The following is a 72,089-nucleotide window of genomic DNA, read 5'->3' on the forward strand; positions in this document are numbered from 1 at the left end:
TCAAAACTGAAGAATGAAGATGATCTACTTTTTTTAGAAAAGTCCAGAGTTGAAACTGTCATCTCTTTGTCTCAACTAAAACAGTTATGGATCATCAAGTCCCTTCACACTGGTGGACAAATTACAAAAGTACTTAAGTTTTCTGTTTGTTTGCTCACTTTTTTCTAATCCTGCAAAATGTTACTTTCTCTAGGTTCGGGGGACACAGAGTTGGACAAGTTCTCACACCAATTCTGTACCGTCAGATGCTAAATTAAATCAGCGTATCACATCAAACACGATTTGAGTGCTTGGACCGTAAAGTCATGAATGTTAGCTTGTTCCTCTTTGATACACGAATTCCGACCGCCGAAATAACAAATCTCACATGCTTCTGCAAAAACGTTACACGCAAGCAAAGCTCTTCTTTTTTTTTTTTTTTTATTTAATTAGATCAGTCCAGACAACTTGTATGCAGGACTGTAAAACTCAGTGAGCCGGCTCGATTCAAACTTATTTCCATGTTAAACTTTAGTGATCATCATAAGCACTGACTTGTATCGGTTACAGCAGATTTAAGGCAGTGTGGGGAACAGCATCATTATCCTTCCGGTTAATAGACCATGAAAACAGCAGCTCCCTCCCGCAGTGTTGTGTTGTTGTTGTTCCAGTTCATTATGTTTATCCCTGCTCCTAAAGTCTCTCTCTATCTGCAGGCACTCACTGCTACTCTGCTGCACTCTTAATTCAATATTGGGTCCAACAGAGAACATTTTGCACTGCAATATTAATTTCCTCGTGTCCATTAGATCCAACTGAGCGCACACTGAAGACATTGTCAGCTCCATACAGACAGGGACCGCAGGACACCGAGCGAGCTTTGAAGGCTGATTTATGGTTCCGCGTTACACCAACGCAGAGCCTACGGCGAAGGTCTGCGTCGATTTAACGCAGAACCATAATTCAGAATTTAGTTGGAGAGGCGCTAATCAGCTGCGACCCGCTCCAGTGTCGCTGGAGATCAATGTGACGAGAGGGAAGCAGCGAGGACGGCGGGAGTGCTGGGGATCTGTTCTAATACTAAATGGTTGTGACGGATATTTCAGCAGCTTTTTTCCTGGTCGCTCAGACTGCACTTTTGAAGTTTCCTGTAAACTTTGGGCTTTAAAAGCGTCACGTGTCCGAGATAAAAATAAAATATGTAGCCTAATTGTTTTAAATGAATTTAAAAAAATGTTTTTAAATGAATTATGATGAATTATATACATTTAAAAAACATTATAATATGTCAGGCCCTCAAAAGAAAGATTGTGATTGAGTTTGTGATTTATTTTTTTAATTTTACATAAGAAAACCTCCTCCGACGCACCTTTCTGCATAACCGGTGTGCAAAAAGTTTCTACTTTGGACATAAGAAAACCTAAAATAGGAAATGAATTTTCCTTTGCTTATTTTGTATGTAATGCATTATCATCTACTTTATCATCAACAATGTCGTTATTAAGAAATATCAATAGTTAGAAATAGTTTGTATCCTAAACAGAGATTATATCACATATTTTTAAACAGTAAGTCACTTATACCGTGGATAATATTATATGATCCTCCAGGAAAAAAATCAAAAGAAGTTTTATTTTAAAAGATTGTTCGTCTGTTGTCATTAGAACAAATTCAAAATTCAGTCATGCTGAAAAACTGTTAGTATAAGAATTTTATTAATAAATTAATAAATTGAAAAATCATAGCAAAATGCATAAATTAAACTATTGATAAGAAAATATGTGTTAATATACAAATTGTGGAAATGAGGAAAAAACAATATTTAGAAATAAAGCTTTAAGGTGTAGAGCTTGTCAAAGTCACCAACACTGAACTTTAACCCACTGCAGACAAAACAGGAAGATGTGTTCCCCTTTTGAAGATGTAGGAGCCAAAATACCAGCTAGTACACACACACACACACACACACACACACACACACACACACACACACACACACACACACACACACACACACACACACACACACACACACACACACACACACACACACACACACACACACACACACACACACAGTTTGTGTATATATACATATTATATATATACATATATATATATATATACATATATATATATATATATATATATAGGCTATATATATATATATATATATATATATATATATATATATATATATATACGTAACACATATAGCTATTCCACTAAAAAAGACAAAAAAAAAACAATAAAAGTCCGTGGAGGAAATACAGCTCATGTTGTTTTCACAAGTAATTCTGGGGGAAAATGTGTTGAATCTATTGGCTTTTTTTGGCATGAACTTGAATAAAATTCTTGTATATTATTCTGGACACAGATATCACAATGACGCTATCAGCGCTGGTATCTTTGATGCTTTGGGGAATCAACTGCACCAATAAACTCAGTGCAAGACTGTCTCTTTCTTCAGGCTTCAGTTCATCATACAGGTTTTCATTTTGCTCTCAACACAGACATGTTTCTTTATGACTGACATAATCGGAGCACAGGCCTGATTGGAAATGTGAAAGTCACTCCAGCTACCTTTTGCATAAAAGAAACGTGCAGAGGAGGACCATGAGATACAGAATTATTTATGTGTTGGGGTAAAGCAACTGCACGTAAATAAATGACACATCCAGCTTGTAGCCATCTCCTCTAGGATGACACAGAAAATATGCTGACGTTTTCAAGGAAAAGTTTACGCCTTTGTTGTTTTTAATTCTTTCATAATACGCTGAAATGACTCCAACAAAAATACCAAATTGTAACAGGTGTGATTTTTCGCATTTATCAATAATTGCAAAGGGAAATTTTTCTCATGTCCAGATTTTTCATATCCATTGGTTTGTTCCTTTATTTTTAGCGTAAGAGGCTCTTCAAAAAGTACATTTTTGGTAATTCTTTATTAACTTTTGACTTACTGAAACCACAATTCAGCTGACAAACTCGACGTTGTTATAGATTAGGCCTACACATAAAAAATGTGCAGGGGAAACAGGAAAATAAGTCAAAAAAAATGTTGCATGAATCTTAATTTAATTGAAATGTCTGTCTTACGTCTATACTTTTCCAACATAAATGATCTTCCCCTTACCTTCCGTGTTGTCATAAAAAGCCGGTTTTCCGCTTATGGCCGCCGGCTTCTGGTCCTGGCTCAGCCCGTCCATGAACTTGCTGTGTTTGGGCGGAGAGCCGGGCGCGTCATGCGCCGCGGAACCGTGCGTAAAATCCGCGGCCGCGTCTCCGTACCGGCCCGTGGCCGCGGCGTACAGATCCCCGCGCAGGCCGAGGCGGTGGGGAAGGAGAGGAGGAGGGAGGTGAGAGGGCTTCTGCAGCTCATCGCAGGAGAGGAAGGAGCGGGGCCCGGAGCCGGGATCCAGTCCGGGAGAGTTCGCCTGCGCGCTCCTGCTGTTCTGCGAAGAGAAAGGCAAACAGCTCTCCGTGTCCATCTCACGGGTCCTGCAGGCAGTTTAGACAACAGAGACTGGACGCTGCACCGTGGGCGCCCGAGTGAGAGTTTTTTTCTTTTTTCTTTCCCCCTACTCTTCTGTGTCCATGTCAAGTGGGTGGGATTTAACAGATCAGAAACAAAGACCCGTGAAAAGGGCTCTGGTGTGTGTAGGCTATACGTGTGTGTGTAAGAGAAGGAGAGATTGCGCCCGTGTGTGTGGCGTCTGTCTGTGCCTCCAACAGGCTGATATAATCCGCCAAAAATTCAATCACAAGTGGTTTCTGTCCCTCCACTTAACCATTTAATTCCCGTTTCATATATCATTATGGGCATAATCACCAGATCAAGCAGAACAAACAGCCCTCTTGTTACAGAAAAACTCATAGCGTGAAACCAAGAAAACTTACTGACTGAAAAACGCTGTATGAATATAGTTTATTTCATTCTCTTTACGTTTTCATTCAGATATAATGAATGTCTTACTCGTTTAATGCCACAGCCTTTTATTTTGCACTGGTGTTTTGAGCCTTTCCTCTTCTTTTTTTTTTCTGCCAGGACAAATAATAAATGTCGAAACATTATTCATATTGGTGAATTACCTTCTTTTTTTCTTTTCTCTAAATATTTTGATTAATGTCAGACTACTCATTTCTTGTTATTTTACAAGTTGAGTTTATTGGATGATGTAAGTACTGATGGATTTACTGCCAATTGGCCTTAAATCCATCGGCACTTACTCTTAAATGTCTCGTCGTTTTGGCCCACAGGGTACCCGAAAGTCCACAAACGGCATATTAAAGATACATTAAATTACATTTGTGTAATGGTAATTTTTAAACGACAAAACTGCCAATAAAAGCTTAGACTAAAAGGGAGAATAAAATGCACAAATCGTTTAAAAAGTGTCAATGAAATAATGTTTTTAGACCAGTGTTTAACAAATGTGCATGATAAATTAAATCAAACAGGATGATATATCTTGTCAAATTCGATGAGAGCTGATCAGTAACAGCATTTAAATAAGCCTACGAATATTTTGTGAATCTGTAAATGTTTGTCTTGATACAATGATGCCTTTTAAAACTTGGTTAAGCTAAACAACCATTTTTGGTGAATATTTTTCAGCAGAAAAATATGGGGGGAAAAATACAGCGCCTGAAATTAGATTTACATAAGATATAAAAATAGAAAGAAAGGAGATACATTTTTTAAAAGACAGGAAATCTGAAAGCTGTAAAACTAATTTAAAAGTTGCAGACAACGCAATTTAATTGTGGCCCTATTAGTAACGAGGAACATCGATTGAATTCAATTAAAAAATTGCTACGAGGGTCATTAAATTCTCAACTCTGAGCGGAGCAGTTTAAATTAATTAGATTCACCGTTTCATTTTTCCCCGTTTGAAATCACGTGACATTTTCTCCCATCGGCTAAGAGTGTTTGAAGGTAAAACAGTATCACTATCTCAGATCAGAAGCATAGTCGCACTTTTTTTTTTACGCAGAGCACAAGTGTACATTTTTTTTGTTCTTTGATGGGTGCAGTTTTGTTTTGTTTTGTTTTGTTTTTTTAATTTTTTTTTTTATTTTTTTACCTTAGCTCTGAACTAACTGCACGATTCAGCGTTGTAAATTAAAAAAAAAAAAAGAAAAAGGCTTTTGATACTGACATGTTATCTCAGATCTAGGTAAACCTCATCTAAACACAGAGCACTTACCAGGTTCAGACGTGGTGCCTTTGGTTTTGGGGACATCTCCCCATCGCCGTGGATACTCGAGGCCGCGCTCGGCTCACTTGATGGACAAGTGTATAAACACGAGGTCCATTTGGCCTGAGAGGCCTCATAAGCTTCATTTGATTCCATGTTTGCCCACTGTGTATGCAACAGATCCAAGCGCTGGAGAGGAGGCTGTACAAAGAGAAACATTGTGTTATGACTGCTGTGGATGACAGCATCATAACAAATTCAAATTCAAATCTCACTTCGGTAAAATACATTACTGATGGTAATATTCATCATTAACTGTTGTGATGGGACAACATGTAAAACAGAATTTCCACTCTTCATTTCACAAGTTGCAAAAGTTTGGTGGATTACATTAAAAGATAGCTTTTTAAAATTTTAAATTATCTAATGACTTTACATATAAGGCTAATGACCTTTATGAATGCCATAACTCTGATTAAAGTGTAAGTTTATATGATCAGGGGCTAAAAAATATTTCACTGTGCCACGCTAATCACAACCACAGTGTCTCATTTTTATCATCCCGCACCCTGACGTAATCCTCTCTGTAAACTTTAGCCTGAAGGTGTAGCTTTTATCAAAACTGTCTGTCTGACCAACATTAAAAAACCTCATAATTCTGTTAGAGCTATGTATGAGATTTAAGATGTACGAGCCAGATATGTTTCTCACATCTTGTGACAAGCATCTCCTCTGTGGCCTGAGGCGTCTGGGCACATTTGAATCCAAAACTGTGCTGCATAAATGCATCCCAGAAATGTGGGCAGAGGAAGGAGTGTAAGATCTCTGAGGCGCCCCAGGTGACAGTGTTTATATGAATATTACATCAAGTGTGCATAAGATGCAGAGGATTATGTGTATCTTATTGCAGAGAAATGGCTTCTTTTGTAAATATCTGTGTACTTTGCCGGCTTCTAAAAAGAAAAAAGATACATGTTTATTCGTGCACTGAGAGGCACTTGTTTCAAAATAAAATAGGAGACTTAAATCTTCATCAAACAAAACAAAACAAAACAATTGTCCTATATGAAATAACACTTTATGTGAAATTGTGACAAAATTACAGCCTCACCCTGATGAAATATGCATGTTCTATCGTGGCCCATTCAAAGAGACATCAGCAGTGATTAAAAGCACAGAAATGGAAAAAAAAAAAAAACACTGCATAAACTTGCTGTCCATATCATGATCAGATCCGCTCTCTTCTACAACTTTGCCCTGCAAGCCTGTCCTGGGCATGACCCTGGACAGGAAATCAGTTCAGTCTGTTCGGACTCCACACCCGCCCACCGCCACCAGCGGCTCTAGGCACAGACAGTGCGGATAAAGGTGACCCTGCACTCTCACTGCAGACCGTGCAGCCCTCGGGCTAAAAAGTCACTTCCACCCCTGCGTTCATTACTTCCTCTCCCCCTGCTTTGCTGCAACCTGTGACACCTTACATCCTCTCTGTTGTACACGCAGGTTAATGGCACAGACAAACATGCCACCAGATGATAAAGTCAGCGAGTACTTTATTGCATAAAATGAGCCCCTTAAATGTTTTTACAAGTGTCAAATTAATAGTGAAAGGAGAGAAAGCAAAGGTCTACCTTTAGCAATTGATTAAAAGAAAACAAAAACAACAAAAAAAACAATCGACGTTACAAACAATAAGATGCAAAGCTTATTAAGATTGACTTGCCTCACGAATTCCAACATAGACAGCCTGCTAAATGAAGAACAGCTCTGCGCTTCATGCAAGCTGTCTGTTTTTGTCAGGCTGTTGCTGCCTGGGGCCTTTCCTCTTACTTACAGGGTGGCGATTCAACCTGAGGTTTGCATTAGAATAGGAGAAGGATAGCTAATTTAATTACTCAGCCATGAATGCACAGAGATGATCCCATATGCAGAGCCAGGGTTCCTCTCAGAGGCCTCCCTCACATCCTCCAGTCTATGTCCAGAAGCTGCACGGCCAGCTGAAGCTGTGACTGACAGCTGCCGACCCTGGGGTCGGCTGACTGGAAGAGGTGCATTCTGGGAAGCTTGTCTGCTGTGGTGGAGGGGGGCTGAAGTTTTGAAGGAAGATGTGAAGTGGGGTTACTGTCCTCTGTGTGACCTCGAATAAGGCGTCACAAGCTCTTCTGCGACCCAGTGAGTGTTTGGATCCACAACAGCAAAACACAGGAGATGAGCTGGCCAGCATTTTATTATAAAAGGACAAAAATGTGTCTTGACAACGTCACTGAATGGAAATACTATTTTTTTTATCAACACTTTTGGCTTCATTTATGAAAAGATGGATTTTTTATTTATACAGTTATTGGTCCATTTTGAAATGAAAATGCGATTACAACAAATAGGCCTCCTATAGTTTTAGCCCGTTCTCCTCCTGTTTGAGAAGACAGATGGAGGTCAAATCATAACCTACAAGGCCCACACAACAGGGAAATGACAATCTACAGGGAGTGAAAATTGAAAACTGAACAATAATTTACTTTGCCTATTTTAAATGGTATAATAATAATACAATAATAAGACACAATTTAAATATTGACTGTTGTGAAAGGCATTATAAAAGCCATGGTGTAGGAGGTTGTCATAGAAACAACCAAAAAGGCATCTGTAGGAGGACATTCCAGCTCTTTAATAAAACCATTTAACTATTTTATTTATATATGTATTTGTTTATTTATTTTTCTCGACACAGTAGTTCAGAAACAGAAATACTGCATCATGAAAGCTCTGTGGTCTTCAAAAATGCTTCCCTGTTCTCACGAATTTGATGAAGGACAGACCTTGTATCCTGGCTCCTTCACGTACTTCAGGAATCTGTAAACATGTATCCAAACAAAACCATCTGGATGAATCAACTAGATCTAGACGCCACAGCTATAAACAAATAAATAGGACGAATCTCTAAATATGTTTTAGTGCAGAGCAGTGAAGGGTTGGCCTTCACGCATGCGTGATACGGTAGACGGTAGTTTTAGACGCAGATGTATTCAAACCGATAGTAAAGAGTGCTTTATTGTCTAATATCGTTAAAACCTCACAACAGCTATGAACAAGTATCATAAAAATAACAAAAATATATTTGCAAGTCTCTCACCAAGTCAAAAGAATCGTGAACAGCCTCGGCAGAAGATGTTGAGATTTGAATCATCCAGAGACAGTTCTGGTCCTGCTGCTGCAAAACTGCAGCAAAGCGTTAATCACACTGTTCGTCTTGTTTTTATCCGTAAAGAAAGAGGACGAGTCGCCTACACGTTTTGCTGTTTGAGATTTAAAACTACGAGTTATAAAACAGGTGGAAAAGTTTTTGTTTGTTTGTTTTTAAGGGTTTTAACGACGGGAAATTTAAACCATAGGCCTAAATCTGCAACTATGCTCAATAGGATATCGAAATAGCTACAAATAACACGTAATTAAGGTTTTTTTTTCTCGAATGTACAAATTTATTGTTAAAAGTTACAAGTTCGTCCAAAGTCCGCGAAGAGTTTGAAAATGCTTTGCAGGGGCATGTAAAGTGAACAAAACTCGCAACAAGCCCGTTAAAGCAGGTAATCTATATCTACTGTATATATTCATGCTGAATGTGAGTGTAAGCAGCAATGCTTACATGAAACATATCTATCTATCTGTCTGTCTGTCTGTCTGTCTGTCTGTCTGTCTGTCTGTCGTTCTATCTATCTATCTATCTATCTATCTATCTATCTATCTATCTATCTATCTATCTATCTATCTATCTATCTATCTATCTATCTATCTATATACTGTGTGATATATGTTTTATTGATGAAAATAATGTGACTTCACCAACTCAATAATGTACAACAAAATAAAATAATATTTATTTTCTTTCTTTCTTTCTTTCTTTCTTTCTTTCTTTCTTTCTTTCTTTCTTTCTTTCTTTCTTTCTTTCTTTCTTTCTTTCTTTCTTTCTTTCTTTCTTTCTTTCTTTCTTTCTTTCCTTCTTTCTTTCTTTCTTTCTTTCTTTCTTTTTCTCTCCAGGTTCATGTACGACCTGCACGACAAACAAAAATAATTCTACAGTTAACGCAATCAACCTTCCAAAAGTTCAATTGAACTTCTTCATCTGGCCGACTCAGAGATGGTATATTTAAGCGCGCGTGTGTGTGTGACAGTCTGACATTGTGAGACACACACACACACACACACACACACACACACACACACACACACACACACACACACACACACACACACACACACACACACACACACACACACACACACACACACACACACACACACACACACACACACACACACACACACACACAGAGGTCTGTAGACCTGCAGCTCCAGACAGGACCTGGGGCTTTGGCAGCTTCTCTGTCTCCAGAGCTTCAAGTAAGGAAACTTCTGATGCACAAGAGTTCTCCTGAATCCCATCTGTGTTCTCAAATTTTTTGATAGAGATGTGTCTATTATATTCTGGATAAATACTTCAGCAACTCCACAGAAGAGTGTATATTTCAAAGCGCCCCACAGTGAACCAGATTGTACCAGAGGGATACTTCTATGGAGAATCTGATATCGATCTGCATTTCCAATGCAGATCATTATCTTAAATATTGGTGAAAATATTGTGGTAATTCTTGTCCAAAAAGAATCAGTTCTTTTATATATGAATACCAAACCTCCTGCAATGCAGCCCTTTGTTGGTGTCCAATCAGACACAGCTGTACAAGCCAAACTCTACAGAGATAGCTGGGGTCAACCTCACAGCGGATGCTCAGGCTCATCCTGCTACTGGTGCCCTGAGGGCCCGGGTACGGAGCACGACCCCCTAAACACCCACCCAGTTACTGGCAATAATACCTCCCTCACACACAGTTCTGGAAGGCTGGTATGGTGGCTCCTTTTGTTTTATCTCTGACTCATCCTTCACTGTGAAATTTATTTTCAACTTCCCTGTCAGGGAGAGCTACCTTTACATTTAAATACTCACGTGCATAAATATAGTTGCAAATGATACACACTTTTACTTTCTCACAGTTCCTGACCTGAGAGAAAAAGGATCTCCGCAGGTGAAGTTAGTTATTATTTGGTGAATAGAGACTAAATCGAAAAATTAAAGAAATTCACACATCTGAACGACGCTGCTACAACTCTCCTGGAGAAGAACAGACAAGCATGTCGAATCAGACAGAGTGGAGTTCCACCAAGGAAAGGACATCTGAGATTTCTGCCTGTTTAGAAAGAGAAAAAGCAAATGACCTTGGGGGCTGAAGTGGCTGGATTGAAAATAAACTGTTTGGAATTACTCTGCACATTGAGGAATAGAAAGCAGCTGCAAAAATCTGAACTTACTCACTTGATTTCTCAGTGATTTGGAAAAGCTTTCAGCAGGCAGATCAAACTAACCTCTAGGCTTAGAGTGAAAAAGCTTGAATTGTAATCTTTTCAACATGTTTTCCACATTTTTTAAACACAGATAAAGTCCACTGCCAGGGTTTCAGGTTCAACTAAAACTAACTTTTTGCTTTAAACTGCGGGAAGCTGTTCAGCAGGAGAGAAAAAAAGAAGTGCCTCGAAAATGAGATCATTTGAGATACCTGATGATGGATCAAGTAAATTTAAGGGATTTAGGTAATGAAAATGAAAGCTGCTGCGGACAAATAGCTCAGGCTCTCTTAACTACACGGTTGAGGCCAAGTCTGCAACAAGTCTCAGAAAATCTAATTTATGGCCACTTCACTGCAGCTGGAGTTGCACTTCCGATCAGGGGATATTGTTACCAAACAAGATGGGAAAGGGTGAATGATATGAAGGAGTTGAGACTTTTGTTTTTATTCTTTTGCCTCTTTCCAGCACACTGTATATTTAAAGAGACATGCACACAAACTTTTGCTTTGAATCTGCAAGTGACTGAGCAGCAATACAATTACCAAACTAAAATATAAGACACTACAGCTCATCTTGCTCACTTCACAGACATGATAATACGATTAAATTTTTTCCCAGTTTTTCAGCGAGTTGCATGTTCTCACTCATTTCAAACGCTTACAACTTTATGACTCAAATTATATGTTTTAATCAAATGAGCATAAAACTCCAAAAGATAAGATATTTTGTTGCTGTCTGTATTAAGAATTCCTTTGTCTTGATGTGGGTCAATTTAGTCCCATAAGAATATGAAAAATAGTTTTTGACATCTTAAATTCAGCTGTATATCCCAGTAACCACTTGAACTGAAAAGTATGCTCAGCTTGGCCATGATTTCTTCTCCAAAAGTCATAATTTGGCCATGAGGGCATTGTCATGGATAGTTAGAGATTAAAGAGGTATTTTGATTATTTACTAAAGTAAAAATGACAGTGCAGCATTTTAAAATGCTACATTTTCTGTAAAAGCCCTTATATGGAAATTTTAGCAGCAAAATGCAGTTATATACAGTAGCCTATATAGTGTTTCAGTGAAAGTATCAGTTTGGTCTCTTTGACTGATACACTATTATACACAAAGAAAATGCTAAAACCAAAGCGTCAGTGTGCAAGTAGCATTTTAATCTTTGCTGCTGTTTGTGGAGCTGATTTGAATTTTTTTATAAACCAGGGTTACACATATTAACTGATGGGGAATGATAAACAAGCAAAATGTTTGACCGACAGGTTGTTGAATGCAACTGTGTGAGAAGTTAAGAGGTAAAAATCTCTATTTTGTGATAATGTTTTTGTTCTTGTTGTTTTTGAAAAATGTAATAAACATGAGAGTAGGAAAGTCTTCATCCTGTACTTAAAATGTGGTGAATTTAAACTAAGACATATGCACTGTGTGAAACCTCCATCAACATATTCAAGTTAATAGTAAGATAAAAAGTTCAAATTTCGTGAAAACAAAAATCAGTGCTTTGAAATAGCAGAATGAGAAGTACCGGTATGTGGCATACATTTAAATAGTCTTGTAAATACAAAAATCCAGATTTTTACGGCGACTTCAATAAATGTATTTAGTTACTATCCACCACTTTCATTTTTAATTACATGCTTCAACACTTTCAACATTCTGGTAATCAGTGGAGACAGTTGTCAGGCTTCAGTTTCTATTTGCTTTTTCATCAAACTAAACCCTGATCAAAAATAGCATCAGTGGTTTTAAGTTCAAATCAACTGTGATAGACAAATCACTACTGTCATGAATTTGTTTTGCGCTGTGGAAAACAACCCAAATACAGTCAAGGCTCATTCGGAGGAATGCTGGGATAGGGGAAATGACCACTGTCCCCTTGGTTTGGAGACCTGACAATGAACCCTGAGAGGCCAGCCACCCCCCAGACGGCTTCCCCTCTGGCCTCCAGTCTCCGTTATCCAGTCATTGCCTGGGGACCAATCACCCTGGCTGCCCTCTCCCTCTCTCTCTTTTTCCCTTTTTCCATCTCTGTCACTATCTGTCTCCCTCACTCGCCATCTTCCTCTGATTTTCTCACTCTCCAGGATCTCTTTACTCAGCTCTTTCAAGAGCTCCCTGTGTCACCAGACTGATTAAAACAAACACTGACCCTATTTTGCTATCTAATCCAATTGTGCCCTTTTTCTTCTCAGCGGCCCTGGAGCATGCAGAGTATTAGGTGTCCTGGGAGCCACGGGCCCCCCCTCTGTGACAGATCTTAGATTTCAAACACTTAGGAACATCTCATATAGTGGGCAAACACTAAATAAAGCCTTATTAAACTCTGGTCAAGTACTTATGCAAACAAGTTCATTGTTTGATTTCGATCAATATATTGTTGCGGTTTAGAAATCGACATGCACATTTATGTCTTTAAATGATGCATGTGTGAGCTTGTTCTCTGAAATGGCTGCACATTAGTTGTACTTGGACTTAAGCGTATTAAGGTGTGGGTTTGAGAGCGCCAGCTCTGCTAGTTAGAGGACTGACTGGGGGGTTGTCGAGAGAAGGCCACTGTTTATTGTTTTATTACCAAGGGCATGTTGGTCGCAGGTCAGGGCTTTACCTTTGGCCTGAAGGAGAACGACAGGAGCGCAGCAGCTTTTGGATGTTATATAGGAACCGCTGCTTATTTAAGTCTCCGCGTGCGTCCTTCTGACCAGGTATGTGTTACTTGTTTTAACACACCATTCATTTTTCTATGTGGTGCTCCTCATAAGATTGGTGGCAAAGCATTTTTTGCATGCTTCAGGTTCCTGCTGTTTCTCAGGAGGTCCAGACAAATTTCTTTTACAAACAAGTAACAGATATTAAATAGCTTGAATTGATTTTGCAGCCAGTGTTTTTCCACCCTGGATCATTGCATTGCAGGAACATTAACTGTCGGTATTACTGATTTAAGTTAATCCTGTCATGGCAGGTGGTGACATGTGCAATTTCTGTTTACAGTCAGCAATAACACTAATTTAAGATTTGCATTTGACTGAGCTGATATACACGAAACTTAAAGATGATGAGGAGCAGCACAACCTGTGTCACTGGTCAGCATAAAGTCGGCCTTCGAATTGTCTGAACTCACTTGAGCATTTCTTTCTTTCTTTCTTTCTTTCTTTCTTTCTTTCTTTCTTTCTTTCTTTCTTTCTTTCTTTCTTTCTTTCTTTCTTTCTTTCTTTCTTTCTTTCTTTCTTCTAGCTAATTAACGTAAATACGTTCCATTAACACTACAGTAATCAATGATGCCATCTAGTGGAGCAGACAGATATAAGCCTGCAGCCTGCAGGCTTATATCTCCCAGTTGCATCAACACACCCAATGGCCTCATCATCTTCCCGTCAAGGTCTGCCCAACTCTGTTGACGACACAGTCATTTGTATCAGGGTGTGTTGAAAAAGGGAAACATCTAAAACCTGCAGGACACCAGCCCTCAAGGACTGACTTTGGACACCCCTGTTTTGGAGGTTATAGGTTTTGAAGCTTCTATAATCATGTAGGAAACACGAAAAGAAAAAATTCAGCATTGTTATACAAACCCAAATTATCTTCAGATGCTTTACCTGTGATGGAACTCTACTTTTAGTCGAGAACAGTACAGTTTTAAGGTAGTTTTTCATGCTTCTTTTCCCATAATTCAGAGGGAAAGTATACCAAAAGTTTGATATGTAAAACACATGTGTGGGATCTTTAGTGACTCTATTCCTCTTTTCCATTAATGCATAACATAAACTGTTTTCTCTGTCAGAACTTACTTTTTATTATTTGCATTGGCTACATTTCACTGTATATAGAATATAATTTTTTTTACCGACATTATCACAGCCCGACCTTTGTAACTTATCATGCATAGTAGAGATTTAGATTTAGGAAATACAACATTTGAATGTGAATTGTGAATTTAGGCAGTGCAATTATTCTAAAGTTGTCTGTTTAAAGACATCAAATGTTACACTAGTTAAAAATACTCCCATTTCCATTTATATTACACAATTTGTGCGTAATTACCAGAACCCTGGCATTTTAAATGGTCAAAAGTTGTTAAATATATATAAATATATATCATATAAATATATATAAAACATATTTAGTTAAAAGAAAAATCCCTTGGTGTTAACAAATAAAATGTTTTTGTGCAGCTGAAGGGGATATTTCTGTCCGTTTAAACTAATTAACATGTCACAAAACTTTTCAAACAAGACTGTGATTCTTCTCTTTTTCTTGGTTGAACCTGACATGTTTTATTCAGTTATATGGAAACATACGCAAAATGAAGCATTCTGAGTAATTAAATATTTACATACAGATTAAATACCTACATCTCCAAAATTATTTTGATACATTAATAATCTTACTTAATAATAATTAGGCTGTTTTATTACCACTAGAGGGAACTAAAACATTGCAAGAAAATAATAGTTCAGGCGCTACTTCTTTTAAAGGCTGGTTAATATTATACTTAAACTGTTTTCCTGTTGTTGTTGTTGCTATACTATCTGGAATTCTATTTACACATCCATAGCAAACAATTGATTAGATGATCACATAGCAAAACAAAGACACAAACAAATGAACAAAAAATAATGGATTGTGGAGGTGAAAGGGGTCAGGCATTGTTGGGGCCCAAAGTCATGGGACCACCGGAGCTTTGGAGCTTTGGCTTTAGGGCCTGAAGGAAAATGGTCTCACTGCTGATTCTTATTTGTTTTTCTAACATCTCCAACCCAACCGTTACAGGACACAAACATGATTTATTCATTTTACTAACATGATTTAATTTTATAATCTCTCCAAACCAACTCTGAAAATGTGACTTATAATCAACATATCATTCACCTTCTTATTAAAAATGATTAATAATCACACTACTAGGATGGGAAGGATCTTAGATTTGCTTTCAATTAAAATATTTTGGTTGGCAACCACTTATTCACCTCATATGACAATATTCATTTCAACTACTGGCTATAACACTTCAACCAAAGGTCACTTTTCTAGCGCCCTGAACTGTATATCAAACGTGCCACATAGGCCTGATTTTGCAATGAGATCAATGCACCGTTCAGCTGGTTGTTTATGGTTTCAACGCTGCACTGATGCCAGCTTTCGGAGCAAGGAGTGGTTTTAATTTATGTAACATGTCGCTGACCCCGAAGCTCTGCATCTTTATGGCATTTGGACCATCTTTTCACGATAAAAGAGAAGGCTTTACTGTGGCTTTGCGAAAGAGGAGCAGTATTCAAAAGAGACGTCAAGCTTTTGCCACTCAGCATTCTTACAGATAAAGAGACAAGAAATGAAAGGAGCTGCAGAGGAGGAGGCCGAGGCGGCGAGAGACCGAGACATTGCCCAGTGATGATCGATGACGGCCACAGTGTGAAGGCAGAGATTAGGTTGTTTGTCTTCAGGAGCTGGAGGAAAGAGTCTGGCTCAACAGACAGAGCTAGTGTGCTGATGGAGCTGGCTGCTGGCCAGGCCGTAGATGAGACGTCTGAGCAACTGCAGAATATGTCACAGTTACTGTTGGCCTTGTTACTGATGAAGACATTAATCTGAGCCGAGGGAGCAAAAAAGCACAGAGGAGATGTGTCAGACATTTTCTATATGTTGCAACCACTAAAAAAGAAAAGGAAACTGATTGACGCTTCATAGACTCACTCTGAACAATGTCTGTATTGCTTCCAACACTAAACATGTGTCTGATTGTATTAATGCTTAGCTGTCTTCTGAGAGTAGTTCACAGTAGTACCAAAGCTTGGTACTCAGCAGAGTCTGGTCATTTCAAGAATTTAACAAGCATCTTTTTATTGTGACAAATAATTATCTATATGTTTTTTTTTCCTTTTTGTCTGGTTATGTTCACATTCATGCTCTGCAGACTTGGTAGAAGTCTTGTCAAGCTTATAAATTGAGGCTGAATGTGAATGTGGCGCCGTCTTCCTGGTTGCCGTTCCCCGCTGCAGGCCAGATGGTGGTGGAGCCCTCTCTCAACAGCAAAGGTCTCAGCAGTCTGTGCCGCCAGCCGGAGAGGAGAGTACACAGATAGAGGAGGGAGGAGGAAGAAATAGCATGCTGGGTCCTCAGAGACAAGAGAGCTGTTGTGAAAATCAGGAAAAAGGCTCATCAGTACTCGAAATACTAATAATTTGTAAGAAATTAAATACAAGAACCTAAATTGTATTGATAAAATATGAGTGGAAAGCCATTACGCGAGTGCAGACATACACAGGGAACCATTTTTCAGTTAACATTTTTTACTTTTCATTGAATATTTCATCCCGCCATTACACGTCTGACCAGTAGAGGGCACGACAGTACCACAGTGGGCCTTTAGGAAACCACTTTCATCAGTTTGTTTTAGTTCCAGGGTTAGGATTAAATAGGTAATGCTCAGACTGAGAAATGCATGCACTCCCACAGTAAATCATCATTGTTTACATGTATTATCCCTTCCTCTAAAGTTGTAAAAGCTATGACTTAGCTCGCTCTGTCACTATTAATAAGAGAAAAGCACAGTGAGAAATATGTGAGTGTTTTGAGTGGTTTCACTACACATGCTTTCAATTGAAGCCACAGATGGATGAAATAATGTTATGTAAAACTGGATTCATAATACTAATATGACAGATTGTTTTTCAATAAGCATCCATTGTCGTTATGGAAATGTAACTAAACCGATGAGATGTGAAGTTGGTGTCACATGAACTTCCTCCCACTTTTTAGAAAATTGATGACAAAGACAGGGATTACAGCATCCACATATTCTAATTGCACTACACCATCTGGTGCCGTCCACGCTGGTTAACCGAGAGATGGAGATGCTTGTTTTGGAGATGCGAGTTCAGTTATACAGCTTTACAAAGCAGCATCAGACACAACGCGATGGACATAAACACACCCCTGGGGGTGAGTTCTGATGTCTGACGAGACAACAGCAGACAGGGTCACAAGAACCAGGGTGAAAACATTTGCTCCACAGTAATTTTATGTAATTATAAAAAAGATGGTGCATTGTTTTGTCCTGAAGCACTGTGGTGCCCTCCAGGTACAAGTCAGCATGGATTATTCACCGTGATGCGTCAGAAACATGGCAGCTACGCATGCTGGGGTCAACTGTTCACGGGCCATTGAATGGGTCTGACAGGTTTTGGCGCATCATTTCACTTTGCAACAAAACCATCTTCTGGTCATAACGGCTCATATCACTAAGTGCTGAAAGGTATTAAAGGTTGTGTTTTTACTCATGCATACTGCGTGGTAAAGTAGTGCACGGAAATAACTACAAATAATATGAGTTAAAATATCTTCCTTAAGGGAATTCTATAAATTATTATTGTTATTTTTTTACCACTGAGTGTTCATTACACAAGATGAATATGATGTGTTCTTGATTAAATCACAGCTGGGACCTGTCTGTGCAGAGTTTGTATGGTTTCTCGTCAAAATCATCCAAAATGCTGCAGCCGGGGTTCTGATGAGAACTAGAAGGGGAGATCATATCCCCCCGGTTATAGTTTCTCTTCAATGGCCACCTAATAAATCCAGATGAGAATTTAAAATCCCTCTCCTCACAGTCCTAATGATCAAGCTATGTCATATATTAAAGAGCTCGTAGTTCCATGTTTTCCGAGCAGAGCAATTCGCTCTCAGACAGCAGGTTTACTTTTGGTTCCTAGAGTTCCTAAAAGCAGAATGGGAGGTAGAACCTTCAGTTATCGGGCCCCTCTCCTCTGGAAACATCAGTTGGCTCAGGTACCCTTAAACATCTCATAGTTAGGCTGCTGGGGGACCTCCCATGATGCACCTCTCTTCACTCTTTCTTCTACTGAAACTCTATTGATATTATTGTTGTTGATATTAACCTGTGTTCCTTCTTTCCAGCAGTTTTTCCTGATGAATTGTTGTTGCTGTTCTCTCCTCTTTCCTGTCCTCTCAACGCCCAACCAGTCAAGACAGATAGCCGCCCTTCCTGAGTCTTGTTCTGACGGAGGTTTTCTCTTGTTAAAATTGAGTTTTTCCTTTCCGCAGTGGCCTTGTGCTTCCTCCGGAGGCAGGATTGTATTAAAGAAAAGTTGTGATGCAGCAAAGCAATAATTATTCTTAATGTACTGGCTTTGTATTAATTGGACTACTTTGAAACAAGTGGAACTGTATTGTTGAAGTGCCTTGTGATGACATTTGTCATGATTTGGCACAAATTAAATAAATCTGAATTTAACTGAATTTAATTTCTTATGCATTTAGTTTTTCCACAGGGCTCCAGCTTCCTTCATAGTCTAAAAAAAAAATCATGCTAGATTGATGGTTGATTCAGAATGATCAGCAGGAGTGAGCAGGACTGTCCCTGGCTGTTTGTTTCATTTGACTCAGCCCAGTGATGGATTCGGGACCCCGTCCAGGGTGAACCCTAACTCTGCAGGAGCCTAACCCGGTTAACCGATGGCACCAGCAGACCCCTCTGACCATGAATAGGTTGAAGTAAAGAATCAATGACTGGATGGAAGGATGTGTACTTCTTTAAGAGCAGAGCATCAAACAGCAGGGACCTGAGCAGCCATCTGGATAACTGGAGGGCAGGACAAGGGAGACCGGTTTTCACACCTTAGTACCAAAATATACAAGGATGACATGAATGCTCTCTTTCCTAATTCTGCTTTTACATTTCTGCCTCGTTGTAGTGTTCTTTCTGTCAGCTGTGTAATCACAGCAGCTGGTGGACGCATTACAAAGCAGTGACACATATTGTTTCTTTTTTTTTTTCAGTTTACTGAGTTATTTGCTTTTAGAAAAAACAAAATAAATAAAACCTACGACGTCTAACGCAATTAAAAATTAGGTCTCTTGGCTATTACATGTTCCAAACACATGGTGACCAGCTCTGGCGTTCTTCAGAGGATGCTGGTGTATGTGATGTGGTAGTACTGTTGACATGATGAGTTGTCTGATCTATTTTCAGCAGCCTCTTTTCTCCACACACACACACGCACACACACACATGCAAACAAACACACACACACACACACACACACACACACACACACACACACACACACACACACACACACACACACACACACACACGCACGCACGCACACACACACGCATACATGCGCTACAGGCTACCAAAGGGCATAAGGCACTCAAGGAGGAATTTGGCATTAGTAGTTTACGGGGTAAACATGCTCATGTGAAAGAAGAACTGTTAGTCATAATTATCAAATACCAACATTCTGGTGGCTAAATTATTGTACATATATCTCACTACACATTTTTACCATCCTATTTATCGTTCTTGGGTAAGGACTATTTACTGTAAAATCTAATTGTGTTTAAACAAAATCAAAAATCTTCCTATTAAGCCGATCAAGCATGTGATCGTTATACGATCCCCTGTCTGACATTGATTTAAACCCCCGTGCATTCAACATATACATCAATATTCATGCTGGTCCTCTCGAGGTCATGTCTTCTGTGTTTGTTTCTTTATCTCAGGACAAGGAGTGAAGCAGTGGCCGAATGATAATGAGCCTTTTGTTTCTTGAACAGCAGCGTTGGGCGATTAAAGGGAAGAATACAAATGACTTTCTCTCCTTTTCAAATATATCAAAGTGGTCATTAAAGGTGTTACTTGATATGGAAAGATAACTACCTTTTTAGTGCAGTTGAAGGTTTAAGATTATGTATTTCTTTGAGTTGCCTTTGAGTCATTATTAGCCTTGTGATTTTTGCCCTGCAGCTATTTTTTGCCCGTAATTACAGTGAGCAGAGCAGCAAATGGTCAGGAGACTGGCAAGGTTCCCCTCCCTTCACATTTGTACACTTTTTCCAGTGACTGCACTCTCACATCCACAGGGAAAAGCAGGGTGTGGGTACACTGAAGGGGCTGGGACTGCACCACTAAGAGCCAAAAGGGGGTGGAAGGGCTGAGACATGAAGTTGAAGAGGCTGAGCTGCACAGAAACCCCCCCTAGACATGGATCAGGTTTTGCCTGTTGGTTTTCATCAGCATGTTTAATTTGTGACCAGGCAACCTGGCCCTTGTGGGACTGGAGATAGAACTGGTGCTCCACAGATAGCAAGTGCAAGTTTCTCAATATCACAACTTGGCAAATCAGAAAAAATTACGATCAGTTCCTTTAAATCACGGTTAAAAGCTGTTTACAGTTGCCATTGAATTTATATTTTAAACCAGGTAAATTTCAGCACTAAATCAAGCTCTAACTTTGCTTTATTCAGCCGCTGCACTGAAACTCATATTTTTTTATCTTCTTTACTTTTCATATTTTCATCGTGTAAAGTGCCTTGAAATACCTTGTTGCTGAAATGTGCTGGACAAATAAACGTGCCTTACTTTCATTTCTTTGAAAACCAAAGCTGTTTAACATTATTATTTTTGTTTGGTATTTTTTGCATGAGCTATATTTTAAGATAAATAAATTATAGTTATGTATGTGCATATATGTGTATGTATAAGCTTAAGAGCGATACAATCCCACAGATTGTATTTTTTCCCATGAGGAGTTCCACGTTTTACATTACGTAAAGGTTTGATGCATTCACTTCATAGTGTAAAGCTCAGACAACAATCTGCATTTGGGTACAGTTATTTCCAAGCTGTTTAATAGTCCAACTCCATAGAATTATGCTTTAATAAATGGTTATAAAGGCTCAGTAAATCACATCCAGGTCAGGTGGCTTATTACCCCTCCATTATGTATTCCACTTTAACACCATGTAAAATATTAGAGCTAAATCCGAGGGCCTTGCTGCAACTAACCCCACCCTCTTAGCTACAATAAAAATAAAGTAATGAGGAAATCCACCTGACTGCACTAGCTCAAGGTTAGAGATGTTGTAGGCAAGAGCTGGGATGACGGAAAGGCATGAAGCACTGTGAGAATCATCTTTCTCCTGTTGTACCAGTTACTCAATATAAAACAGGTGTGTCTGGCTTCGTGATTTAGTGCAGTTGCTCTCAGGATAAGCAGCATGCTTTGCTCCATACATATTTCTCAATGAGGTAAAACAGGATAGTTTCAAAATTACTTAACTCACTGGGCCCCAAAATATTTACACCTGCCTCTTAAAGATATTACATATGCAAACAATTTCTATAATATGAAACTGTCATGTAGAATTGTGAGATTTGTACATTTTAAAGGATCTCAACAATTACATACGTGTTGATGTGCGGATAGTAGCGGGCCTATGTTTTGGATTATGAGCAACTGTCACAAAAGCCATCTTGTAAAACTATCAGTAAGGAGGTATAGGAAGAGTTGAAGCTGGCCATGAATAAATTTAAGGCCAATTTGATTCAATTTCATCTGAGGACTTTTCTGTTTTCAACTTTACTGTCACTTGCAGTTGTTTTAGGGGAGGCATAGATATTAACAGGCATTATACATGAGTAAATAGGCATTAGATATTAATAATCAAGATTTAAAAAAAAGGAGATCTTCCAAAGTGCTTTGCCTCAAACACTAATAATGACATGTTTATTGGTTTTTCAAAACAACAGGTAAAGCACAGTGTTACTGTGTCATCATTTCTGTTTAGGACATGTGGATGTTTTCTGGAGCGACCCCTGGGGTTATTCCTGAAGCTTCAACGTGAGTAACGCTGCAGCAGAATCCAGGATCTGACAGGAAGTAGAGCACACCGTGTCTGCTGCTGCATAATTTAAAGGTGTGATGACGTGTGTGTTTTGTGAGTTGCTCGTCATCGAGGCAACAAACCACGGGGCAGGAACAACACTGTGTGATAAGTTTTGAGAGGTGCTTGGATGCTGCACTCTGTTTTAGGGGCTCGTTCTGCGGCTGCGCAGAGGAAAGCTGGAGCGGCTGCTCGAGAGGCCGAGGAGAGGAGGGGGTCGAAAAACAGAAAAGGCAGAAAAATGCTCACAGTGTGAGCAACCATCATATGATCAGCAGTTGCCATGGCAACTGATCCCAGCAGCTCCTTGTAAAGTGAGTCACATGAGTGAATTGAAGGAGACAGGAAGCATACTGTGCATACATGTAAGCAGGGGCTGTGTTTGTGTGAGGGAGGAGGGTGTGTGTTTTGGGGGAGTCTTGAATTGCTTGCAGAGATAAACGTCTGGGCTGGCATGTACAGCAGAGCCAGGATGTTTCCTCTGCATTTTCAGTGTGGGTGGAATGAAACAGTGGGAGTGGAAAAGCAGCATCTTCACAGAGAAAACCTGACCTGGATCTGGCATCACTGGGGTTGTGATGTTCATAACCAGGAGGAGTTTGGAAGCAAACACCCTCTACTGCAGTTATCCTTCAGTAGCTGTCAGATTACTAATAGCATATTGTTCTTTCATTCACAATCACCCCCTCAGCTTGGCCAGTGTTGCCTTTGAAATGATCCAAATCCCTGTCATCATCTGCACAAACAACTACAATAGGAAATAGCTGGCCAGGTCAAACAAGCATGTCTGTCTCTTTTGAGGAAATTAAAAAGCCGACCAGAGAGGCAGGAGAAAACACGAGTGTGTGCCGAGCCAAGGGCACATTAACTTGCTGCATTCAGAAAGAAAAATTATCTTTGCTTGAGCATTAAATCCATTCCGCAGATATTTAAGGGGGCTTTGCCAGATATGCTCTGCTTCAGAGAGAAGGTAAAACGTAATAATGATAATTATAACAATAATGCAGTTTTTTTCCCCCTGTCCACCTGTCTGATCCTTTCATTATCTTAACATCCCGTGATCACTGCAGATGTTTTATTTCATTATTTATTTAATATTCTTAATCACACTCTGACGTGCGCACGAGTGGATGAGTCAAACTTGCGTCAGACTTCGTCGTGACTTACAATCCTGATGCCTTTATCCCAAAACACAGCCATAACCACGTGGAGCCGAGATGTGGTAGACGGTCTTTAGAAGAGCACCACAACATTGTTAAAGCAGCCAAGAGAAAACGGCAGCGTTTAAGAGCCAGGTGCGCAACTTATTGTAATTTTATCAACCCAAACTTGTGTCCGGCTGAGCTCCTGCGTCAGGCTTTACGCACCATGCGCCCTGTGACGGGAGCAGCTCTGTGATTTCAGCTGGAGATGCTGCATGAGAGGACCGAGCCTGAATGAAGACAGACCACCGTGTAATCACGCAGGATTTATGCTGCTTGTCAGCAGTTGATCACACGGCATAAATAAGGTAAGTGTCGCGCTATTATCATCCTTTGAACGATCTAAATTTTGGCTGATTCATTTATTGAAAAAAGGAAGATTTTTTTTTTTTTAGTTTCTCCTATGACTAAACAAAACGACGTGATATCAGCTGATAGACAAGCGATCGCTTTCATCACCTGAGTGACGGATGGTTATTTCTCTGCAGCATTGACGGTGAACGTCGCTGCTGAATGAATGCCTCGTGTTTTGACGCCGTCGCCTCATGTGTGCTCGAATTTATCTCAGATAGAACTAATCACAGGGCGGTTCATCATCGGTTTCCTTATACCGGCACTGTCTGCATCTCTGCATTGTTGTTATTAAGTGGTTGCTTTGACCTTGACAAGGCATTAGAGGTTGTATCCACGACGGGAGTTACTGGTGCTGGTTTGTTCTCGCCACAAAATTCAGAAATAGATTAAATGGATGGGAGGGATTTTTTTTCCATCTATAATCTGTAGTTCTATCCACATTTTAAAATGACTACATTTTCCTTTGGGAGACGTTTCAAAAGATGATGTATCACCTGCAGTCTTGCCACAATCTGTTCCCCCCCTCAGTTTGGTCTCCCTGCTATTTGCAGACACCCTTCATTTGAGATGCTGAGGGGAGAGACAGGCACCCACTGATGCTGCTAGGATGGGATTTCAATTTTGCAGGAAGAGGCTATTGCTAAGCAACCGCAGTAGATAAAAGTGATGTGAAGCTTTGCGTAGAACCTGTGCTACTACATCATCAACTCCAGACTGCCTGTGGAGAGTTGAGGAGCGACTTGCATAGTGATGTAGCAGGATCTCATCTGCCTTTAGGGAAACAGCAGCGCCCACTCTGTGACCCTTATTAATCATAGGAGTGTTGGAATAAATAAACACTTCACACTCTTTGAAGTTTGCTGGCATGATTGTTCTTAAATCCAATTTTTTCCTTTTTTCACCCTTCCTCAGAGTATCCTAAAAAAATCCTCTTCACTATGTTTCGCTCGGATGGTGATTGACAACTGAGCACTAATCTCTGAAAGTCTTGCAATGCATGTGAAGTCTTCCTGTCTCTGTCCTGCAGCATCTGTGCTAAACTCTTAAAATTGCAGACTGACTGCAATGACAACATTGAAAACTTTACATGACTACAAGCCCTCAGTCAGAACCCTATCTGCCACCATCAATGTGGCCCATAAGCAGTAAGTGGGGCAGTTACTAATTATACCAACATTTCCATCATTTGAAAAGTAGGGCAAAAAGAATCACTCTAAAAAAAATACCTGCAGCTTAGCCAGAAAGAAAAACGTATTTGTTTGCAAACATGCACGTCATTGCTTCACACCTCATTCACAGAGTGTCCGATGATGACTCAGCGGAGTGTAGGAGCAAATCGACGTGGGAAAGGTCACCACAGTTCTGGGATCAAGCCTCTGAACTGGTGTGTGGCGTGACTTCTCAGGAATTTAATATGCCTGCTTCTTGTTAAGCATTTTGATAGGTTTTAGAGCCAGACTGTAGAGAACTGTTCTTAAGAAGTCTGAGCCAACAGAAGCCAACCTCTGTCAGCACTTTAAAGGTTCCAGGTCTTAAAATCTGCACTTCTGACATCCACGCTCTGCCCTGAAGAGTCAGGTCTCACCCACACCACATAACATGAGAAATCTGTTTTTTCGTATTATTGTTTCAGTTTCATTTTTCTGCTCCTGTAGCTGTTTCGTTTGGCATTTAATCACAGTCCTCCTTGTCAGCCTTTGTTCAGCTGACCTTCAGTTGAGCTCATTCACAGTGTTTTCATGTCATTTTCAAAAGCCAGTCTTAAAAGGCATCCATGCTCGGAGTAACACATTTACATCTAAAAGCTTATAGTTTGCTACCATGTTTCACGGTACTGAACCAAGCGTCATTACAAAGCAGAGGTGCAATTTCAGCCGACAAACCCCATACGTTTCAAGGATGAAGGCACCTATTTTTTTCTTGCTTTTGAAAAGATGTATGAAACATTTTCTTGGTTCAGAGGGAACTTGTACATGTTCCCAATTCTGTCACAAGTAAAAACTCAAAATCCTCCTCTCTCGAACCTACCTTGGCTATACCGAACCTCTTCTCCAAGTGTTATTTGTTTTTTTGCATGGCAGTTTGAAAAAACATAGGATTAGGCCACAACTGTTTTTATGCTTTTTTAAAACTTTGGAGTCCAATATAAAATTAGTAGGCATGATTTATTTAATCATGTATTATAATAGTCTCCATCTATGTTGAAAAAGAAAACATACTGTCAGCTCTCTTATATTTAAATGAGATCTAAACCTATTTCCTTTAAGGACAAGGGGGTTTGTGAATTTCTGCAAAAGGCCTCAGAATAAACACAAATCAGGGAATGAGAACAATTTCAGACAGATTTTCTCTCTAGGAAAAGAAAAGACATCCCATTCAGAGCAGTGAGGCATCAGGCTGTCTCATCAGAGCAGCACAAATGTTAAAACAAAGTGTTGGAGCTGTTTGGTAGGGGGAAAGGACACTAATAACCCATTAACTCTGTGCTTCAAGGCTTTAGTTTAATTGTGTTATGTTCTCAGCAGTCACACTGTCAGTCCGACTGTTTGCTGCAGTTTATGCTCCTCACATGACTCAACTTTAGCATAATGGGCTCTGCTGTGAAATGGACTGTAATTCAATCTGAGTTGCTTTCACTGTAATGAAGAGGATTACAGAAATACCTTATTGCGCTTCTGTTTTTGCCAGTCCTTTTCAAATGCTGGGCTCAAGTTAGCTAGCTGCAGTCAGATCAGTGGATGCACTCCTCATATTGTGGGACTGCAACTCCATCTATCCATCTTCAATATCCACTCAATTAATTTCCAGTCCTCCCAGCCGCCCTTCAGCAGGAGGCAGGTGTCACCAGTCCATAATAGGGTGCTGCAACTTCTAATAATGCCATTATTTTGGAATCAGTATGTTTTTTTTCATTGATCAATTTAACCCAAATGCAGAACTATTACATTTGATTTATTGTTGGAAACCCTTTGAAACGATCTACTTTTGAGAACCTGCACCTGTGATGAACTGGCGTGCTGTTGAGGGTGAACCCTCGACAAAGTGGGTATAGCTAATGGATGCATGGATGGATGGATTGAGAGTCTGCACAAGGATTTCCAACAAAGAATACATTAAATCACTGAAACTTTTTTCAGTGGCTGAAAAAGATATCTGTAAGTTTTTTATGGTTCAAGATATAGAGCCATTAATGAATCATCACAAACCAGCAGCAGACTGGTAAAGTGTGTGACACGATGCTAAAACCAGAATAGCTTCCTTGAAAGCTCCCAGATTCTTTCAGATCACAGTTTGCTTGAAAGCTCTGTTGTTTGATTGGTTCAAAGTTTCCCATTTTGCTCGTTAAAAAAAGGCTAAATTTAGATGATAGAGGAGGAACTGTTGTAAAAAGGTCAAGTTTTGTTGTAAAATGTATATATTTCTCTAAATCAGTTGTATGTTTTTTTCTGAATACTAGTTAATATCCCTCTACCACTATTTCTCTTCACAGAATTAAGAAAAAGCACAAATTTAATTCAGGAGCACCTTCCCAGCTTCCATTTAATCGCTCAGCTGCCACAGACTCTGGTCTGCGTCGCCCCTCATCAGCCTCCCGTCTGAAGGAGCTCCTGTGCAGCCATGCCAAAGAACACCAAGGTGACACAGCGGGAGCACAGCACGGAGCCGGTCACCGAGTCGGTGGCCGACCTGCTGTCCCTGGAGCACCCCATGGACTATAAGAGCAGTCAGATGAGTATGGGTCTCAGTCCTGCATCGACTGCCCCCGGAAAGGCCCTGCTGCCTTCCCTCGATCCGGACGCCGAGGACGGGCGGCCGGCGTGGAACAATAAGTTGGAGTACATCCTGGCTCAGGTTGGCTTCTCTGTGGGTCTGGGCAACGTCTGGAGGTTTCCCTACCTGTGCCAGAAGAACGGTGGAGGTAGGTGGATCAGCGTGTGTTCAGGGATTTGGTTTACTTCAGCAGGCCGATGTATTTGTTGTAATGAGAGAAACCTGACACCTGTGAGCAGACCTGTGCTTAAGCGTAGTTATAGTTCATGGGTTTGTCTGCTCATTGCTAACTGGGCCAACCATTGTAGTGTTTTCCCAACAATGCAGGTTAGCAAGAAAAGTTTCGTTTTTTCAGGAATGTTAATGCGTTGTAATGTTTTGTTAGTTCTGTCATGTCCAGGATGTTGTGCATGCCTGAAAACTATTTGCTCAGATATATGATCTGACTGAAAATGCTCATATTGAATCAGAATCAGAATCAGAATCAGAATACTTTATTGTCAGTGTACCTGGGTACCGTGAGATTTGAAGCAGCATCACCTCTCCAGTGCAAGACAAATAGCAGTAGTGCAAACAATAAGAAATATAAGTACGGTAATATAAAAAATATAAAAAAGGTTAAGGTGCATTTTAATCGTTTTTTTACAGATGACAGTATATATGACAGTATATACATACATTGAATGATACATTATATAATGATGCATTATATAATCTCTATATATTATATAATCTCTTACAACAGTAATTTACACCATATTAAAGACATTTCATCTCATTAAACTGTAAGTTTTCCACTTAAATATCTTCTAAAGTGCATTAAGATGTGTTGCATCTCGTTCAGTTGTATAAATCCACCATCCTGGAAACCAGTGTTTGATCATTCAGAGTTTGTAAGGACATCTTTCAAGCCAAATCATTTGATGTTGTGATTTTTGTGCCCTGAGCTCATTTCACTGTTAGTTTGTGGGGTGGTTTAGTGGCAGCAGCTTAAGCATGATCTAACAAATAAGACATGACGGCAAATATTATTGGCTGTCAGTGTGTTTTTTATGTGGTTGAATAGAAAATATTGTGAGATTTAATACGACAGCACACGATTCATTCTTGAGTGAATATATATGTAGCAGCGTGATGGCACTCCGGGCTCTCGGGGTCAGTAGGTCTGGATCTCACACATCATGGGTCTCTCAGCCGCCTAGACTGGAGCTTTCACATTTGTTTTTTCTACTGAGTTCTCCTTGTCTTTCACACATTGATTTTTTTTGGTTGCTAGTTTTGTTTTCTCCTGCTCCCGTGTAAAATGGGTTTCTTAAGGGGTTTTTTGTTGTTGTTTTTTTTAAACTTCTGAGGTCTTGATGAGATATGGCAACAGTTTGGTTTTTCCCGTCGGCTCCAGAGCTTGATTAGAGACTAAATAATGTCCTCTTCTCTGTGCATCCAGTACCCCAGGCTGACAAGGCCACACAATAATCTTAAAACAGATTACTTCATAAGGACTAGCACCGCTACCTGGGTGCAGTGATTGTCTCTGGCAGCACTGTTGCCAGGCAACGCGCCATCAGACAGTTCAGCTAGCTCAGATGACCTTGTCTTCACAAAGTCGGCCACAGTTAGCAGTCACGTTAACCACCACTTATCACACTGTTGACAGATGTTATAAGAGGGTTTTTGTGTTTTTTGTCGGGGGTGCTGCTTGGGATCACAATGCCAAACTAGGGCCACTTCCCCAAAATGAGAATATAGTTTGTTGTATGAAAGATTATTGTATTTTACATAATTATTCCTGCATAAGGTAAATGCACAAGTCACAACCTGTTAATAAGAACATTTTGGAGTCGTTTAGAAAGATATTTAGTCACTTGGACTAGGTGTAATGCAAGTGCAAAGCGAGGCTAGCGGGGAGAAGAGAGGACAGCAGTGTTCACACACATATCAAACTCTGAGTTGATGGTAAACAAGTTCATTCCAAAAATGTTGCCAAATCTCTTCAAACCGTTTTTGTTCATGAGGGTTTTAAATATGTTCTTATGTTTGTCCAGCTATTTACAATATCAGAACTGAAGTGATGCTGATCAGAAGAAAAACTCTTAAAGGATCAAAGAACTCCAAACAAACCTAGTCTAATCTAGGTTTTAGTCAGGCACTGGTTTAGTAGATGAGATCACATACAGGATAGAAACCATGCAACTGGTGTAATGCAGAGTAAAACAGTGAGCTAACAAAGTCACACACACCAGTAGGGACGGTTGCACCGCTGCAGGACATGAGAAGGGGCAGAAATGTGGCTAACGAGAGAACAAAAGACCTAACTTTAAACTGAATAGGAATTTAAGAAATACAATAGTCAAACTCTTTTGTTAACTATGTAATTACTCTCTTCATTTTATATGATGGGTCCTCTGACAATGTTCAGAAATTTCCTTCAGAGGACACTACAAGTTTGGATCTTACAAGTTGTTTTACCACTTCAAAACCAGCAAGAAAATCATCTGCATACTGTAGTTTACGTTTTGCTAAGATCATCACCATACTCGACCTGGGATTTCAATCAAAAATAACATGTTATGAACCACTTATTAGATACAATTTTCTGTTTAAGTAACATGATAAAAAAAATAAAAAATCAAGCCCAAACTATAAACTCATTCCCCACTGAGCATGTTTGGGAACATCAGCGGCAAATACGACTATTGAATGGACACATTTTGTCATTTCACAGTTTAGAATGAAGATCATTAAATGCTGAAAGTTTACAGGCCTTTAAATCCTCGTTCATGATCACGCTTTTGTAATATATGATGATATAATCGGCTTAAAAATCAGGGTTTTGAGATAAATTAAAGTTAGAAAGTCAAAATATTTTCCTCTACAGCAGTGGATCTAAAGCCTGACTGTTCTGGCTTCAAGAGATTATTGCCAGAAAGTTGCCAAGTTGCAAGTGAGACACGCAGATCGACAGCGGCTCCTCTGACATTCAGAGCTGCAGTCTTAACATGTTTCAGATTTAATTCACCTGTGCAGCAACATGAAAAGATAAAGACCTTTCTCTTCACTGGAAACGCTGCGACATGCAACTCTAAATTCCTCAAATTGAATCTACATTTGCTTCCTTGCAGATTTGTCCCCATTATCTCTTTGGTATTATGGTGGAGGGATATTGAAGAGATGAGAGGGTGGTGACGAGTAAGATGGAGGAAGGATGAGGACCATTCAGGGTGTTCAGGCATTGTTGGTACCTTGCGTGGGAGTTATATAAAATAGGGGTTTGAAATGTGCGATTACAGAGCTGAATGTGGCTGCATTTTGCAAAACAAAATCATTTTAATCTAGCTAGATGTTTTAAGGTTAGGACTTTCACCAGGCGGGTTTGAGGTTTCAGATTTCATCTTTGATATTCTAGCAGTTTCACAGTTTTCATGTTGCTATTTAATTCTATTTATATGTGGCTTGGTGATCTCAATGTGTCTGAAGATTGAACTGTTAAGAAGTAAATAACTGGGATGTTCTTGTTCAGATGTGGCTCCTCCGCTATGACTGGAAGTGCAACATCTGTGATAAGAAACATCGTGGCCAGGCACCTTAACAGTTGATTTACTTTCCTCTTATCATATATTTTTGTGTCCGTTCTTTGTGTCTGCCATTCAGAAAAGGAAGAATAAGCCTCAACACGAATGCTTGATCTTATCCAGACTCTTTTATGTGCTGCTGTCTCTGTTAGCCTCTGAGGATGTGATCTGAGTTTTCAGTGCGTCACGCATAAATAGTTATTCAGCCTGGAAACAGGCCGCTACCTCTCCCTGGTCTATAGCTGTTCTTAATGCTTGGCCTTGGATGGGTCTGTCACCATGGTGCCTCCTCACTTCTTGACGTAGGCAGGACCAACATATATATATTTACAGGGGAAAATCTGACAAAATGATGAATGAAAGTTTTAAATGAGAACATGGAGGGAAAAGGAAATACTATGTGAGAAGGAGAAGACAGGAAATTGTGGAGGAAACAGTGCAATAGGACAGAGGGAATAAAAAGAAAGTAGATTCCAAACACAGGACTGGGTAGACTCAATGTGATGTCCGTTTCGCTGCCTTACAATGAGCTTTTGCACTCCGGCACACATTTCAAGCCCAGTGCATGCAAACAAAAGCATCTGGTCATGCTCCTGTAACCTTTCCTCCCTCCCTCTGTCTCAGGTGCATACCTGGTACCATACTCTATACTCCTTGTACTCATCGGCATTCCCTTGTTTTTCCTGGAGCTGGCGGTGGGTCAGAGGATCAGGCGGGGGAGCATCGGGGTGTGGAATTATGTATACCCACAGCTGGGGGGCATCGGCGTTTCCAGCCTGATGGTAAGTGCCGTGTCATTAAAATTGGCTTTAGTGAGTTCTTCACAGTTACAGTAATAGATAAACCCACAGGGAGCCATGAGTTATGACTGTTGCCTCCAGTCTGCGGCCATTCTGGTGGCAGCAGAGAGCAGAGAAATACTTACTATACAATAAAAATGAGGCTTATGTGTGTAGTAGTGTTATTAACAGAAAAATTACATTTGACAAAAAAGAAAACAATCAGAACAATTATTACAGTTCTTCCTCGGAGGGCCATGAATATAGAAACCAAATAACACGACAATCAGTGCAATAATTCTGAAACCAAACGTCTGTCTCTTAGTGGAAACAGAAGAAAACTGGACAGTACAATTAATATTATGAACGTGCAAATAAAATATCATCATCATGCATTTTAGATATAAGATATTTGGATATTGTGGCCAACAAGATAAAAAGGATTTATTAATCATCTTTAAATTGCTATGAAATACTCATAATGTCTTCTATAGGGCTCTGAAATTCAAGATGCAGTGGCTCAGGTAGTAGAGCAAGTATGATTCAATTCAATTGTATTTATATAGCATCTATTACAACATAAGTTGTGTCTGGAATGGAGTGAATAAGTGAATAAGTGTCCATTGTGCATGGTTTGAGTGTCCAAGAAAAGCATGATATAAATTGAATCCATTATTATGTAATCCACTGATTTGTTTCCATGTATTTATTTTACACAGCATTGTATTTAGGTTCCTGTTTTATTTTGAAATCCCATGTCCTTGGGTTTAAGTTTTGTTTTGACTTCCCTTGTTCCCATTTGCCCTGATTGTTTGCACATGTGTCTTGTCAGGCCCTCTGCATACATCTTGTCTCGTCTTTCCTTTGCTCCCGGTGGATCTTTGCTTTTGTTTCTTCTGTGGCTCATGTCATGTTTTTGGTTTCTGTCAGGTTTAGGCTTTTTTGAATAGATCAAATCTTTTTGGAAATCCTGCCGCTTCCATCTCCTGTGTCTGGGTCCCACTCGTCCAAACCTTGACAACAAGAGTCTTTTTGCTCCCATTTCTCTTGAGATGAACATGAATTACTATGAGACCAGAAACATTTTACAGCCTGCATTTACTTTGACAGTGCAAATGTTTATGACTTTTTATTATTTTTCCTCACTGTAAACATGCCACAATTAAACTGTTACTAGTTTTTTTTTCTTTTTTAGAAAGTTACATCTTAAAAAAGACTAAAAGCTATTTTAGGAGTACTTTTTCTCTTCTCCGATCAGACATGCAATATTCACAAACGGCCGTGTTGTTTAATGCACTGCCTTTAGCTCTCTCTTCCTGCTTACTGTACATGATGACCTCCTGCTGCTTTAAAACAAACAACAGGCATAGACCATCGCTGCTAACTGTTGACGTCCGCCCCCTTAATCAGCCGGAGTAGTGACCCGTCTTGTCTCCATCCCATCAACATCAACTTAAAAACAATCGGTCTGCTGAGTCGTTCAGTCGGCGATACTACGTCAGTCATCCTGACATCAAATGTCATCAATCTAATACAAAGAGGATGGAGAGTGCTGGCCGAGGGCAGTGAGGCGTGTGGCAGTTCGGATGTGGCGGCTGGAGAATCAGCAGCTATAAATACCACCTCTTTGAGGACCGGAGCCTTGGTGGCTGAGAGCAAACAGCTCAATAATTCATCTGCACTCCATCTTACGCAGTGTGCCGCGTGTCTGTGCCCTGACACCTGAACCGAGCCACACCTCATGCTGTTTGCCTCTGGTGTTGTGTCTGTGTGCTTACTTGTGTGATTACTAAGCGTTTCTGTTCTCGCTCATCTCTTTTCAGGTTTGTGGTTTCGTGGGCCTCTATTATAACGTCATTATCGGCTGGAGCATCTTCTATTTCTTCCAGTCTTTTCAGTATCCACTGCCTTGGGCTGAATGCCCCCTCCGGAGAAATGGAAGTCAAGCCAGTGAGTCACTGACTCCATGCACTACGCAACAGAGGGGATCATATGCACGTTAAAAATAAGAAAGTATCCATGTCAATGATTACTTAGTAAATACCTACAACAGACCTCCATATTCAGTAAAAACTCTGCAGATTCACAAGCAACCTAACACTGCACAGAGAGGGGCTTAAAGCTCTGCGGTCACGCAGCGGCATCTCTGCAGACATGTAATAGAGAAGTATTTGTGCTGTTTCTGGGGCTGGGCCAGCATTGCAACTCCTCCAACAGGGTTGCTCTGTTGTTAAACCTTCTCAGATGCTATCACCCTCCCAAATGTGTCAGTACCTCCAGTGGCTGGCAGCTGGCCACCAGTCTTGGGGGCATATGCAGATTCTGGCCTGATAAATGACATCAGATGTCATTACCATGAGATGGCAAGATGCTGATTGTACTTAAGCTTAAATGTATGCTGTGGAAAATGCAGGAGAATTCAGTTTAGCTATGTGGAGAAGTAAAATGTGTATTAAGTGAATATGCACCTTCACTATAAAGATTATTGATTATTTTTCATTTCCAGCTCTCTATTTCCAATTGTCCCTTGTCAATCGCTTTTATTTGATAGCTCAAGTTTAGCTGGACAAGAAATGTGAGACAAGAGAGACCTTCACTGTTGATCTTACCTGCCAGGGGTCAGACTTTTAAAGTCCCGATCCTCTGATTAACTGGAAGTTTTGCTCAAATTCTGGTCTTGAATAGTGACAAAAATTGTCAATGAAGTGAGAAAATTACATTCTTAAATTGAAGGAATTGAATTTTAAATAATTAAAAAACACACACGGACACAAATTAGTGTTACCTTGAAATAGCTTGAAAAGAAGTACAAGAAAATAATAATAAATTACAACTATTTCAGAAAAAACATCCAAATTCTTATCTAGATCCATTTCTTAAGGCATCAACTGTATTTTCTATTGTTTCACATATTAATATGAAATTTGGTACATTTCAAACAGCACATACGTATACAAAATTAGCAGAGCCCATGACAAATTGTGTTACATCTAAAACCTCTGCAATCAGGAATGTGCAGTATGTTCAACATCTCAATTATGTATACTGTCTAGATGCAAGTGATGAAATTTAACTGCAGTAGTAATTCTTATATTATTATATCATGCTGTTTTATTTACAAATGGATTTTTTTGGTAGAATGAATAAAATAAACATTTTGGATTTTATACTTGCATTTTGTCCTGACTTAATTTGTTTGTTTCCCCCGCCCCCTTTTTCCTTGTTTCTGCTGAAGTTTTGGAGCCCGAGTGTGAGAAGAGCTCAGCCACCACTTACTTCTGGTACCGGCAGACTCTTAACATCACCAGCACCATCGACGACACCGGCGGCCTGAACTGGAGGATGACCTTATCCCTGCTGGTGGCTTGGATCCTGGTCTGCATGGCGGTCATTAAGGGGATCCAGTCCTCTGGGAAGGTTTGTCTGCACCGCAGGGGCTGAGTCTGCAAACCTTTGGGAGTTATAAGTCAATAAAAAGCCATCCAATCATTGCAAAAGTCATATTATTTTTAATTGATGATTCATCCTTACCAGTAAAAGCTGTATCGACGTGTTAGTCATGCGAAGATAATATGCTAAGCTTCTTGTCAGTACGTATCTATTTTCGGAGCTCATTTATATTATGGAAAAAAGGAACATGCAACATTAAAAACCGAACCAGGAAAACTGGCAGAGGATGAATGTGGATAGTTCCCAGTTTGGCAACAACTGCAACAACATGTTCTGATCTGGATCCAGAGTGTGAGTCACGCTGTAAACCAGAACACAACATCCACCCTTCAGTGTCGGTAGGAAAATCACAGGGCTGATCACCCAGATCTGGCTGGGTTTTCGTAAAGATACATTTGGGCATCATATTCAGTCCTGCAGTGATTCCTTTTTGTGCTGTAAACAGATTTTTGCTTTAAAGGATTAATTTCTCTCTCACATTCCGTGAGAATTCACAGATTCAGTGTCAAAGAAACACAATGCACCGTTGGGACGTATCCAGCCTGTACATGTGTGGAAGTGTGTTCAATTGCACTCTTCCCTCCATGTGTGAGCTCTCCGAATGCGTGTCCATGGCAACACTGGGTGATGTACTTGACTTTCTCTCTCTTTTAGGTGATGTACTTCAGCTCCCTCTTCCCGTATGTGGTACTTCTCTGTTTCCTGGTACGAGGTTTGCTGCTGAAGGGAGCGGTGGATGGCATCGCCCACATGTTCACCCCCAAGGTGAGAAAATCAGTGGCAATTCCAAAAGAAACACAAAAGAGAAGTGATGAGAAAGAGGAACAGGCTGCATTTACTGCTTCTTTGCAATTTGGAAGCTTTTTCCAGAATGAAAGCAGCAGCGTTCTGCAGCTGTGACCTTTTGGTCCATGCTGATGATTGTTTCAGCACCACTCATTCAGATCCTCTCAGGAGGAAACGTCATTCATCTCCACAGCCAGATATCGGTTTGGTCAGTGTCTCCCTCAAGTGGTGAATGAAGGTGCTCTCAAAAATGGATGACATGATGCTGCACCTGTGAATTACATTAAAAGAACATGTGAGAATATGCAGAGCGTAAGATTTTCAATCAAATTTTGAGGAGAACAGTAAGAAAATAAAAAACCTTGAATTGTGGAGATTTTGCAGTTTTCCATGTTACAGTATCTCTGATATGTTGAATAACACAAGAATTGGATACTCCTAAAAAGAAAACTGTGTGATTTGATATCAAAGATATATTATTGTCTATTACTGCTGGACAAATGTGAGGTACATGTCCCAGTTGCACATTTCACACAGCTCCTCTCACTTATGACTTTGCTTAACATAAATAAGATATTTTTGTTGTTATTTTTCTTTTCTTTTATGCTATAGTTGTTTTTTCTTTAATCCAGCACAACTTTCAAACGAATGCATTCCAGCTAGAGACTTATTTAGTGCCTGCCACATGCTTTCTGTCCTCTGTACATGAGGCACATTTTGAAACGATCCAAAATGTTTTCACTGCTTTTAAATCAATCATCATTTGGCAAATGTCCAGCTAAAATGTACTTTTACTGGCTTTCTCATCACAGTTTTTCATTTTCTTTTATAGACAAAAAGGCTGACTCATTTTGTGCTCAGATCAATTCAATTTAGAAATACTTTGATAATCCCTGAGGGGAAATTAATTATTGAGGTAGTCGTGTTTGAAGTCTCTTCAGTATCATCTCTCAGTGATCTACTTTAATTCTTAGTTTTCAATAATAGTTTTTCATAAACAAATATAATCAGGTCTTTCTTAATGTTCAAAAAGTATTTGTTTGGATAAAAGATCAACTTGAACACAACCATGCAGCCTCAAAACAAGGATTTTTTTCCTTGTTAAAACCGACAAATACTAATTGTAAAGCTGTTTCAAATATCCACCTAAACAGTATTCAGTTTATATGATTTGTGTAACAGTTAAATAACAGTTTATTTGCAGCTCTGAGACTGTGTATTAAAACCAAAGGAAAAGAGGAGCTTGGAGATTTCTGTCATGATGATAGAAAGTCTCTTCAATCTTGTCCCGAGCACAAAAGGAGGTCCATGAAATATTCATATTTATAAAGAAGATGAACGATCTTATTATCACTCGTCTTTTTCTGTTCTTTCCGTCCCTCTTCCCTCCAGCTGGAAAAGATGTTGGAGCCCCAGGTGTGGAGAGAAGCAGCCACGCAGGTTTTCTTTGCTCTCGGCCTGGGTTTCGGAGGTGTCATCGCTTTTTCCAGCTACAATAAACGAGACAACAACTGTCATTTTGATGCAGCACTGGTTTCCGTCATCAACTTTATCACTTCCATCCTGGCCACTTTGGTGGTGTTTGCCGTCCTGGGTTTCAAGGCTAACGTCATGAACGAGAAGTGTGTGGTTGAGTGAGTATCTCTCATAGAAACAAACACGACCACATCGGCCCGTCTCTGGCAGACGCTCTTGTTTACATATCTCTTTTCTCTGTATTTCTAACTGTCCAGCAACGCAGAGAAGATTCTGGGTTACTTAAACACGGGCGTGCTTAGCAAAGAGCTCATCCCGCCACACATCAACTTCTCCCACCTGTCTGCTCAGGACTATGCAGAAATGTACGGAGTTATTAAGACGGTGAAGGAGGACAGCTTTGGCCAGCTGGGGCTGGACGCTTGCGTCCTGGAGGATGAACTCAACAAGGTCGGTGGACGATACCTCAAGGGTCAAGGGTGGGGATGTGGTCCTGCTTCTTTGGACTTAGAAATATAGATGATACAGCTCAGTTGTTTGAGTAGGAGAAGTGGTTGTTTTCTGCCTGTTATGTTCAATGTGTTAGTCTATGACAGGGGTCGGCAACCCAAAATGTTGAAAGAGCCATATTGGACCAAAAACGCAAAAAAAAATATGTCTGGAGCCGCAAAAAAATGTCTTTTATAAGCCTTAGAATGAAGGCAACACATGCTGCATGTATCTATTTATAACTGGGGGAAGATTTTTTTTTTCATTATGCACTCGAGATTAATGTTGAAGTAAAATCTTGAGAAAAAAGTGGAAATGTCGAGAGAAAAAAGTTGAAATGTTAAGAAAAAAGTCGAAATGTCGAGATTAATGTTGAAGTACAATCTTGAGAAAAAAGTTGAAACGTTGAGAAAAAGTCGAAATGTCGAGAAAAAAGTTGAAATGTTGAGAAAAAAGTCAAAATTTCGAGAAAAAAGTCAAAATGTTGAGAAAAAAGTTGAAATGTCGAGATTAAAAAGGAAGAAAAAAAAGGTCAAATATTTTTGAAAAAGCTCCAGGGAGCCACTAGGGCGGCGCTAAAGAGAGCATGTGGCTCTAGAGCCGCGGGTTGCCGACCCCTGGTCTATGATTGATTTTAAGGTTCTTTTACTGGTTTTTAAGTGTCTTAACGGTCTTGGGCCATCTTATTTATCTGACCTGCTTTTACCGTATCAACCCTCACGGACCCCGAGGTCCTCTGGCACCGGCATTTTAACCATTCCCCGAACCGGGACCAAAACCCACGGTGAGGCTGCATTCAGCCACTATGACCCTTATTTATGGAACAGCCTGCCAGAGAACCTCAGGACCGCAGAGAACGTTGATATTTTTAAAAGGAGGCTCAAGACACACCTTTTAAGCTTGGCTTTTATCTGATCTCATTTACCTAGTCTTTTCAGCTATTTATTGTATTTACTTCTTTAGCTTTTTTATTATCTTTAAACCTTTAATCCATTTTAGTGACTTTGTATTTTATGTTATTTATTATTCATCTTAAGTTTTGTATAGATCTCTCTAAAATTTTACACTTTTAGGCATTTTTTACTTTCTTTTACTTACTTTTAGTTTTTAGCTCCAGTGTTTCCTCAGGGGGGTCGTCCACACTGGGAGGTGTGCCTGCTCTGCCCATGGGGGTGTCGTCATGGGGGTCCCTCAGGCCTGGGTAGCTGGGGGGGGGGGCTCCACCTTCTGTGTGGGGTCTGTCCTGGTCTCTCCGGGTTGGGGGGGTCTCTGGGGCGATGCTCCTTGTGGTCATGGCCGGTGGAGCCTCTCGGTGTGGACGGCCACCCATAGGTAGTGTTTTCCTCACCTGGATCGTTAGTGCCAAGCCATGTCACCAGTCCACTTACTGTGTTTGTGTGTGTGTGTGGGCGTGTGAGTGTATGCACATGTGTATGAGTGTGAGTGAGGGTGTGTGTACGCGTGGGGGGTGGGGGGTGGGGGGTGGGGTCGTATGGGATGTTTTAAATTGTATTTTTGATTGTTATTTTATTTTGTATGTAAAGCACCATGTGTTGCATTTATATTGCATGATTTGGTGCTATATAAATAAATAAAGTTTAGTTTAAAGTATGATCTAACCACGAGTTCACATCTATGATTTCAATACTCTGATGGCGAATCCATAATTTATGAAACTGTGGACCAATGGGGGGCACATAACTGACTACTTATTTATTTTTTCCAGGACTTCGAGCAGCTTATTAGTTACTGTGTCCATCTTTACCTCCTTCTCTCAATCCTCCAGGCAGTTCAGGGAACGGGCCTGGCCTTCATCGCTTTCACAGAAGCCATGACTCACTTCCCCGCCAGTCCCTTCTGGTCCGTCATGTTCTTCTTCATGCTGATCAACTTGGGCTTGGGAAGCATGATCGGCACCATGACCGGCATCACCACTCCCATACTGGATGCTTACAAGATCCGCAAGGAGATCCTGTGTGGTGAGTGTGGTTTTTATGCAGCTGTTAGGGGGACAGTATTTCAGATTTTGATAGTTTTTTTCTTTCACTTCTCTCCCTCAGTGGTTTGCTGTGTTATAGCCTTCCTGTTGGGCCTGCTGTTTGTGCAGCGTTCAGGGAACTACTTTGTTGCCATGTTTGATGACTACTCTGCTGGCCTACCACTCACTGTGGTGGTGATCCTGGAGAACATCTCTGTGGCGTGGATCTATGGAACAAAGAGGTAACTTGACTGGAAGTGTATGTCGATGAGGTTTGACTGCATTTCTTATCAAATGGGCATGGCACATTCATCAATACTGGATGCTGAGTACAGCTATAACAGTTACGGGCGTAGTGTTTGGAGGAACTGGACTGAGAATTTTGAGAACAGGTTTATCTCTGATCCTTGTGATGATGCTCATTTTTACATTAATTTGTGTGTGACATGTTAACCAAATCCAAAAGTGGCCCATTATCTAAGTCTGGAAACGTTATAGATCCAGATCAAGGTAGATTTCCAATTCAATTTGATTTTATTTACATAGCGTCTATTACAATACATGTTGTCTCTAGGCGCTTTCCAGAGACCCAGAACATGACCCCCGAGCAATTATTACATAAACAATGGTAGGTAAAAACTCCCCTAGTGGGAGAAAAACCTGAAGCTAAACAGTGGCCAGGAAAAACTACATTTTAGGAGGGAAGAAACCTTGAGCAAGACCAGGCTCATCAGGGGGGACCCTCCTGTCGAAGGCCAGCCGGCTAGAGCAGGAAAAAGGAGATAGGAAAGAGAGGATGATGAACAGAGAGAGGAGAGACACTGACACACTGTCAAAGGTACAAAAGACAAGATATTAGTATTACAGTGACTATCCGTGAGCAGGAGAACTAAGCGTTCTATGCACAGCCCTGTATGGCCCTAAAACTAGTCGCTAAGAGCGCAAGCATTAAAACTAGAATTAAAAGTAGGCTGGAATGGTCTGGAATTATGCTCTGGTTAAAGATTTGTAGACAATGTTGTTCCAGTAAGATAAGAGAGTATATAACTCTTGAAAACTCATCTTTAAAATTTGTCATAATTGTACTTTTCAATTAAAAACACATCCGCTAACATTATATCATCTTAAATGACAAATAGTTTCTTTATAAACTGCTCCAAAACTACAACAAAACTGTTAACAGAAAAACAGTGCAACTTCTGTGAGTAATAACAGCATCAATACATCAATAACAAGAACAGATTACACATAATGAATAGTTATGTGTTTCCTGACATGTATATAATAATAGTTCATTGCATGTCAGGAAACATACTGTCTACTGCATGCTGGGAAACAACACCCAACCACCTCCAACATGCTATAATTAAATCTACTTGAAATAGCTGTTTTTGTGCCCAATCCTTGTGGTATTTTGAACAAAACACGCTGCAGACATATTTTATTTTGGGAAGTTGTGTCAAAAAGATAAATAGCAATGAGTTTAAGATGATGAAATATCATCCACTTAGCATATATTCGGTCTAAAGGGAACATTTTTCACTATCAGCACCAACCATTTTCTTTCTTTCTTTCTTTCTTTCTTTCTTTCTTTCTTTCTTTCTTTCTTTCTTTCTTTCTTTCTTTCTTTCTTTCTTTCTTTCTTTCTTTCTTTCTTTCTTTCTTTCTTTCTTTCTTTCTTTCTTTCTTTCTTTCTTTCTTTCTTTCTTTCTTTCTTTCTACCTTTCTTTCTTTCTTTTCTTTCTACCTTTCTTTATTTCTACTTTTATTTCTTTCTTTCTTTCTACAGATTCATGCAGGACCTGGAGGACATGCTTGGCTTCAGACCGTACTCCTTCTACTTCTACATGTGGAAGTACGTGTCACCTGCGGTCTTGACGTTGCTCATTGTGGCTACTGTCATTGATTTGGCCATCAGTCCTGCAGGATATAATGCCTGGGTAGAAGCCGAGGTCAGTTCCGCCTTGCTTTGTGCATTTATAAGATATGTAAAGAATAAAAACTGAGAAAATACTTCTAATCTGTAATGACTGTTGTCTTAAATGCATTGTTTCTTGTTCAAACACAGATCTCATGAACCTGTTTAATCCAGGTACTTATTTGCATTTATTTTTCTTTGTATTTTTTAGGGCGCAGAGCATTTTGAAAGGTACCCTCCCTGGGCGCTGGGTATGGCCTATGCACTCATTGTGGTCGCCATGCTGCCTTTGCCCATGGTCTTCATCGCCCGCCACTTTAATTTGATCTCAGACGGCTCTAATAAGCTGTCTGTCTCCTACCGTAAAGGTATGATGAAGGACATTTCCAACCTAGAGGAGCAGGATGAGCAGCGCTTCATTCTCGGCAAGAACCCCAGTGAAGTTCCCTCCCCCATGCCCCCCCACCGCGCTTATCTGGGGCCTGGCGGCACCCAGGAGATGACCAACACCAACTACGGTACCAGCACCAAGACGGGCTACCAGAACATCGGCTCTCCTGAGTCTGAGTTATGATCTCCTGAGCTCATAGGTCCAATCGTCCACACAAACCCCACCCAGCTTGGAGGACGAGAGACAGGGGAAGTCACTTGCAGCATTCATCACGCCTTAACCCCAGAGTTAAATCCCTCCATCTCCCCCATTTCTGCTCCATCATTTCTTTCCTGTGGTTCTTTTTTTTACTACCTGTTTTTTTCTTTTATCTGTGCAGCTAATTACCAGTAAATCCCAGCCGTGAGAAAGGAATTGTGGGAATATAGCAATGACGTTCACAGGGAAAGAAAACGTGGGGCAGAGATGGGAGCAAAGATGTAACAGGTGTGTAGAAAAGTCCACCGTGGACCTAATAATTCATAAAACTATCTGAGGTTAAGGAGTGTGAAATGCCACAGTGACTTGCAATGTACCAGGCTGTCATTTTATGCGTAAACCAGTTTGTGCTTCTTCTGGCTCAATGAAACAGGATTGTTAATCGTGGGGATAGAATGGAAGGAGACTTACGAAAGTAAAAACAAATAGTCAAAACAAATGTATCAACAACAGTATGTAGAAAATGATTCTGTTAGTGTTTTTAAGTTTTTTGTGCCTATCATGCATCAGCAATAATAAGCAGTCCAATAGGTTCCTGAGAAAACTGTGGATCTCCTTCTATCTCTATTTTCCCACCAGTGTATAATAATGTACATATATGTTGTGCAATAGTTTGAGACGTCGTCATAAGTTGTGCATTCACACTGCAATAGTCCGAAGCAGTCCGGAGCAGCTTTGTTCCTCGTTATTCCATGAACACAAAAAGCACAGTCGCCCGGCATCGTTAGAACATCTCTGAGCCTTGAAACAGAGCAACGCTTTACTTTCAACCACCTGAGTTATCGACACGCGTGGCTCAGGAGTCGGTACCAGCAGCATGGTCGTCTGTGCTGTCTCAGTTCCGGCAGGTCGAGACAAAACCTTTGAGTTTTAATCGGTCACTTCAATCAAGTGTTTTAATGAATGCCTTAGAAGGGCGGCAGTGGTGATGCACGAGCAGAAATAGCAGAGCAGCTTGTGTTTGATCAGAAGGCATTGATGGAGAGCTAGGCCAAGCAGGTAACACGAATTTTGTCTTTGTGCACACAGACGTGCATGTCAATGCGATGTCTGCCACGGAGTGAAAGCTCCTAATGACCTTGTTTAAAAATAGGGCCTTGTTACCCAGGGGAAGCCGTGGCAACGCACCATAGAAACATGTTATCCTCTGATGTGGAGGAGCAGAAGGATGGCACACACCTTGCTCTCTGTTGCCCTCCACCTGCACGGCTGTTTCTCACATTGTGACAGTGTATTGATTAACAGCTTCCCTGCCATGCTAGACTGTGGATCAGTCAAGCTTCATCCCTTGAGGACGAGCATTCAGTCTCACCGCCGTACATTCCTGCAATTGTGACCACTGCAAACTACACTTTAATGTCTTTTTGTGATCCGGAGTGTGCAAACAACACCTTTTTTATTTTATTCTGATGTGCAATCTTGTATGACAGTGGATGTTCCGGGGTGTATTTTGAAACTGTACCGTGATATAAATGTTGAAAACAGTTGGTAATATATGCTTTTGGCCACTAGGTGTCTCTGCTGACTAGCAGAGACACCAGTCACGCCCTCTTTGTATTGTTGCCCCTCCTCGAGACAGCACCGATGCTTGAGACTGAACAGATGTAGTGTGAATCACAGTCAGTCACATTGTTGGGTGCCTGAATAGCATGTATGGTGTCCGTTGGCCTTTTGCTTTTGCCATCAAATTGGTATTTTTTATTTATTTTATAATGTAGATTGTACCAATCTTTTGTCTCATTCACTTGAGCACTTTAATTATGTACAGACCCTGGAGTTGTTTGTTAAGCACATATTTGAAGAAAAAAAAAACATTTACTTATACTGACAGAGAGAAATTAATGTCCATAAAAGGCATAAGACACAAATGCATCATAACAAAAGATACCTTTGATTTCTAATTTGCTTTTCCCATTAGATACTGACTGTCTTTGCATGCAAAATGTATGTGGTTTAAAAGTTAACGTCATGTGGAAATGTTCCCCATCATCACTCCTGCGTCGACTGATGGTTTCTTTCCCCATTGTTAAGTCACACCTAGTTCAGACAGGCAGTTCCTGCAGTGAAGACGTCAAACACTTTATCAATGATATAAACATACTCGAGTTTTTGAGTCTAACCTCCAAAGCAGTCCCCATTAACTCCTACATGGCGATATTGGGGGCACAGGTGAAAGCTGAAGCGGAGGTGTGACTTTGAGAGCGTCAACACGCTCGGTGGGGAAAGATATCAGAAAGTATCTGAGATGGAGTGATTGGAATGAACCATATGGAGGTGTGAAAGCGAGCATGGACACTGCTTGGGTTTGAATGCCTGCCTGAACTCGCTCCCGACGGTCACCACAACTATGTTTTATATTATGTATGATAGAGTCGTCCCTGCTGCATGTTGTCATTTAATCCAATATGGCCCCACATTTGCTCAGATTTAAGGCTGCTCATCACGTAACAGCATGTACAGTCACTGCGCCTTAACCTTAAGATGCTCTTAAATTATTTATACAACATGTTGTAATCACCCCCCTTCCTAAAACTTTAGTATGCACAGGCAGACAGATCTTTAGTAAAAACAAGTGTTTAAAATTTAAGGTGAAGGCGCTAAGCTGTTTAAAAAAAATTAGTTTTGCTTGGAGTTGAAGCACATCTTATGAAAGCACAGAATCGTGAAGGAGTTTTTAACTGCTTAATAAACAATGAGCTTCCCGAGTCAGCGTGGGTGAGCTGGGCGAGGAAGATTATGATCACTTTAGTGATACTTTGATTCCAGCTTCCTGCAGGAGGTATCTGGAGGATAAAGCTGCACACTGAAATGCACTGCCAGCCTCAGCGGAAATAAAACGTCACCCTTCAAGAGAGCACAATCACAGCCCATGAGCTTAGAGTATTTTATAGTACTTTTAATGACACTGATGGTGATGATAATTCAAAGGCACAGACAACATTTTAATACAGTTTGAACTCTGCAGAGCAGGTAAATGTCATAAATATAAAGATGTATTTGGTAGCGAAAATGATTACTGAAAACAAATACTCCAACTCCAGGGTCTCTTCTTCTCGTCCATGTGTCCGCTGTGTCGCAAGCAACTTTTAGAGGGAAGATGAGATGAATTTGATGGAAGTAGAGTAAAAGTGAAATTATTCAACTGCAAATAGTCTTTATGTGACCAACCATAGCTATATTTATAGTATTTAAGATGATGTATTTAATCTGTACATATTGATGTACATTCTGATAAATTCACACTGAGTATCTATAGTGAAAGGGTGCATACTTGAGCTGTAAATAACAGTTGTATATTTTCAGATATTTTTGATTTTTGTACTGTCAGTAATGTTACTTTGATGTCTGTGGTGTTTGTGTGTGGTTGATCTCAGTGAAACAGAAGTGTGTGTGTGTGTGTGTGTGTGTGTGTGTGTGTGTGTGTGTGTGTGTGTGTGTGTGTGTGTGTGTGTGTGTGTGTGTGTGTGTGTGTGTGTGTGTGTGTGTGTGTGTGTGTGTGTGTGTGTGTGTGTGTGTGTGTGTGTGTGTGTTGACGTGTGTGTGTGTGAGTGAGTAAAGTCAGTAAAAGTACTTGTAGTTTTTTGGTGTTTTGCTGTGTGTTTTCTCCTCTCTCAGTGTTGTGTGCTGCTGATCTAAACCAGTACCTGAAGTCCAATGTAGTTGCAGTGGACTGGGACCACTCATGTATAAGCAGTCTCCTCTCTGTGTTTTTCACCGGGACTGTGATGGATTCCAGTACCGGCAACACTAACAGGAAGAAATGTTTGACTGTAACAGTAAGATGGAAACTTTATATATTTGGGTGAATAGATGAATAATCTGTACAAACACAAAGGAGGAAACGGGATATTAAAATAACCACTTTTAATTAACAGACGTCATTGTGTCTTGTGTTTGTTTATTTTCATTCTGTATATTTTGGTCACAACAAATGTTATGTTTAGCCTCTAGCTCTGCTATATAAAATGAGTACATTTATCTTTTGTTTTTAACAAAGTTCTATTTTTTTGAATTCAGTTTAATCTATATAGCGCCTATTATGATACAAGTTGTCCATAGGTATTTTCTAGAGACCCAGAGAATGACCCCCAAGCAAATATTATTTAAACAACACAAACAGAGAGAGGTAAGGCACAGTTATATTTTTAATGGTACAAAGAAGATATAGTAGTTATCTGTTAACTGGAGAACTAAGTATTTTAGCTGTACATATGACTGATACATGGTTTATTGGTGTGGTACGGACAACTATATAAGCAGGTCTAGACAACAGACACTGAGGTGGTCAGAGGATGAGACTATAGGTCAGGATGTCAGTAGACATTCAACAGAGACGTCTATATAGACAGATAGAGGTAAACACTTGGACGGCCAGAGGACTGCAGGTCAGAATGCAGCTCCTGAAGCTCTGGCCTGCAAACATTTACAGAAGAGGAAAAGAGGGGCCACAATGGAGAACAATTATGCTTATGAGATACTGCCATCATATATTTACGGTAGCTTATAGATTCTCATTAATAACTGTGGATTGATCTGAGGAAAGGAAAGAGAAGAATAGTTGAAAAAAAAGGGGTAAGGAGCACCGCTCAGTGGATCATGTTGGTGTCCCCCTGCAGTGTAGGTCCATAGCAGCACATCTAGAACGAAGCAATGTTTGAGACAAACTATTGTAGTCTTGTAGCAGCAGCTATGACTACTGGCCCTGACAGTTTACACTAACTACAGGCTTTACTAAACAGACACATTTTAAGTTTGGTTTTAAAAGTGGAGGTGGTGCCAGCCTCCTTAACCAAAATGGGAAGTTGGTTCCACAGTAATGGTTCCTGATAGCAGAAGGTCGGTCCTCCAAGTCTATATTTGGATACTCTACGAGTAAACCTGCGCTCTGAGAACGGAGAGCTCTGTTAGGAATATGAGGTACTATCACATCTCTCTTTCTGATTCCTGTCAGCACTTGTGCTGCTGCGTTTTGGATCAGCTGGCGACCATTCTGAGAATTACTCGGACATCCTGCTAATAATACATTATAGTAAACTAGTCAAGAAGTTAAAACCCATGAATTAGTTAATATGTTCCTAATCTTTATGATATGGAAAAATGCTGTTATAAAAACCAGATTAATGTCCTGTTTAAACGACAAATCCTGATAGAAAATAACAACAAGGTTTCACGCAGTAGGACTGGAGGCCATCGCAACACCATCTAATCCCTTCCTAAGATGTTTGGGACCAAAAACAATGACCTCGGTTTTATCAGAATTTAAAAGCAAAAAGTTAGTGGACATCCAGTCCTTGATGTATTTAAGACACACCTGAAGTTTGGCTAATGGTTCTGTTTCATCTGACTTCATAGACAAATAGAGCTGCGTATCATCATAGCATAGCAATGAAAATTGAAGCTGTGGTTCTATATACAGTAATCTTTACCAAGGTCTGCATGTATAAAATGACCAATATTGGCCCGAGCACTGAACCCTGTGGCACATTGCAGAAGACGCTAGTCTCAGTCTGTGCAGAAGAAACCTCATTAACATGAATTGACTGGAATCTGTCAGATACTGTAGATACCAAGAAAGTAATTTGTGACTCAAACCAGTGCTGTTTCTGTACGATGATGCATTCTGAACCCTGACTGAAAAACTTCAAATAGATCATTTCTATACAGGTGGTCAACAGTAACTGGCTTGCAACTACATTTTACAGAATTTTAGTTCTAAATAGAAGGTTGGAAATTGGTCTATAATTTGCTAAGAGAGGGTGTTTTAAGGCTTTATTACTGCAACTATAAAAACCTGCAGCTCATATCCTGATTTCAGGCATAGGTTGATTTGATCCAATATTGTTGTACCAAGCTTAGCTCAGGGAGGTCTCAGGGAGTTAGCTCAGGGAGGTCTATGGGGACGAAACAGACAAAATAATTGTTGCTTTTTATTTATTTGTCATTAGTTTTGCTCCCCCAACCAGAAGTTTAACCCCTTACTGCCTGAAGTATTATATTCATTTATGAGACCTCTGAACCACCCCATTATCAAAACAATAAAAAAGAATATTTACTACAGTTATAAAATTCCCAAATAAAGACTCAATTCTCAATACTTAATAACAAAATAGTTTAAGACAAAATTGGGGCAGTGTTTTCAATTTGAATATATAATAAACACATTTTTTGCGCATTATTATTTCATATGTCAGGTATTAAGGGGTTAAGGAGGCAGGACACCAGTATATAATCCTGTTCCATAATTATTTAAAGCTGAAGTGCCCTTGAGCAAGGCATTCATTCACCAAAGAGGTAGTTTTTTTGCCACCACTGACTTGCTCCACAGCTCTAGCATACTTTATTCATACTCTTCCTTTTGAAACTCTTCCCACAAGTGATTGATTTAATTGCTTAGCTCAGGTTTAGCTTAGTTGTAAATGCATCCCTGCAGTGGCTTTCAGCATGAGCAGGTTAACTTATGATACCACCATGAAATGACATTTCCCAACTCTGAAACAAATTGGGCCTTCTGCCAGCATGATGGCTGCACACACACTTAAATCCATCGCATAACTGACTTACTGCTATCAACAAGGACACGTCTTACAGTTTTTGAGCTGCAAAGTCCATTGCTGCTCACAAGAGTTTAAGCTTTTATATACATTAAATCTAGCAACATGATGGACACATTTTCAGTGGGGGCATCAGTGAGTAAATAGTATTCATTCTTCCGTTTGCAAATACGCTTCCACTGCTGGGCTTTATTTTATTCAAAAAAGTCTAATTGCAGCTTCACTGGTGGATTCAATAAAATGCAGCTCCATTCCCACAGGCCTTGTTGGAGTCCTGCAAAACAACGTTTTTTAAAAAAATCAATATAAGACATGCAATTCCAGTCGTCATAAAACAGGGAGTGACGCTGCTGCTGCAGCCTCCTTAGCTTTACTGCTTTCGGTCACACATGGTGTGCAAATGTCAAATTGTTAGTCTCCCAGGCTCAAGAAAAAAGTGTCTTCCCGCTCCAGATCCTGTAAACAAATCACTTCTCACCACAGTGTAACATGAACATATACAGAAACACGGCGTCGACTTAATGTGCAATAAGAAAAATAGTGTATTACAGGAAAGCCACCTGCAAACTCTCCTATGGATGTTTATCTTATAAAAGCACACACAGACAAGGAGCTACTTCCTATTTCCCAGTGCCCTGCCACCTACTCCAAGAAAAGACTGTGTACACTTGGAGTGGCATTTTCCTGGCCTGCTGGGGCTTGTGTGGGCAGGGATCCATGTCATATTGTCACATGACTGTTTCAGCTGCCGTCCGCTTTCACGGCAGAGGCCAGATGGTCCTGCGTGAGGCCTGTTCACAGTATTGACCCGAGAGCCAACAGCAATGAGGTCTCGTTTAAGCAGCGAGTCAAACAGCAACAAAACTTTACCAGCAGCATCAGGGATTATGCTTTACAGACAGTGTTTTTGAGATATGTTCCATTATGTAGGCAATAAAGATTGAGATTTTTTTGTAATGTCATGTTACAAACTTGGCAAGGAGACTGGCGTTAATGTGCACTAAAGAGACATTTGAATGTTTGGGCTGCCAGATCAGACACATTTAAAATGTGTCAATACAGTTTGGCATTTTTCCTATTTTGTTGGCTTACAACCTGAAATTACAAAGGGTGGTTAAGAACCTTGTGTCAGTTGGCCAACACGACACACCTACCACTTTGAAGAAGAATACTACTCAGGAATATTTTATTAATCCTGCTCCTGCTTGCTCCCACTGGATTTCTGACCATTACCGCCCGCTGCCACACACTTCAACTGCTCGTACGTACACAATAGCTCAATTGATTTTGTGCTTTCTCCCCTCCTCCATTTAATGTGGTAAACAAGTTTGCAAGAGAGATAATTGTCCAGATGTGAAACTGAAGAAAAGTTTTGCAATTCTGCATTTCAATGAAAACTGGAGCAGGTCAAATGGACAGAAGATTCCAGTGATGTGATCTCATCTTAAATTATTTCCATAGCGCCTTATTCACTTTATCCAGGTACAACAAATAAAACTAAAATCATCATCATCTTCTCCCGCTTCATCCGTTACCGGGTCGCGGGGGCAGCAGCCAGACTTCCCTCACCCCAGACACCTCCTCCAGCTCTTCCGGGGGGAGTCCGAGGCGTTCCCAGGCCAGCCGAGAGACATAGTCTCTCCAGCGTGTCCTGGGTCTTCCCCGGGGTCTCCTCCCGGTGGGACATGCCTGGAACACCTCCCTAGGGAGGCGTCCAGGAGGCATCCGGTACAGATGCCCAAGCCACCTCAGCTGACTCCTCTCAATGTGGAGGAGTAGCGGCTCGACTCCGAGCTCCTCCTGGGTGACCGAACTCCTCACCCTATCTCTAAGGGAGCGTCCAGCCACCCTGCGGAGGAAACTCATCTCGGCCGCTTGTATCCGCGATCTTGTCCTTTCGGTCACTACCCAAAGTTCATGACCATAGGTGAGGGTAGGGGCGTAGATTGACCGGTAAAACGAGAGCTTCGCCTTTCGACTCAGCTCCCTCTTTACCACGACGGTCCAGTACATCGACCGCATTTCTGCGGACGCTGCACCGATCCGCCTGTCAATCTCACGCTCCATTGTTCCCTCACTCGTGAACAAGATCCCGAGATACTTGAACTCCTCCACCTGAGGCAGGACTTCTCCACCCACCCGGAGAAGGCACGCCACCCTTTTCCGGTCGAGAACCATGGCCTCGGTCTTGGAGGTGCTGATTCTCATCCCTGCCGCGTCGCACTCGGCCGCAAACCGCCCCAGCACATGCTGGAGGTCCCGGTCTGATGAAGCCAACAGGACAACATCATCTGCAAAAAGCAGAGATGAAATCCTGAGGTTCCCAAACCGGATCCCCTCCGGCCCCTGGCTGCGCCTAGAAATCCTGTCCATAAAAATTATGAACAGGACCGGTGACAAAGGGCAGCCCTGCCGGAGTCCAACATGCACCGGGAACAAGTCTGACTTACTGCCGGCAATGCGAACCAGACTCCTGCTTCGATCGTACAGAGACCGGACAGCCCTTAGTAGAGGGCCCCGGACTCCATACTCACTCAGCACCCCCCACAGAATGGCACGAGGGACACGGTCAAATGCCTTCTCCAGATCCACAAAACACATGTAGACTGGTTGGGCAAATTCCCATGAACCCTCGAGCACCCTGCGGAGGGTATAGAGCTGGTCCAGTGTTCCACGACCGGGACGAAAACCGCATTGTTCCTCCTGAATCCGAGGTTCGACTATCGGCCGTAATCTCCTCTCCAGTACCCTGGCGTAGACTTTCCCCGGGAGGCTGAGAAGTGTGATCCCCCTGTAGTTGGAACACACTCTCCGGTCCCCCTTTTTAAACAGAGGGACCACCACCCCGGTTTGCCACCCCAGCGGTACTGTCCCCTTCCTCCATGCAATGTCGCAGAGGCGTGTCAACCAAGACAGCCCTACGACATCCAGAGACTTGAGGTACTCAGGGCGAATCTCATCCACCCCCGGTGCCCGGCCACCGAGGAGCTTACGAACCACCTCGGTGACCTCGGCTTGGGTGATGGATGAGCACGCCTCCGAGCCCCAACCCTCTGCTTCCTCAGTGGAAGGCATGTCAGTCGGGTTAAGGAGATCCTCAAAGTATTCCTTCCACCGTCCGACAATGTCCCCAGTCGAGGTCAACAGCTCCCCACCAGCACCATAAATGGTGCCGGCAGAGTACTGCTTCCCCCTTCTGAGGCGCCGAACGGTCCTCCAGAATTTCCTCGAGGCCGACCGAAAGTCCTCCTCCATGGCCTCCCCGAACTCCTCCCAGACCCGAGTTTTTGCCTCCAAGACTGCCCGAGCCGCGGCCCGCTTGGCCTGCCGGTACCTGTCTACTGCGTCATGAGTCCCACCGGCCAACATAGCCCGGTAGGACTCCTTCTTCAGTCTGACGGCATCCTGTACTTCCGGTGTCCACCACCGGGTTCTAGGATTGCCGCCACGACAGGCACCGGAGACCTTGCGTCCGCAGCTCCGAGCCGCCGCGTTGGCAATGGAGGCAGAGAACATGGTCCACTCGGACTCAATGTCCCCCGCCTCCCCCGGGATCCGAGAGAAGCTCTCCCGGAGGTGGGAGTTGAAGATGTCCCTGACAGAGGGCTCAGCCAGACGTTCCCAACAGACCCTCACAATCCGTTTGGGTCTGCCCGGTCTGTCCAACCTCCTCCTCCGCCAGCGCATCCAACTCACCACCAGGTGGTGATCAGTTGACAGCTCAGCCCCTCTCTTCACCCGAGTGTCCAAGACATGCGGCCGAAGGTCAGATGAAATGACAACAAAGTCGATCATTGACCTCCGGCCTAGGGTGTCCTGGTGCCACGTGCACTGATGGACACCCTTATGCCTGAACATGGTGTTCGTGATGGACAAACTGTGACTCGCACAGAAGTCCAACAACAAAACACCACTCGGGTTCAGATCGGGGAGGCCGTTCCTCCCAATCACGCCTCTCCAGGTATCACTGTCGTTGCCCACGTGAGCGTTGAAGTCCCCCAGTAGAACAATGGAGTCCCCAGTTGGAGCACTATCAAGTACTCCTCCCAGGGACTCCAAGAAGGCCGGCTACTCCCCACTGCTGTTCGGCCCGTAGGCACAAACAACAGTGAGAGACCTATCCCCGACCCGAAGGCGCAGGGAAGCGACCCTCTCGTTCACCGGGGTGAACTCCAACACATGGCGGCTGAGCTGGGGGGCTATAACCAAGCCCACACCAGCCCGCCGCCTCTCACCCTGGGCAACTCCAGAGTAGTGGAGGGTCCAGCCCCCTTCAAGGAGCTGGGTTCCAGAGCCCAAGCTATGTGTGGAGGTGAGCCCGACTATCTCTAGCCGGTATCTCTCAACCTCACGCACAAGCTCCGGCTCCTTCCCCCCCAGCGAGGTGACATTCCATGTCCCCACTGTGAGGGTTGATGTCCAGGGATTGGGTCGTCGAGGCACCCCGCCACGACTGCTACCCAGCCCACAATGCACCGGCCTGCCATGGTCCTTCCTGCGGGTGGTGGGCCTACTGGAAGGCGGACCCGCGTCGCCGTTTCGGGCTGAGCCCGGCCGGGTCCCACGGGCAAAGACCCGGCCACCAGGCGCTCGCCTACGAGCCCCGACCCCAGGCCTGGCTCCAGGGCGGGGCCCCGGTGACGCCGATCCAGGCGACGTAACGGTCCTTGATTTAGTTTTATCCATGGTAGGCTTTGTGAACCGCTCTTAGTCTGGCCCGTCTCCCAGGACCTGTTTGCCATGGGAGTCCCTACCAGGGGCGAAAGTGCCCCCGACAACATAGCTCCTAGGATCACTCGGGCACACAAACCCCTCCACCACAGTAAGGTGGCGGTTCAAGGAGGGGTAAAACTAAAATGTTTTTCATTTTTCCATTCACAGGATAGCAGGAGGATATATTAATATGTGTTATATTATAGAATTACTATACTTATTACAACTCTTTTGACTGTTTCTTTATTTGATGTTTATGGTTTCTTCAAAGACAGAGAGGTAGAAGGTTTTAGTGGATGCTTTAAGGTTTGCCTGGGAAGCCTCAGGGTTCAGAGGGTATTTTTAAACGAAAGCTCAGGTGATAATGGAATAAACCTTCCCAAAACGTGAAATCACACTATGATGCTGAAAATCAGTCGAATTCCGCTTTAACATCAAACAGAATTGGCTCGGTGTGCCCTGAATGGTCAAAGGAATACAAATACATTTCAGTTCTTGGACTCACACTTGACAACTTAGTGATTCGTAATGTTTTAATAAATGCTGATCTTAAAAATTGTAATACAAAGTGTTTTGACTTTTATTTCATCATTAAGTTTTGAGCATTTCAGGTGTTTTTTTTAAGCCATTCTTCCTGGAAACATATCTAAATGTATGTCATCTTTTCATATTTTTCAAAATTCCTCATGCACGCTGTCAGGGACCAATCATGATTGCAAGCGTAGCCTAAACCATCTTTTTCCTCAGTCGTGCCATTGTTGTGTGTGTGTGCAGAAAAACAGTTCTGCTTTTGTTTTTCATTGGATGTTCCTGAGCAAGAGGCAGCAGGTGTACATTTTAGCATCAATGCTGACATCACAGAGGTGTAAATGACCTTTGCCAAGGACACATACTGATCTCAAACAATCCCAGAGCCTGGTGTTTGGGCTTTTTGCTAACAGACTCCAAGCCCAGAGCCCAGAGAAATTGACTGTGAATAAGGTTGACATAAGGCTTGTTTTTGGCAAAGTAACATTTTAAATACCATTTGTGAATGTAGCTCTGCATCGTAATGACTGACACATGTTTCTCAATGGAATCCCTCACCCATGTGGTTATCTCAGTTTTTGATGAGTGGTGGAGCAGTGCCCTCTGAGTGATTTTTTGGATTCACTGTTTTGTGCAAGTAGATGAAATCATGGGAGTTGTAAATAGCAGTCACTAAGCTGGGAAACTATTTGGACACAGAGAAACAAGTAAAGTAGCTCAGGAGTGGCAGCTGTTTCCGCTCCATTTGTTTTTTCCTGTTGGATGAGAAACATGAGGCCCCGTGCACTGCTGAGAGTTGGAAGTCAATTATCAGACACAGTGTGAATGGAAGCAGGAAGCAAGGGAATGACATTAAAAAACACCCAGAGAAACACTAACATTTCTCTATTTCCAAAATGTACGCTAACAAATAAAGGAAGAAGACTTCACATTATTTTTTTTATTTTTTTTTAAAGCTCCCTTCACACAAACCACCCTGAGGAAAATAGAATATCAGAGCAGAGAAGCATCAGCAATTACCTCCACTTTCAGGTCTTGCTGGACTCGATGTACCTTGTTATCCTGGATCCCAATTAGATGTTTGAGTCCTGGACACCTACTGACAACCAGTGACCTTTAATAACATTAGTGTCACCGTGGATTGTAAAAGGAGGACCTTTCATGTGTCACACTGGAGCTTAAGAATTGTTAAAGGGAAGCCAGAAATATCATTGAATGGATGGATGGAAGGAAAGAAAGAAAGAAAGAAAGAAAGAAAGAAAGAAAGAAAAAAAGAAAGAAAGAAAGAAAGAAAGAAAGAAAGAAAGAAAGAAAGAAAGAAAGAAAGAAAGAAAGAAAGAAAGAAAGAAAGAAAGAGTTTTGAGTTTAAAATAACCTTTATTTACACACTCCAACAGTCAAGAAAAACAAAGCAACCATTAAATAATAAAAAGCAAAAACTAAAGAGGCTTCATCCACCGAACACAAAACCCCACCCACATCCAACTACACCCATGTTCTTTGTCAACTTAAAAAACTCAAATTCCACACGAACTCGAGCAACCAGCCTCTGAAATGAATTACGAGCATCATCCGTCTGACGTCCATTAATTTTGTTCTTTATCAATATCAATATTGCTAGTTTTGCAGTCCCAGAAATGAAATTCAAAAGAACATGAATAGATCTTTTTCTAGCACAATACCGTGGATCATAAATAAAAATACAGTTAGAAAAACCACCAAATCCACCAAATAAATGCTCTAAAAAAAACAAAAAGAGGATTCAATTTTGAATATCCAATAAAAATATTATATATTAATTAATATATATATATTATATATTATATAAGTTTCTTCCTGAGAACAGTAAGAAAGGAAACACTTATGTCAGGATTAAGGTGTGCCAGATATCTGTTTATGGCCCCATGTACAATCCTCCACTTTTCTCAATGGGGGGTTTGTACAGGGACCGCCAACAGCCTCTCGGGGTAGAGCCGGTGTCAAAAGCTCAGTCCACTTCGATACCCTCAGGACAGCCAGAGAGCGTACATTCAAAACCTTCACACAGATGTACAAATCTTTCTTCCCCAAGCCTTCAAAATAACCTTGTGGTGAGTCTTTGAGAGACATCAGCTTCTCTGGTCCATCCTGCCACTGATCCACTGCAGGATTGACAATTAGGGCAGGAAAACCATACTCATACTCATCGTCCCACAGGTCATACTGAGTACTATCAACAGTAAACGCTCTGATGGAATCTGGCAGAGAAGCACAGGCTTCTTCTTTCAGCCTCAACACAAGTCTGTTGGATCGCACCGCTAAAGGCTCCATGAGACTAGACACAGACATCTTCATTAGATGACCCAGCTTCACACAGCCTGCTTTGCTCATCTTAGATCTTAACATACAGATGAGAGCAGCTGTGAGGAGAAGTAACTGTTCTCAAACAGAGGTTCTTCAAAACCCAGATCCCGGTGGTGTCATGTCAGACTTTCTCCCAAAGGTGAGGATCTTCCAAGCATTTAAAACCAATCCGTAAAATGGAGTAAGACCGGTTATGTCCAAAGATCCTTGGCGTAGCAAAAAAAGATGTTTATCATAACCAATACGTCCTGCCCTCCTAGCAGAAGATGTGCAGCATCACGCCATGGTAGTCCAACACCATACAACAGCTTCTGCAATGATTGAAGCCTGAAAGCAGCGATCTGTGAGGATATCTTTGTCCCCCCTCTTACACTTGTAAGTAAAAGGCTGCAGCTCCCATCCAATGTTGTCCAAACCAGAAGAAATCCACCAGAATCCTTTGGAGACATTGTATTAGAGAAGACAGTGGTGTCAGCACAGTCAGCTTATGCAAGAGGGCCGAAGCAACCAAGTTATTCACTACCCGAGCCCTTCCCCTATAAAACAACTGAGTCAGCAGCCATTCCCATTTGGATAGTCTGGCACACACTCTCTCCATGACATCATCCCAGTTTTTTTTTCCAAAACAGTATCCATCCCCAAAAATACATCCAAGAACTTTAAAACTTGATGAACCCAATGTATATTACCAGGTAACACAGGCACATCCTTACTCATCCATGGACCAACTTTTAAAGAAGAGCTTTTTCCCCAGTGTACTTTGGCTGAAGAAGCTTTTTCTTAAAGCGCCAAGCAGTGTTGAACACCCATAATGTCATTCTGGTTTCTAATAAAAATGTTTATATGATCAGCATATGCAGAAACTAATAAACCTGAAGGACTAGGCAAACCTGGAAAAATAACACCAGTAAGGGTAGAGCGTAATTTGTGCAAAACAGGTTCAACTGCAATAGAATACAACTGTCCAGATATGGGAAACCCTTGTTGAATGCCTTGACAGGAAAATTTAAGTGTGTGTGGCTATTTGTTTATGTATATGACCCTTCGATGGACTGGGAACCTGTCCGGGGTGTAGTCCTGCAAACCCCTGCAACCCTGTTTAGGGTTAAGCGGTATAAAAAAATTAATAAAATAACAAAGAGTAGGAGAGCAAGATTTTGGATGCATTAATAATAAAAAGTTCAATCTGTGGACCTGCCTTCATGACTCCTTCAAAAGAGAAACTGGAAAGCCATGACTCCCGAGCCTCTGCTCCATACATGAGTTCCCGCTCTGAAGACGTAAGGTGCGAAAGTGGGTCACTCAGAACCAAAAGAGTTTTCCAAGTGGGTACCAACCACTGAAACAGAATTGATTTCCGAACAGGGTGGGGGTTTCTCAACAAAAGCCAAAGGAGTGAAGACGTAAAAGGAGAAAGAAGTCAGAACTTACAGAAAATACTAACCAATGTGAAATCATTAAAGTACTCCCTGAACTGCAGGATGCTGTTAAGAAATTCCTCACCCCAGCATGTCTGCATCCACTTCCAAGTGGTACGACTCTCGCCAAGACTCTTGTATACTCAAGGAAAACACTCACTCATAGAATATCTGTTCATGATCATCCTTCTGCTCTCTAGGAAATCTGTACCGGATCTGCCAGTCTCGTGCCCAACAGCCCACACAGAGACAGCTGCTCTGCCGCTGTTTTAACCCACACCTAACGAGCCACAGGAAGGTTTGAACCACAACTCCACATCAACAAAACTTTAACATCTGGTGCAAACTAAAATTGAGAAGCATTAAAATGTAAAAAGTTATGAAAAGTTACAATGTTGTGATTTTAGGGACATCTGAAAAGAAAGTACAGATTTGTATGGTTTAATTAAATGCCACATTGGCCAGCCACAGTCGCAGTGCCTCCTGGTAAATAATCCACAAACAGATGTCCTTGGTGGAACAATTACCTACAGGTGGAGTTTTTCTCTCTTTTTTTTCCCCAATTGTACTAAGCAGGCTGTCACGGTTTTGAGTTCTGTCACGGTTTTTGAGTTAATGTCAGTTTTTCACAGTTTTAGTATTTTAGGTTCCTGTTTTATTTTGAAACCGCATGTCCTTGTGTTTAAGTTCTGTCTTGACGTCCCTTGTTCCCGTCGGCCTGACCGTCTGCACCTGTGTCTCGTCAAACCTTCTGTGTATATCTTGTCTTGTCTTTCCCTTGCTCCCGGCTGGTCCGTACTGTTTCAGGTCAAGTTTTTGGATTTTGTCATGTTCATGTTCTTGTTCTGGTTTCTTTGTGATCCTGCTAACCAGTGCTTTCCTTTGTTTAAAGGAGCATGAGGCTCCTTTAAGAAATGAGACTCATTAGCGCCACCCTTCAACACGACGGCCGTTGGGGGTACTGCAGCCAACAGTGAAGCCGGCACGGGAGAACGGGGAGAACGCGCATGCAGCGTCATTTGACATCACATCCGCAGCCCAGCACGGGAAATTCGGGCCCGGAATTGCAGTGCATTTTGCAGCACACAGCAGAGATACGCTAGAGGGCTCATTCTTTTTGGTTTGGAACGCTTCATCTGACATTATTACTAGAAAACTTAAAATGTATACGAATGTTTTTCATAAATCCTGCCTCAATCCTGCCTCATGCTCCTTTAAGTTTGAAATAAAACACGTTTTTTGGAACTCTTGCCTCTTGGTGTCCTGCATCTGGGTCTTAACCACCACATCCCTGACAATTGCATGTGTTGATGACAGCAAACTACAACAGTTATTGTAAAGAAGGAGGAGGTAAAGCTCTCGCTGTACCAGTTAGTCTACGTGCCTACCCTCGCCTACGGGCATGAGCTATAGTGACTGAAAGGTTGGTCAGTCAGGACAGGCTCAGACACTAGAGCCACTGCCCTTCTGCATGGAGAGGAGCCAGATGAGGAAGCAGAGGCATCTGCTGGGGATGCCTCCTGGACGCCTCCCTGGTAAGCTTTTCCAGGCATGTCCCCCTGGGAGGAGACCCCAGGGAAGATCCAGTACACACTGGAGGGTCTATAGGAGTTTTTAGATTGGATCCTGCTATTATCGTAGGATGATGAATGCATGTTTAATGGACATTGGGTAATATAAATGCAAGGCATGTTATTTGCCACATTTGTTATTTGTTACTTACGTAACGTGAGGGCATGTAGAATTATGTATTGTCTACATCAGCAAAATGTATACGCGGTCACACAGGTGTACTTTTCAAATCAAGGATGGATGAACATCTGGATGAGCGTTTTTTTGGCCGGGTTTGGCTTCTTGCAAAGCCCCGGTTTGTCATTTTTGGGGCCACTTGTTGAAACAATGGACTATCCTTCATGGTTATGGACATACGCCGGATAATGACGTCAGAAGCACCAAGCTGAGTAACTCACGGGTCTCCCCAGTTATTCATCTAGCAAATAAAGGCCCTACCTGCGACTTCCTGCTGCTGTTACTCTCATCAGCTTATTTTATAAAATAATAAATAAAAAAAAAACAATGTACCCCTGGTGGGTTGTACTCAGGTCGTGTGATCAACAGATCCCTCCCACGACCAGCAACCCCGCGTTAGTTCTGTTTACATTAACCTACGGTTAAGTGTACCGTTGGAGGCGAGTTATTCGTGGGACTTGACACACCTTCCCCGCATCGGCCAATATAAAAAGGACAGGTGACACCCTAGATCTGTGTGTTAAACACAGGGTATCCACCAATGGATGGATGGAACTATGAACAGCTCCATGTACAAAGAGAGGCTACTACCGGTGGCCATGACGTTGCACGTTGTGAAGACCCTGGAGCGACTCCTGCTTCAACACTTCAGTCGTTTTTTTCATCAGGGTTTTTATTATTTAGCATATTCTGTATTTGTTGTTATTCTAAAATTAGTAAAGACAATCATATTTTTCTAATATCATTGCCAAAAACAACAGTAATGCACGCATTCTGGTCACTACTGTTGACAGGTTAACAAACCCCCCTGAGTCAGTGGACCCTGAACTTCTATCCAACTGTGCTTGCAATGAGCTCGCCTTTTTCTTTACTGATAAGATTCAGAAAATCAGTCAGTCAGTCAGTTCTCCTATGGTAGACACAGGATAACTGCTGCCTATGTGTCCAATTAGAACAAACCATGACACAATTCTGTCCAGTTACTCATAAGAACCTGGATGACATCATCCACCACCTGAACTCCACCACTTGCTGCCTTGATATTCTGCCAACAGGATCATTAAGCCACTTTTAAACAGTCTAGAAAGATCCCTTATGAACAGCTATAGGACCATATCAAACTTGTTAAATATTTTAAGAGCCTGGTTAGAGTCTTATCTAAAAGATAGGGACTATTTTGTGTCTTTAGGTAACTACAAATTGAAGCTAACAAAAATAACATTCAGAGTTCCTATAGTTTCAGTTCTCGAGCCTCTATTGTTTAACATCTATATGCTCCCACTTATTCAAATTCTGTGTTACCATAACTACACAGATGACACAAAAAACTATAACCATCCTGCCAGGAGACTATAATCCAATTCAAACGCTGGTCAAATGAATTGATCAAATTAGAGAATGGATGTACCAGAATTTTCTTCAGTTAAAAGAAGACAAAACAAAAATAATAGTATTTAGAGCCAAGGAAGAAAGATTAAAGATCAGCACTCAGCTTCAAGCAGTGAAGCTACAAACAAATATCCAAGCCAGAAATCTGAGAGCGGTTCTGGACTCAGATCTGAATTTTAACAGCCACATTAAGACAGTAGTGAAGTCAGCCTATTATCGCCTAAAGAATATATCCAGGATTAAAGGAGTCTCAGTGGGACATAGAAAAACTTGTCCATGCTTTTATCTTCAGTAAATATTATTAGTTACTATTATTGGTTTAAATTTTAAATCATGCTTTTATGTATGCTTTATAATATGTTTTGTAATAACTTTGGTTACTGATATATTGGTAGTGAACTGTAGCTTCTCTTTAATGTCGCTGAACTGAATCATTTTGTATCACATCAGGTAATTTATATAAAGTGTATTGAATTCCATGTTAAAATGCTCAACTTTGCAACAAAAATAAACGCATTTACATACTGGTTCAAAAAACAGGTTTTTCTCTCCATGACTATATTTCACATCCAATAAGGCTCTAGTACCACTTCAGATGAATTAAAATAAAACAAATGTGTTTATGATATGGGGTGTTGCCACCTGATTGGTAGACTGCTAAGCCAATGGCCAGCCATCATCACTTCTTTATCAGTCATCATCATACTATCAAACTTCCGAATTGAGTCCTATACGAAACTAATATTTGTTGAAACCAGCCATTTGCAATGACCTGGCGACCTAAACACAATGGTAATTATGATTTTGTTATCAGATATATATAACTATATAACAATAACTTGTTAAATGGTTCAAAGCTTATTCGGCTGTTAACATCTGCAGCTCTGCAGATATCGGGGGGCCACTTAAAGATCCAGTGGACGTGTTCCCGTCAGCTTTTCAAGTAACATGGCTGCACTTTGGGTCCAATGGGTCACGCGACTTTATACTTGTCCATTGTTTTTTACAGTCCATGAAGCTTAGTGATGCAGTCAGCAGTCACTGGTAATCACCAGCAATCAGACACCTAGTATCACCTAAACGCAGCAGTCACCTCTGAATTTACCACCAGAACAGTATGTGAAACTAAATATTCAGCTGTAAAGCCAGTGGCTTCTCCGGTTTGGATGAGCTGAAGGAACTGGTAGCCTCGGCTATTGATTGGCTATATGGCCAACATCACTGTGTGTCCAGTGTCCAGTCTATGATTTAAAAAGTTAACATTCTTAATATAATCATTACACAATCTCTGCTATAGCAGCTTGTGGTTGTAACTATTCAGCAACGGATCAGGTAATAATGCTGTAAAAAGCTTTGATCTCGTAAAATGTTGGCAGTAGAGTGGTTTGTAAAAGCTTTTAATATTCAGATCTTTATCTGTATTGTTGTTCTTTCTATATTTATTGGTATGCCGGGATTCACGTCAATGTCTTCTGGGGGAGTATCTAGATCTGTCTAGAGTCTAGACTTCATCGTCTACATGTCATGCTCAGACCGATCTCAAAGGCAGGACAATTGGAAATAGCATTCAAATAATCTTAGCCTCGAGTTGGCAGCAACTTTAGCATGTGTGAAACTGAATATTATTTTCAAATACACTTAGAGAGAATCAGAACTTGTCTGACAAAAAAACCACATTTGCATTTTGTATCAAGTCACCAGATTTAGATAATAATTCTACAGTATGACGGGGGAAGTTAGACATGTTGTTTCTCTCTCTGCGAGTCTTCCAATGGTTGTTGACGTTGACATATTGCATTGATTGAGGCCACACCTGAAAAAGATCCCTACTGACTGCTATAGTCAAATCTTTTTTTGTTGTTGATATTCATCAGTTTTTGGTCTCATCAGTGATGTACTCACATAAACGTGTTTGTGTTTATAGTCAGGACAGATTAAGAAGCATCATGTCAGTGTTTTAAAGGTATTTGAGTTTCACTACAACTACAATAACTACAATAACATACAATGTTAATAATATATATATAATAGAAGACCTGACTGTTTGTGGTGTTTATTTTTTTTTCTCGTTTGTTTGACCCTGCCCTTTCTCATTCCCAGGCTCAAATAAAGTATGTTCATATTCTTGTATTTTGCTTTTTTCTGGTTTGGACTGAAAGGAAAATGTAGTTAGTCCTCTATGCAATCCAGCTCTGCTTTGGCATCCACACTGTTATTTTCAAATTAAACCAACTGTTTCCTTTCTCAAGGAAAAGGTGATGCAGTGGCTGGACGACCACACTAACTCATCTTTCCAACATGTAAACATCATATGAGATGTTATAAGAGCCTTATTATCTACAAGCAAACAAAAAAAACCCTAATATAAAGCCTTGCTGAGATTTCTTTCTCAATTTCTCAGTTTTACAGCAAATATCCCTGAATACTCACCGAAATAAGCCGATGGACATAGTGAGCCCTTATTAATCCCCATCGGACTTCTAAAACCAAGCAAGAGGCCATATAATCTACCTGTGGACAATTAAAGCAGTTTTCTTGGCAGGGCTGTAATTAGTAACTAGACAAGACTATCAGTTTTAACGATGTCACATTAACTGTTAAGAGGATGAAGGTTGCACAATAATTTATTGTGGAATAATGCTGGTTCCTTAATGGTTCCTTTCCTACCTGAGAGTGGCTGGGGGAGGCGTCATCATTAATCCATTAGACATTTTATGTGCACGCGTAGCGTCATAGAGGATAATTGCAGCCATCCAGACACTCCTGGAATGCAGCTCAGAAAAACGTCTCTGAAATGACACCCGAAGAGCAGTTTAGATTAGACCAGTGCTGAGGGAGAGCGTGTGCTCACATTCTCAAACTCACCATTGTTTTCAGGGAAAGAAAATACTTAATTAAGCATGAATAATAACATACTGTGAGACATAAAGTTTGCATTTTGGTGTTACTGTACTGTATGCGGGCAGGGCACCAGGAACGTAGTTTTTAGATTAACCAAAGTGATTTTGGCGTCTGAAGGATGCCTGAAGTTGAACCCCATCGTAACCCTTGAAATCCTAACTTTTAGGCTGGTCTGATTAAATCAGATGAGTTTTCCTGCACAGTGCATGCTGTATAATAACAGTCAATAGTCATAAAATTGTATGAAAAAATGATGACGTAAAAATCTACTTGATATAAAAACTGTTTTTGAAAGAAAATAACTGTTTGTTGTTTTTTTTAATCTTGATTTACAATTCACTGACCAGTTATGTCTCTGCATACATAATCTAAAGTCACATTTTCATTTTCCACAGCCTTTGTTACACATTGTCACATGTTGTTTAGTAAAATAACGGTTTATTTTCTAAACTTGTTTTCATGTTTTAATTGTACATTTTGCAGCGTTCAGTCTATACAGTATGTACATTGTGGAAACTTACTATAAAGGTCCTACAGGGGTGATTGCGGAGAAAAAAAGAATACCAATGATAAACATTTATGGGGTATGCTTTATGAAGTAAAAGCCAAGTAGCTCAAAACACAGAGGGCTTCCAAGGGCTCAGGTGTACGACAGTAAGGAGTCGACACTGTGTCCCTTTTCATATAAAACCAATGCAGCTGTCGTGTGTGAAGAATGTAGTTTTGTACTACCTTACTGAAGAATGCAAAGATTTTCATGGAAACATGTCGTCTCAAAGGGATATAATGCTCTAAAATCTCAATGCACCCTTTTGCATTCATGCTGCCTTCACAAGTATAAATTACCTTTACCAAAGGCCAACCCCATACCATCAGAGATTGAATGTAGACTTTGTTGCTGAGAACAGATTGGGTTGTCTGTTTCGCCTTTGGTCTGGACCACTAAGAAACAATTTCTTAGAATAAAATAGAAAAAGAAAAAAAAAAGTGAAACTAATATGTCCATAATGCACATTTCCACCGGGTGATGGTCCATCTCTGGACTACAACATCGAACAGAGGAAAATGTGAATTTCTGTGAACATTTTAGCAACTGAAAAATAAAAACTACAAAAACAACAAACCCCTGACTGTAAAGACGGCCCTACTGCAATTTACGTTCCGAAATACACAATACTACGGATGTTATTGCAATGATACTAATTCGGAAGCCCAAGCTGTTCACTTCGGTTATCAATTATTGAATTATTTCCGTTGTGAGGAAGTGACAGACTCGGAATGCATCCAAATGGACTGAGGAACTCAGAAAGTTCAGAGGATATGGCGAGGAAGCAAATGCACTAATGGGCGTTTTATTTCAAAGACATAATGGCCAAGCTCTTATAAGTACATCTCTTGTCTCTGACAGGAATCTCTTCCACAGTAACATTTATTAGATTATAGTAAAATGCTTCAAGCAGCTCAGCAAAAGCTAAAATGAGTTTAATAAACTTTGAATAACTTGGGAATCAAAACAAAGATACTCAACCACAGAGAGGTGAATATCACTTAAAGTAATCAGCCGCTTAGCTGCTTGTTAGCTTGAAGGTATTGTTTGCGAGTCAAAGCCAAGGCGTTTGAATGCTTCTTGGAAATGTGAAAGTTTACATGGACAGTCCAGCTGGGAAATACGTGACCGACAGACTTCTCAGAAAAGCAAGGAGATGTTTTGCATCAGCTGGCTCACACCCAAGTTTATTTTTATGACATTTTCCTCTTCTCAAGCAGGAACACAACAAACACATTAAACAAATGGGAAACTTGAGCGGTGAAGGGTTAGAGCACACCTGCTTCTGGCAATTCTCTTCATTATTTTTTTGTGAACGACAATAATATAGGTTATGGTTAAACTAATATATAGAATTCTTCATAAACGTAGTTATCTGTGGCTATGATGAACATGATTATTCACGTTTATTTGCAGAGTCTATTAGAGCTGGGTATCGATTCAAATGTCAAGAATCGATTCGATTCTGATTCTTAAGATTCAGAATCGATTATCACTATTTGATTCGATCCGATCCGATTCGATATTGATTTGGGTTAGTGTTGCCTGGATTATATGACTGTAAAATAACTATTGAAATAATAATTTCACAATAATTATTGTGAAATAACTAAGAAATAAATAACTCAAATAGGCATTTCAATATCCATTTAAAGTGCAAAAAAAGAAAGAAATTGCAACAGCTCAAGCAGTAAACAAATTATTTTAGCTTGTCTGATTTATTCTGTCACCAGACACACAGCTTGCCATGAAGCACCCGGCATTTTTCAGGTATTTCATGACCAACCGTTAGCAGAGAAAGCAAACAGTAAATATAGATTACAGTATATGAACTTCATTGAACTAATATAACATTTAGAAATTTAAGCTGAAATGTCCAGCATTTTCTCTAAAGAAAAGTTCATTTAGTTCACGAGTTTTCAAAACTACTGGGATTAAAGTTCACCAGGCAAAAATGTAATGATGGAAAAAAAAAAAAAAAAAAATATAAAAAAAAACTGCATTTCATACCATCAACAAGTGTTTTAAAAACAGCATGTAAAAAAAAACAACTAAGTGATGCATTTCTTTTGAAGATAAACATATGCTATATATATATATATATATATATATATATATATATATATATATATATATATATATATATATATATATATATATATATATACAGTATATAATTTTTTTTATCAAAAAAAAAAAAACGATCTTTAGACATACAAATCGATTTTTAGGAATTAATATGAGAATCGATTTAGAATCAGAAAATCGATTTTTTTCAACACAGGCCTAGAGTCTATTACTACTCTTATATCTATTCAACTGTCAGGATAACCAGCTGCTGCCAAAAGCTGTACATCAAATATAAAGATTAGTGAACTTTTAAGGTGTTTGAGACTGTCAGCACCCTCCGTCCCCCCAAAAAGCAGACTCTTTCTGGGAATAAAGTGCGCTATAAATGATAAATGAGATTATGAATGATATATGAACGACATCCTTTATAAGGGTATGAATAAATCTTAACAGTTTGGTGGTCAGCAGTGATGACGAGGCTCGCTGCAAGAAGACTCCCGGTTCAAATCCTAGGTCGGCTCTTTCTGCGTGCTGTCGGTGTGTTTTTCCTGCACCTGCATGAGATCATTTAACAAGACAGAAAAAGAAGGAAAACGTTGATACTCAAGATAAAACAAGTACACCTCATCAGAGAAGGCAACAATGTCATCTGCCCACAGAGGGAGAGAGAAAGATGTGACTCTGAAGAAACACACATTAGGTAATGTAAGTGTTCAGTCGGGAAGGATTCTGATTGGATATGACTAAAATCAGTTTTAGACTGAACGTAACCTTAGATTGTGAACAATTGCTCGTCTATGTCCTTCCTTCTGAGTAGCTGTTAGTGTAGTTCCCACCAAAGTTTCTGATTCTGCTAGTGTACACCACCACAGCTGATTGGAAATAAAACAATGGACAATAAAGATGTGAGCCAACTTACCTAAAAGAAGTTCATTGGCCGGATGCAATCTATCCTCTTGTTACTTCAAGAAAGATGAAGCAGATAAAATGGTATGAAGGCTTAGACATGACCTGGCTTAGTGTAGGTGGAGGTGCAGTTCAAATTTCTTCTGACATGTAACAAGAAAGTAAAATATACATACTATCTATATATAGAAATAAACATACATGTATCTTTGAATACATGTATGTATTCTGTATGATCGGAGCAGGAGTTTGGTTCGCATTGCCGGCAGTAAGTCAGACTTAGGGGGTACGGTTTGGGAACCTCAGGATTTCATCTCTGCTTTTTGCAGATGATGTTGTCCTGTTGGCTTCATCAGACCGGGACCTCCAGCATGTGCTGGGGCGGTTTGCGGCCGAGTGCGACGCGGCAGGGATGAGAATCAGCACCTCCAAATCCGAGGCCACGGTTCTCCACCGGGAAAGGGTGGCATGCCTTCTCCGGGTGGGTGGAGAAGTCCTGCCTCAGGTGGAGGAGTTCAAGTATCTCGGGATCTTGTTCACGAGTGAGTGAACGATGGAGCGGGAGATTGACAGACGGATCGGTGCAGCGTCCGCAGTTATGCGGTCGATGTACTGGACCATCGTGGTGAAGAGGGAGCTGAGTCGAAAGGCGAAGCTCTCGATTTACCGGTCAATCTACGCACCTACCCTCACCTATGCTCATGAACTTTGGGTAGTGACCGAAAGGACAGGATCGCGGATACAAGCGACCGAGATGAGTTTCCTCCGCAGGGTGGCTGGACGCTCCCTTAGAGATAGGGTGAGGAGTTCGGTCACCTGGGAGGAGCTCGGAGTCGAGCCGCTACTCCTTCACATTGAGAGGAGTCAGCTGAGGTGGCTTGGGCATCTGTATCAGATCCTCCTGGACGCCTCCCTAGGGAGGTGTTCCAGTCATGTCCCACCGGGAGGAGACCCCGGGGAAGACCCAGGACACGCTGGAGAGACTGTGTCTCTCGGCTGGCCTGAGAACGCCTCGGACTCCCCCCGGAGGAGCTGGAGGAAGTGTCTGGGGTGAAGGAAGTCTTGGCATCCCTGCTGAGGCTGCTGCCTCAGCACGGTTTATATGTAAATATACCGATATGAAGTCATATACATACCGGCAACTATACAGTCAACTATACATACATGACCATATATCTACAGTATTTGTGTGTTTATTCATATTAATTAATGGTGAAAGATTTGTGCAGTCCTTAGTAAAGACAAACAAATATGTAAACACCTATTTGAGAGTACATACATGTCCTAAGTTTATCATCTATTTAGATAAAATATTGTGTGGTGGGTACTATATAACGATTCATAGTTAGCAAACCAGTATAGATAGATATATATTTATACATACGTATAAAATACATACAAACATGTATACATGTGCTTGAATATATATCCATTAATATTCATGTATATATACATATACGAACACAAACTCATATATACATATAAATGTGTCCAGCGTATTTGCACTGCGTCATATTTGGTGCATATTCACCAGCAGTATGGTATGGTTTTGATCAAAAGAGGTGAGCGAGTGATGTCTCCTGTTGTCACTCATTATCATTTCTGTTGAAAGTAAGTTGAGGATTTAAGTGCCAATTTGAATAAAACGCAGTATGGCTCCTGATTACAGGGGTTGTCATATTCAGCCAATGATTACGTGTAGAGGCAGAGGCAGCAGTGCTGGCAAGAGAGTTGGCTGCAGGTATGACATATAGTTCATCAGGGTCAACACTAATGGAGCCATACATGTAAAGGGCAACTTCAATCTTCCTTCACTCCCGGACATTATGTTTCTTATTATTTCTACAGGAGCACAAGAGAAGAGTGAGTTCTGTCCATTAGCAACCCAGAGGAGCTCGTCCTGCTGAACTCGTAGCGCTTGTGTGGTGGTGGTAGTGAGTGTGCCATCTCCCTTTAGGGTCACTGACTGAGAAATGATTCTCCTTCTCTCCACAGATCATTACCTCTTCACCCCAGTTTACAGCCTTGGATTGGTTTCTCTTATTATTTAGAGTTTTGCTCTTATGGTTGTTTTTTATTGCAGGCCAGTCATCATCTTGAGGCAAAGTGAGGCACAAAATATTTGTGTGAAGCTATAAAACAAGTGTACTGGTGACATTATGTCTTAGCTCTGTTCAATTGCTAAGACTCACTTGGTCTTTGCTCTTTGTTTTTATTTCCAGAATTTCCAATAGACCTTCTATAAAATATAAGACTTGTTTTTCTCAAATCAAAGTTGAGTGCTAATTTAAATAATGGCGGATAATGCATGCTGTCATCGATGAATTTTCCTCAAGGCTAAATCATCACTATATGATAATTTGGGTGTCTTTCCATGCCACAATGTGCTTTAGTGATAGTTTTGCACCAGCTGAAGTTACATTAGTGAACGCGTCATTGCTGATCAGATCGACCAGCCAATAATTATCAAGCCCTTTAATTTTAGATGTCATAGAAACACTGAACTACTTTGGGGTAGTGGGAAAGCTTTTCTGTTGAGCCAAGACTGTGAATGAGACATTTTGGGAGACTTTCATCATCTGAACAGACAAAACATAATCAGCAGAGATCAGTGGCAGCTGGTGGTTGAAAAAAAGGGAAGAACTGCAACAACAGAATACAAACAATTTCTTTAAATTAGGCACAACACGAAAAATATCTAATCAAGATACCTGTTCTTTTCCTGTGCTCTCTTCCTAATCCATTCTTCTGGCATTTTTCAAGATTTGCTTTTCTAAAGAACATTTTATCATACAAAATGTATTAATATTAAAAATGGAAGTAGCCTGCAGATGAAAAGCAACGTTTTATGCAACACATTTAGAAACTATCTTTGATATTTATGGGACAAAAAGTTAATTTATTGATTCACCAATTTAATCACTTGTACCGCTCACAATAAAAAAATCATTCTAACTAAAAAATATGGATCTGGAGGAAAATCTAATCGATCTGCTTTGGGCCGGTGCCCTGTGAGTCTGGTGGAGCAATATGAGGCAACCATGATCATTTTGCCCTTTTTTTTCTTATTATTTTTTTAATAAATAACTTTTGTTGCTGTTTTTTTGTTTGTTTGTTTTAGTTTAAATGATTGAGTTGCTGGTGGTAAGGATACAAAGAAGAAATGGATTCATTGATTACCAATCTGTTCCTTTAGTTTATCCAGCTCCTGTCTGAGGTTTACACTCACTCAGCTTGGACATGGATTTTAATGGCCACATTGGACTGATTACACAACATCCAGCTGTGGGAGAAAAAGAAGATACATGTGAATTTATTCAATGTTTTCAACTCATGAATAATTTCAGTGGTTGTGATAGTTCTAACAAAATATTTCAGAGCCTTGTCTGAACAAGAAAAAAAAAGGTGGGGGGAAAAAAGCAGCAGGAAAGGTTTTAGAAAGTGTAGATTTACACAAGTCAGGAACGCCTTCCAGCGGTCTGGGAGCTGAAATTGTCCCCCTCACCATGGTAACAAAAGTGTCCCCGTCACCATGGACTGAGATGCAGCAGTCCAAGCAAAAAGCTTCTGATTCAGAACTGACACCTTCCTCCTGAGCTAAAGTTAGCAAGTGAATGTTTTAAACACATTAATGGAAAGGTTTTAATTCTATAAATAATAACTTACGCAGTTTGAAATCATTTTATTCCTGGTATCACTTTGCATATACAGTATGTCCATTCATCTGCTTTCACAACTCTCAGTCACCTGCTCAATAATGATACATAATTTCATACAACATAGCAGTACCTTTGCATCTGTGTACAATAAAGTTGCAATTAACCTTTGACGTACACACAGAGAGAGCCACGGATTAGTAAATGATTATTATTCCACCAGGGGAGACGAGTCAAGATGGTCGTTTTTTCCACTGAGCTGTACCAGTGAATGAAACAGTAAAATGGTTCTGACTGAGATCTTCTCCATGGAAACTGCATTCACGATTGTCATGACAACCTGCAATGGGGGTGGGGGGGGGGTAACGAAGGGAAACAATAAAAGGGAGCATCAAGGGATGACAGGACAAGCCCTGACAAATTTCTTCTTTCCTCTTCCAGCTCCGATTCCCCACCCAGTCCTCTTCGCTCCACCGAGCATGTGATGCCACGCCACTAATGGGGTCACCCGGGTGTGGAAAACGATCAGCTCTTTCCACGATGGCTGCTTTGAGGTGACAGAGTCATCAAAATGTGGCATTCAGCTATGCCAACTGGAATGTTGTGATGTCTTTCAGTGGTTTGGCATGTGATAC

General features: G+C 40.9%; 2 protein-coding genes across 2 annotated transcripts in view; one reads left to right on the forward strand and one right to left on the reverse strand.

Moving 5' to 3' along the window:
• The window catches only part of alx3 (ALX homeobox 3), a 5,157-nt gene extending 1,682 nt beyond the window's left edge, over positions 1–3,475 (reverse strand). The window contains exon 1 of the mRNA XM_061734990.1: positions 3,116–3,475. Within this exon, the coding sequence (XP_061590974.1) occupies positions 3,116–3,470 (355 nt within the window). The 5' untranslated portion in view covers positions 3,471–3,475. The remainder of the gene's footprint in view (positions 1–3,115) is intronic.
• A 20,003-nt stretch (positions 3,476–23,478) lies between these two features.
• Positions 23,479–46,555, forward strand: slc6a17 (solute carrier family 6 member 17). The gene is made up of 12 exons (XM_061736276.1): positions 23,479–23,772; positions 27,309–27,737; positions 31,783–31,940; positions 33,761–33,887; positions 35,173–35,354; positions 36,042–36,152; positions 37,566–37,807; positions 37,907–38,099; positions 39,925–40,117; positions 40,199–40,358; positions 41,906–42,068; positions 42,246–46,555. Exons 2-12 carry the CDS (start codon positions 27,437–27,439, stop codon positions 42,606–42,608), a joined length of 2,193 nt encoding a protein of 730 aa, XP_061592260.1. The 5' UTR covers positions 23,479–23,772; positions 27,309–27,436; the 3' UTR covers positions 42,609–46,555.
• The last annotated feature ends 25,534 nt before the right edge of the window (positions 46,556–72,089 follow it).

The sequence above is a fragment of the Cololabis saira genome, chromosome 12, assembly GCF_033807715.1.
Source record: "Cololabis saira isolate AMF1-May2022 chromosome 12, fColSai1.1, whole genome shotgun sequence".
Lineage (NCBI taxonomy): Eukaryota > Metazoa > Chordata > Actinopteri > Beloniformes > Belonidae > Cololabis > Cololabis saira.

Bases quoted from the DNA above. Each gene is read 5' to 3' on its own strand.
- slc6a17 (XM_061736276.1), top strand. From the start codon at position 27,437: ATGCCAAAGAACACCAAGGTGACACAGCGGGAGCACAGCACGGAGCCG. The intron at 31,941-33,760 runs GTAAGTGCCGTG...ATCTCTTTTCAG, and splicing joins TCGGCGTTTCCAGCCTGATG to GTTTGTGGTTTCGTGGGCCT. The intron at 36,153-37,565 runs GTGAGAAAATCA...TCTTCCCTCCAG, and splicing joins CCCACATGTTCACCCCCAAG to CTGGAAAAGATGTTGGAGCC.